Source organism: Micromys minutus (genome assembly GCF_963924665.1).
Source record: "Micromys minutus genome assembly, chromosome: 20".
Lineage (NCBI taxonomy): Eukaryota > Metazoa > Chordata > Mammalia > Rodentia > Muridae > Micromys > Micromys minutus.
The window spans coordinates 49,173,837-49,245,925 of NC_137955.1; positions in this window are offsets into that span (position 1 = coordinate 49,173,837).

A 72,089-nucleotide genomic window follows, 5' to 3' on the forward strand; every position below is an offset into this window, starting at 1 on the left:
CTCCTACAAGGCTCCACTTCCCAATCTTCTTCAAACAGTCCCACTAAGGAGGAACCGAGAATTCAGATCCATGAGCCTATGGGAACTATTTTCATTCAAACCACCACCACAGGCCATTTCAGAAACTGTTAGAATTCTGTCCTGGTCCCCCAGCCAAAATGTATGATGCTTCAGGATACCTACGTCAGAAACCCAAAAGCTACTTTTCAAATCAGACATCCAAAGACAACGGGGACCTAAGATGTACTAATTTGACACTTGCATGAGATTGGTGGTATAAAGTTATTAAAGCCTCTGCTTTCCATAATTAAATTTGTGTTTCTATGAAAAGAAAATGTCTTGTGTGCTGAGGAGTCTCAGGCAACATCTGCTGCTGTTGTGTGGCCGGGGACATGCTCAAGGCCAAGTGTTCCTGCCCTTGTGTTCAGAACCAGGCTGCGGTGAAGCCACGTGCCGCAAGCACTGCCAGAGAGGCCTTGGATGCTTTGACTGCTTGGCTTTTACTTAGTTTTGAGCATTGAGTGTTTAGAAGCCTTTAAGTGGTGTTGAATTTGTCAGAAGCTGAGCATTTATTGGAACTACAGTATATGAAGCAGGGGCTTAGAACATGAGAAAACATGTGGCAGAATGGAAACACCAGAGAGATTTTTCAAAGCTGAAGGTATCTGGGGATTGATGTCATGGGTCTATCTCATCCTCAAACACAGCACAAGACACAAACATACACACAGGGTATTCATAAGAAGGAGATGGTTGGTTATATGATTGACATGTTCTTGTGGGAGGGGCATCGGGTTTATGAACATAAATCTTCTCCCTGACTTCATGTTTCCTCAGCTGGTGCACAGCATCCTTTCCTGTGGCACAGGAGAGCATTTAATGAGATTTCCTGCTGCCCGGGCTGGATTGACTTTTTAGCAGTTTTACATCAATTTTCAAGTGAGAAAGCGGGGTCGAGTTAACATTCTGAGAAAGTCTGTTTGAAGGGACAAATACATAATGTAGGAAGAAAGGGAACTTGACAGGATAAAGTGTTACAGTTCCTTTGTTTCTGAGGTGAGAGCTTGTGGACGATGAGGAATGTGCAGGAAAGGGTATGAGAGGAAACCCAGCTACAGAAAAGGGATAGGTGCGTATTTCACATCCAGAGGGAAAATACACACCGTGTCTGGTCGTCTGTTTTCCCTGGAAAAGAACTGAGGTGCAGAAGCTGTAATCAGGGGAGTAGCTACACATAAGATGATTTTGATGCTCACAATGGGAGCTTCCATCCCTCTGTGAAGGACTCTGTTGTTTGACCATGTTGGTCAGATCCAATATGGGTGGCATTGGTGGGGTGTGGAAGTCAGATTTAAGAAACAGAGATGATACAGCTTTCAAGGGTTGATTTGGGATTGATGGGGATGGTAATGTCGGGGGCACGGGAACTCAGGCTAATCCTTGGGAGGTTGGAGGGGATGGTGATGACATAACTGAAGCCTGAAGAGAGAAAATAAGAAAGATAGTAGAGGCTGCAGGGTAGAGGCATGTGCCTCTCGTCCACCATTCACATTGGAGGAAGAGCGTTGGCAGCGGGTTAGACAGGACAAACTGTACAAAATTGATAAAATTGTAGAGAATCTGCCATTGCCTTGGTTCAGGGAGACATTTTAAAAGTCGGTTGGCATGGAAAGGAATGAGCCGGAACAGGGTGGAGGGGTTCCAAGTTGGCCACACCTGCTCTAGCACCCCAAAGCCGCAAGCTTTTTACCCAGAGTCTGAGGAAACCTCAGCCCGAAACCAACACCATGTCACCATGGTGCTCATGCTAACCGCGCTCAGATGCTTTGGGAATAGACAAGCTGCCCCTGGAGGAGAGCCACATAAGTTGGTGACTGCAGAGGACCCAAATGAAGGGAACACACCGTGCTAAGACAGAAGCATCCTGTGGTTAAAACAGAACAAAATATCCTGTATTTCTTCCTTTGGGCTTCCAGTATGCATCAGTATCACTTCCATGAACCTATGTACTTGGAGGCAAATGCATTTGGTAGAAGCCATTCAAATAAAAGCCCAGCACACAAGACTGCCAAGGGGGTCTGACAGTGGCACCACCAATGATGGGCAAGCATAGCTGCTGTTGGGGGAGTTGTGTAGTTTGGGAGGCCAATTCCTGCCCCAAGACTGAGGAGGCCAGAAGAAGTGTCACAAGAGAAGTGACCTCAAACAGAAGGTGACACCAGAACCAGGTGTGCTCAATAGAGAAGGCGGTGGAGGAGAGAGCCAGGTTGAGCATCTTCAGCAGCCCGTCAGGATCTCAAGAGAAGGTCGGAGGGCCAAAGTGGGGGTGGCCGGAGGCCTCGTTTCAAAGCCCAGGGAAGGGGCACAAAAAGAGATGATATTATAGGAATTCCTTAATGCCTATCATCGCTGAAAAGAATATAAAGCTGGAGGGACAAAGAAAGCAAAGGCCTCAACACTCGTCACCCTGTGGACTGAACAGGACACTGCTTCCTCGGGGCAGTGTGTCACCCAGTGTTGCTCAGTGTGGCACCCAAAGCAGGGGTCTCTGTCATTCCCTGAAACCATTCTGTTTCCAAGGGGCTGTTAGCATCTGTGCAAAAACTGAGTGCTTGTCATGTCGCTGTGCTGTGGAGAGGGGTGGTGAAGCTACAGTTGACAATCCCGAGTGTAACAATCCCGACCGTCACATACACAACTGAGCGAGGTGAGGAGATGTGTTCACAGGCTGAGCTGGGATGCGACCACACTCTGCCCAGGTATAATTTTCCTACATCTCTTTCTGACGTCCTTGGAAATGACAGCAGCCTGCCGTGGTTCATGCTCCAGGCCTTTCTGTGCCACCTCTTCACTGCTGTCACGGAATAGGTGTCTTTTGTGGATTTCCTTGGGTCTTAGTGTTGGCTGAAGTACAGCCTGCCTATCTGTGAGTGCATGAGCAGACACACATGCACTCATACACACACACACACATGTAAACGCACATGCATACACACATGCACGCACATTCCTACTCACGCCCACACATACACATACATGCATGCATATACCCGCACTTGCATGTGCTCTCTCTCTTTCTCTCTCTGTCTCTCTCTGTCTCTCTCTCTCTCTCTCTCTCTCTCTCTCTCTCTCTCACACACACACACACACACACACACACTCACGCACACTAAGAAGCATCTCAATATCTTTCATTTGGTTGTACCGCTCTTGAGAGCCACAAACCGAATGTCATCTGTCATGGGATAACACAGGCTGTGTCTGTTGCTCTGTTTTCACTCTACTTCATTTCAGATCATGTTCACTTTCCAGTGTCGTGTTTACCATCTTGAACATTCAGCTCCACCTTGAATCAAATTTTGGAGTAACTTGACGGCCATATTATGCACTACGGTGTAATAGTCAACTCAGAGGTAAGCCAAAGCCATGAGGTGAGTGTGTGTAGGTGAGGGTGAATACAGCTCATGTGGAAAGGGACTGTAAGTATGTTGAGATCTCGGGAGAAGAGGCTGACAGGTCAGACACACACCTCCTCAGCATCCGCGCCTGCTGAGGTATAAGGCTCTCATCTCACTGTCTTTTGCTTTCAAGGTGAATCACATTTTTCAAAAGAAAGTAAAGCATCAAACGCATGCACATATTCTCTCTTCAAGGTAAGAGTGTACCAGCAGAAGGTGGGGTCTGAGTATACATCTTAGTCTTTGATGTGCATTTCAAAACATCTATGGCTTCTACCTTACTGTGAAGGCCAAAATGTATTTCAGTGTATGTGATATTTAATCCTGGTTTACCACTTGACTGGATTAAGAAATCCAGTGGAGGGATGAAAGCAAGACAGCGTGCATTCGTAGTGGGTCACAACGGTAGACCACTGAGGTGGCATTCCTGAGGCAGCAGGAAGTCATGGATACGACCTCTGGAATGAGAAACGTGGCTCACATCTTCAGTTAGCTGGAAGCTGAGCATCTGGTCTGCTCAGCCAGACTCACCAGAAAACAGAGAGAAGGATATCATAGATGTTCAGGAGAGCAGTGCTCTGAATCCGGAGGGACAGGTGTCTAGGAATATGGTTAAACCCCAGAAACGTGGTGACGAGACCCCATCTCTTCAGTCTGGCCGTATTTTTCTGACTTTTGCCTCCCTCCATCCCCTGGTGCCAGAGGAATAGATTAAAGCCATCTGATTGGGGTGATTGGGGTGTTTAAGTGTTAAATGGGGTGTTAGGTTATCATCATGGGGGTCGCTCACTGCAAATTTATTAAGGATTTAGTTTAATTAAAGTGTTTGATTTGCATTCACTGAACGTAGGATAAAGTCTCACAGTCCTTGACATCAGCGGCTAAGTGTTTAACTCACTTAGAGCTTTGCAGCCCCTTGGTCTGGGTCTGAATTTATCCTAAATTTCTAGTTAAGGTCAGAGGAGCTAGAGGGAGGGGTCACAACCATCGGAAGAGCTTGTAAGGAGTTTTGGTTCAAGTTGTTGTTTTGTGTCATGTCTGAAATGGAATAAGATTAGGACTGTGAACCAGAGAAGTCATGTGTCACCTCACTTAAGTAGAAACCCTGTGAACAGGGGCAAAGGAAAGTTGTTGGGATGGCTAAGACTGCTAAAGGTAATTTATTTCATCAATAGAATAATTTAACGTAATGTAAACATTTAACTTAATACAAACAGTGGAGAATATTGGCTAATGGCATGTGAACTAGGGATGGGGTAATATTACTAACAGACAATAACGGCTATGATTCCTCTTATCTGGACAGTCAATCATTACACTAAGGTTTCCCATAATTAATTTTGGTTTAGTCCACCCCACTTTCCTTCTAGAGCACATGAGATGTCAGAAATAAAACTGAAGGTGGGGATATTTGAGGGGTCAATTTGAAACACATTACAAACATTAGAGTTATTCCTGGTATTCCAAAGTGAAGTGGCCTGGGGTTATGTCTTAGTGTCTCCCCCCCAACCCCCTTTTACTGAGAATGTCATCTTATGCCCATATAGAATGTGCTTAGGTGAAATCAACCTACCAACCCCTCCTCTCAAATTACTTCCTCCTATCACCCTCCACAACTTCACGTGTTCTGTTTTTAAATTCACTAATCCACTTAGTGCTGCCTGTATGTGCACGGATGTAGGACCATCTGCTGGAGCATGGGTTACCTCTGAGCGGCCCGGCAGCAATCAATATCAGCTCCTTGACTAGGGGTACCTGCTTTTACTAACAGCACTGCATTATGCACTGACTCATAACTGTAGTCACTACCTCACACTCAGGATGCAGCGGTTTGCACATAAATTACTTAAGCACTTGCATTAAGAAATTCATCCCCTGCTTCCATAGATCATGGGTTGTTAGGAAGAATCAGGACACTTGCTTGTGTGCTTATTTCTGGTCATATAAATAATAAGTGTGGGCTAAATATAGTGATGGGTGAGCTTGGTGCGGGAGCTGTGAGCATGGCAGGGGAGATTACGGGGTTATCAATATGGGGACATTGTAGCAAATGCCAGGGGGGTTGTGCTCAATGGTGCATCTCACTATTTTATTATAGAATTATATAATATTATAGCATACCAGGTAGTGAGAGTTCCAAAGACTGGGTTCAATTCCTGTAAGTCTAGAAATAAGAGGCACTAAACATCTATTGTTGGCCGTATCATGCTAACCTTTACTAGACACGGTCTATGCGTAAAGGAGGGTTGATATAAAAGAACAAAGATGGAAACTGGTCTCACACAGAAAGTTAATTATTTCATAAGTGTACTAGTTGGTTACATCTAAATTAAGGGCAGGATGCTCAAGTTTATAAAACTGCAGGGGTGAAAAAACTAAAAATTTCTGGAGGGAGGGTATCATACAGTACTCCTAGGGGAGTTGTGGGTGTTAGGGCACTGGCTACAATAACTCATGTGCATCACCATGAAGACAGAGTAGATGGTCCCGTGGTGCATCCATTGTATGATGGTGTTAGTTCTGTCAGGTCAAAGTGGAGGGATAAATCATACCGTGGCTGGGGTCATCTCAGTAGACGTAATAACGTGTGCGCTTGGGTATAAATCGGTGTCCGTGGGATAAGTGGTCCGTTTATTAGTTGATGTGACGGCCAGTGTTACTCCAGTGAGTCTGAACTACAGCTCATGAGGCTCCACTTCTGTGCATTTAGGAGGCGAGGCTCAGTCATAAAACCGAGTAGACCGATGGGCTCCAGGTCGCTAGAGCAAAATTGTATGGTGTGTGTTTATTAGGGACTGAGCTGTGAAAACATGGAATCCGTATAGTGCTGGTGTAGGGGCTGCGTTGGGGCATTTATAAAAAAATAAAGCTGATTAAGATGGTTGTCACAGATTTTACTTTATTTCGTTGGTGATAGATTGAGGAGAGCCACACTGAGCAGGGACAGTGGGCACACATATGTATCCTGATATTTTTATTTGACCAAAGTAAGGGGTGTTGTGGAAAGAAAATTTTAAAAGATTAATCAGTTAACTAAATTATGAAACAGCCCTGAGATATGCTCTCTCCTCCTGCCCAGGCCTCAAAGCCTAGATCACACCAAGGCCAGCCAGGCATTTCCAGAGAACTCAAATCCCAAATTTAAAGTATTCATGAGTCTTGTGAGAAGTGCTTAGGGTCTGCAGTGAGCAGGAGCTTTAAACATCTGAACAAAGGTCTCATTTCCATTTCGAGTAGTCAACTGGAACTAGAAGAAATAAAGTACAATAGAGGGGCACACACATGCACGAACGTACACACTAGGGCAAAGGGGAGGAAGAGAGACAGATCGGGGCACAGGGAGAGAATAATTAGCAGCCATTTTAACAGATGGGGACAGGTAAGAATGTATGGGAGCTCTCTCCTTTTCTGACACAGCAGCCCCATCTTTCCTCCTTACCCACACCCTCTCTCCAGTCTGGGGATTGATGTGAATTAACCTGGGATCATCTGTAAGCTCAGAGGCAACACACAGAGACTGGGGTGGGGTGGGGTCAGGTGGGGTTGGGTGGGGTGGGGTTGGGTGGGGTGGGGTTGGGTGGGTCGGGTGGGGTTAAGTCCCATGAAGCTCGCAGGCTGGATGAGCAAGCTGCAGACCCGTGCTGAGTGCCTGCCATGATTCCAGCCTGTCGTGTGGAGAGCGAATGTCCTTGCAGAGTCCACACGGAAGTGTGTACAAAGATGACTGTCCTACTTAGGAAGGTACAGAAAGACACTGTGGACTTCAGACAAGCAGGTTACAGATGAAATTAAATTAGGTACATTTGGCTCCCATGGCTTGCCAGAGATATGTCATTCTCAAGACTCTTCCATACGTCTCTGTGGAGAAATCAGAGGCATCATTTCACACAAGATCTCAATCACAAGAGCAGCTGATGCCTGATGCAGAGCAAGGGCATCCTCCTCACCCTCCTCACCTTCCTCACCCTCCTCACCCTCCCCACCCTCCTCACCCTCCTCACCCTCCTCACCTCCTCACCCTCCTCACCCTCCTCACCCTCCTCACTCACCCTCCTCACTCACCCTCCTCACCCTCCTCACCCTCCTCACCCTCCTCACCCTCCTCACCCTCCTCACCCTCCTCACCCTCCTCACCCTCCTCACCCTCCTCTAAAGTTCTCAACACACCACACATCTGTCCACACTACTATTTGTGTGTCCTATCTGTCTCCTTCCAGAGCGAGTGATTGGCACTGTTTCTGAAGAAGCAAATGACATGGTGCAACATTAAGGAGAAAGCTAATAAAGAACTGAGTGTTAGCATGAAAAATGGCTCCTTGCACTAACGATCCACTATTACTCCCTGAATCACAGTTAGAAGCTAATGTGGGGCTGAACAACTGTCTATAATTCAGGGGGAAATGTAAGAGAATCCCCAGACTATTTCTTCCTTCTGCCGTTTTGTCAGATTTAAGGGGGGAAAATGTCCTTGCGTTCTGCTTTACCTCAAGGAACCAAGGGACAAGAGGGGGGAGTGGCGGTGTCCTGGTTGTCCTGTGTGTCTTTGTCTTTCCTGACAGGCCAGTTTGCTCCAGGTGACACAGTTTTTGCTAAGAGCAGTTAGAACAGTTAGAATGGGGGCCGACGGGGCTATGGATTTGCTCGAGTCCTCACTCACAAGTCCATGTTAGGATTCGATTCTAGGGATGGGAATATTGGGACCCGGTGAGGGGTCCGAGGTCTTGACTGGACACCGGCTGCATGCCCCCATACCAGAGTGACCCTTCGGACTCCAATTTTCTGTAGTTTCCGGTGTCCGGCAGGAAGCTGTCAGGCTGGCTGCACCGGGACCCTTTTTGAGCATCCTCAGGCCTGGGTCTCCCAGGCAGGCGGGGTTTGACCAGGTCTGCAGATGCACCGGGGCAGATTTGAGATACCCGGGTGACCCCACCCAAGCATCACTAGGACTGGGTATCCTAGTCAGCTGGAGGTTTGACCAGGCCTGTAGCGGCAGCATGGGCAGGTCCACGACTCCATGGGAAGCTGAACTGGGCAGAGGAAAGGCACGGCTGTCAGTTTGCATGCTAATTAGTGCTTCTCATTAGGAACGGTCTGGGCTGACTCGGGTCCAGGGAAGGGGCCCATGGCGCAGCACTGATTGGCACCAACTGAAGCCAGTTCTGACGGTAAACGGCTGGCAGATGCCACCAGCGCCGTGACATACACGGTGCCCACACACACACACACACACACACACACACACACACACACACTCAGAGCCTCAGCAGATCTCTGCGCACTCCCTCTACTGGTTGGAGCCGGCACTGCGCTCTGTGCCAGAAGGACCCACAGGATTTCTGCAGAGCCTGAACACTGCAGGGGCAAATGTCTGGGGAAGTGGGGTGCAGAGGTCTTTGCATTCCGTCCATTCAGTTGCTGTCACGAGCAGTCCTGGATGTCTTCTGAAATTTCCGAGAAGCTGATAAGACGAGGGGCGGCAGGAGCAGGAATAAATGGGACTCTCCCCACTGCCCCATTACTCTCTGCACGGCACATGCAATACAAGCACCAGCTATAGAGCACGGGTGAAACAGGAACGCCCTTCGGACGATTTCAAGCCAGGTTCACTGCCCTGTGACTAGAGACCTCCTCAGACTTAAATGTGTTCCCGATTCTGTCTCCAGACCTACCTCCCTGAACAGGGTGCTCATGCGTTGGGCTCCTCCCTTGGGCCTCTACCTATGTATCCACTGAAGCAGCTCTGAAGGATGCCTGTCAGCTGCTACCCCTTAGGTCTGTTAAGCCACAGGCAGGACTGAGACTCCACTCTGCAACTCCGTAGCAGTGAGTGATCACACACAGGGGAGAGGGCCGCGTAACACTGGGAGAAGGGATTTGTCTTACACATAAAAGTCTCCAGGGCTGGGCAAACTTCAAAATGGAGCTTGCCTGCATTGTAGACTGGATCCCTTGGGGGTAAGTGTGTGTGTATGTGTGTGTGTGTGTGTGTGTGTGTGTGTGTGTTCAGGAGAGGAGTTATGTTACTGGAGCAGCTCCATTTTGAAGTTCTCTTTTGTAAAGACACCGGGATCCTCACCAGACAATTGCTCCTTCCTACTGAGCAGCAAGGAAAAAATTACAACGAGGACTTGGTAAATAAGGTCACAACCTAGTCATCTATGGCCCCTACAGTTTGTCCACCCCTTTGGAAGACAGCTGACGGGTGAGAGCCATGTGGAAGGGAGCTCGTCCGTATGAACGTCTGTGCAAAAACCTTGCAATTAAAGGACTCTTGCTAGGGCCATAGCAGAGGCTCGTGGTGCCTGGGCTTCGGTGTCATGGCTGCCAGAAGGACAAGGGAGTGGATGCTGGAGGGTTAACGTGTACATGGAATGGGGAACCACTGATACCCACAGATCCTCAGACTCCTTCCTAGAGACCATGGACCACCCGGGGTTAACCATGCTCCATTCCTGAGACTGGCACTTCCAGTCCAGCAGAAACCACACAGAAATCATTTCCCTGCAACCAGAGTGAGATCTCAGAACACTGGGACACTTCCCTCCAGCACTCTCCTCAGACACAGTCGGCAGATTTTCAGAGCTGGGCGGGGTCTAGCCTGCTGCTTGCCTGGACTCAGTTGAAGAAACTCACTCTTTAATGAGGGAATGAAATAGTCTCTTTCACAGTGCTCATCTGCCCGTGAGCTGGGCCTGTCCTTGGATTTTATCTATAGCCAGGGAAACTTGAATACAGAATCCATAGTTAGACCCAAAGCTTGTGATTTTGTAAATGAATGACCACGATAACCAGTTTAGAGAACCTTCCTGGGGGAGCCAGTGTTGGTTTTTCCTACCATGGGACACTAGACTCAAAAGTTCTTTGCTGACTGTGAATCTGGGTTTGAACGATGGTCAGGAGCGGTGTGAGGGGAGCCATGTGGACAAGGATAATGAAGAGAAGAAGATGAAGAAGAAGACATGGACTCCACAGACATCCCCAAGTGTGGGAAAAGGACAATCGCAGTCGTGGGTACAGGAAAGCACTCTCTCGACCACTTGATGCTCCAGAATGGGGGAAAAAAATGCTTCCATGGGATTCCAGGAAAGGTCAATGTCTTCATCAAGATTCTATTGCTGTGAGCATTGTGATGACCATGGTAACTCTTATAAATAAAAGCCTTCAGTGGGAGGCTTGCTGACATTATCATCATGGTGGGGAGCATGGCAGCGTGCAGGTAGACAGCGCTGGAGAAGGAGCTAAAGCTACAACTGAAGGCAGGGAGGGAGACTTTACTGGAGCCTTACATGGGTCTTTGAAGCCTCAAAGCCTAAGTCCAGTGAAACATTTCCTCCAAAAATACCACACCTCTTAATCCCTTCAAACAGAGCCTGTCCCTGATGGCTAAGCACCAAATATATGAGCTCATGGGGTCGTTCTTATTTAAAGGACCACATTCAGTGAGTGTAGACCTCAAGGATAGACTGACCTGAACTCGGAGCTGCATTTGAGATTACCTGGGATACAGCAGTGGCAGCAGCTCCCACTCATTCCCGTTTGCTAAGTCACGCCAGCCCATGGCCACAAGCAGGTGGATAGACTGGTATTAACCCACTGCCTCCCGCTTCCACTTAGTGTCCAGACGCAAAGAGCTCTTTTCAGCTTGGTCAACCCTGCACAGATCAGGGGTCACTGCTGACACAGCTAGGTACACCTGGGCCAGCAGGACTGCAGATGGGGCAGGAAGTAGCTGCAGTGTTCATCAGTCCTAGAATTATGGTGCCCTTGCGGCCATCCCCTCGTGTTTTTCTAAGACTATATGTTTCAAATGACAGGTACCACACAATTTGAAAATGTCACTCTGTCATCATGGTTAAGAAAGAGTCTAGATAGTAGGGAAAAAAAATCAAGGCAAAATGTATTATCGATTCCCCATCCAATTTCAACTTAGACCTGACAATTAATTATCACCAAGTGAGAAGGAAAATCAAGTGAAGGGAAGGTGATCTGACATATTGACTCTTGGGATGCTCTGGGAACCTTTACTCGAGACTAAGTTAGCGTTCTCCCTCCATTTTAGATCTCTGTCAGTCCTGACTATCTCTGGTGATGTTCTCTGCCCCTTTCAGAACCACATACCCATGTGGTCCAGGAGGGTGTGATGTCTTTGAAGAAACTCACCTGTAATCCCTTGTATCAGTCTTGATTGTGGAGGAAAAAAAAAAAAAAGACAGAAGTTATCATTTCCTAAAACAGCTGACACAAGTAGTTTTATCTTTTGTTCTATACAACTGAGCAAGTCTCTGGGGTGTGAAGATGGAGCCAGTGCTGATGTGGATAGTGGAGAGGAGTTAACTGTTCACAAGTCCAGCACCAACTGGGAACCAGGTGTTCAAATGCCGGAGCCCATGAGACACATTCTCTTTCGAACTACCACAAATATTCTGCTAAAAGGCAAGCCATTGGAAGACATGGCTTATTTGACTCAAAACTCTAAGCTACCGTTGGTCATTTAGGGGAAGTTAAGGTAGGAACTCAAGTAGCCAGTCACATCATGTCCATAATCAGGAGTAAGGATAATAAATGTATCCTTGCTTGTGACTTTCTTAACTCATACACAATTGAAGGTCTAACTTTAAAATTAGTACCACCCTCACTGGGTTGGGTCTTCTTGTCTCGACTAATGATCAAGACAGTTCCCCACAGACATGCCCACAGGCTAACCTGGTCTAGAAAATTCTTTACCGAGACTCTCCCCTGGTAATGCTAAGGTGTGTCAAGTTGGCAGCTAAAACCAGCCAGCACGGTACTCTTGGGCCACTTTTTCTCTGTCCTATAGTAATCATTTTCCATTCCTGTCACTGCAGACTTCCTGTCTTTATAAATAAAACACACTGGAAACATGACATCCGATCCAATTACTACTCCCCCAGTTCAACACCTGTATACCCTTTTCAGTCTGCAGGATGAGGGCTACAGAAACCAATGCTGCTTCTGTGAACTCTCAGCTTGTCAGTTGCTTCCACGGAGACATTAGATAAGCCAAGTCCAGCCTTGAAATTGGCTTCCAAGAACCACCACAGGGTGGCCAGGCTTCCCTAGCTGGTCCTGTAGGACACCGCAGGAGTGACTGACCCACGATCTCCTCTCGTGGGCCTTGTGCTTTGGTTGAAGACTGAGTGTGGCTCAGTCTTCTTGGTGTGCAGAGTTGGGTGTTCAGAGGGATGGGGATTGGATTCTCAGAGGACAGAGTGTGGAGTGCCTGTCCTATGTAACCTATACCTCAGTGTCTTCTGTGGACTAGTAAATATGCATTGATTAACAGAGGAATGAATGGATGACTAGGGATGAATGGAAGAGAGCTCAGTCAACCAGTATTTTCACAGTAATAAACATCGTGATCAATTTACCCCAAGTTTCATCTGCAAACTGCTGCAAAGCTATATCTGACAATACTCACAAAGGAATCTAAGATGTGACTTCTGCAGTCATGATTCTCTCACTACTGGTGAATACCCTCAGATATGTGGATACTTAAACTTATTTTTCCCATTACAAGAAAACCATTAGGCAATTCTTGTTTCACAAAAATATTTTATCTCAATATTTTGAAAGGCATTGATATTTATAGACTCAAGATTGCTTTTCCCCCTTGCAAATAAACCATATCTTTTTAACCAAGAAGACCTCAATTGAAAAGGGATTTATTTTCTCTTTTCCTTTCTTTTTTATATATTCACTTTTTGTGCTTTACACACACATACACACACACACACACACACACACACACACACACCTCATCAATTAAATCAATCAATGTGAAACTATTTTAGCATTTTCCACTGTACTATTAATCACAAGCTTTTTCGTGTTTAAAGCAAACTTTGATCCATCATGGTGTGAGACTGATCTTGTCAATTGTTTGGGTATTCAAAATACAATTTTCTGTCTTCTCTTTCATTACGTCAATCTGTATGTGTCAAGAAGTTTTGTAGGCCCTGGACATCACTTAAATCAAACTGCACTGTACTCATAAAAAAAAAAAAAAAACTGACAATAAAAAAGAAACTGACGATAAATGAAGGAAATGAGACACACTGTGATTTAGATGCTACATCTTAGGAGGAAGATCCTAGAAAAATCTAGGCAGTGTAAGCTGAATATCTCAGTTGTTGGTCAAGGAAGGACTGGAGAAGTCAACGTTTGAGTATGGATCAGGGAGCTTTAGGGACATGTTTTCATGAGGAATGTTCCAGCCAGGCATCTATGATGCGGCACAGTTCTATCTCACTGGACCTTCTTCATCCCCCTCCTCCCCACCCATCACTCACAGCTTCATCCCCCTCCTCCCCACCTATCACTCACAGCTTCATCCCCCTCCTCCCCACCCATCACTCACAGCTTCATGCCCCTCCTCCCCACCCATCACTCACAGCTTCATCCCCCTCCTCCCCACCCATCACTCACAGCTTCATGCCCCTCCTCCCCACCCATCACTCACAGCTTCATGCCCCTCCTCCCCACCCATCACTCACAGCTTCATCCCCCTCCTCCCCACCCATCACTCACAGCTTCATCCCCCTTCTCCCCACCCATCACTCACAGCTTCATGCCCCTCCTCCCCACCCATCACTCACAGCTTCATGCCCCTCCTCCCCACCCATCACTCACAGCTTCATCCCCCTCCTCCCCACCCATCACTCACAGCTTCATCCCCCTCCTCCCCACCTATCACTCACAGCTTCATCCCCCTCCTCCCCTCACTCAGTTTTCATTAATGGATCCTTAGCTTGCTGTCCTGTCTCAGTCAGATGATGTCTGTGAACCACTGGGTGTCCCAGAACTACCCTGTTTTCAGGGACTTTGCTAGACAGATTCATGGTCCAGGTGGGTTCTCTTACAATGCCATCATCTTTCTGATAGCACGATGGTCAGCTCCCGCTGGTTCCGAGCGAGAGACAAGCGGCATGGCCCATGGATGTTCCTGTCCCCATGCAGCCAACTCATGGGTGTTATTTAATCTCCTGAATGAGACAGCTTCTGCAGTGCTCGGTATAACCCATCATTTAAATCACACGAACAGCTTAAATGAAGCAAACTTCAGTTCACTCTGAGATGTGAGTGGGAAGGATACCAAGTGAAGCGTACCAAGTCACCTCCTTGTCACCTGGCTCATCTATTCAAAATGTATTCCCACTCCAGGAGGAGAAACCAAACCTCTAATTCCATTGTCAAAGCTCCACGTTCCCGAAAGGAAGAAGGCAGATGCCACTGCTATTAAATGCCAACCGTTTACATTCAGGTTTCAAATAACTGTGGAATTAAACGCCAAACCTCCATCCTCTAAGACCACTCTTTGAGCTCTTCCCCCTCCCTCCATCTGCCCCACAGCTCACACTTCTGTAGGAGTGATCCCTTGGTGCTCGGTCTGCTAATAACCTGCACCTAGAAGCCAAAGCCTGCTTCATGGAAGCTGGTCACTCCTCTTGTTTGAGACAGGATCTGACTATGTAGCCTAGGCCTACGATGCTCCTGAGTGCTGGCACTGAGTGTGTGCACCTTACATCCAGAGTGTATTCTACTTTCCACACTTGCTGTAAGACTTGGGCCTCTCCTAAAGCAGAAATTCCACAGGGCCCCAGGGTCCCAGAACACTTAGGTTAAAGCAGGGCCACCGCCTCCGATGTTGATATTGCAACGTCTGCAGTGGTGTCAGGCCTTGGTCTTCATCATGGAGTGACTCTCACTTTCTCCTGGATCCCCTAAGACTCAGATTAATTCCTGCAAATGTAGCACAAAACTCATCCGTTGGCAGCCTTCAGAACTTCACTCTGTAGGACTGGAATGCCCTGTCTGCCTCTCCGTGGATTTTCCAGTTCTTTCTGAGAGTCTCAGGAACTAGACAGACAGAAGTACAAAGTAGGGGCTGGAGAGATGGCTCAGTAGTTAAGAGCACCGACTGCTCTTCCAGAGGTCCTGAGTTCAAATCCCAGCAACCACATGATGGCTCACAACCATCTGCAATGGGATCTGATGCTGTCTTCCTGTGTGTCTGAGAGACAGTGAAGAAGTACAAAGTAACAAAAGGCACTGTTTCTACTTTAAGTTCTTAGTGCTGAGTGAAGTCTGGGCTTCCTTATGTATGTAATGTGGCTCTCACATGTAGGTTCTGCCGAGGGCACAGCCACCTGGGAAATTCGGTGTCACTCAGCTGCCATGCCTTATGAAAGCACAGTGAAGCAGCTTCATCAGTGTGGACACAGGAATGTGTAACACCGACACCCAGTCATCTCTGTGCCAAATGAAGGGACGGGCTCTCCATCACTGTGCGCCTTCAGTGACCTAGTGAAGCTCAAGCTGTGTAAGGCTAGGACAGTGCTCAGGACTTGGCTGTGTGTGCCACACAGGGATCTCAGTGGAGGAACAATCACTATTGCTGTCTAAGACACAACTACAGGTTTGTAAACTGAGTCCTGCTTGAAGACGTGGGGTCATCAGAGCCAGAGTCAAAATCATGTTTGCTGAATGGGGCCAGAGGTAAAGACAGATGACGGACGGGCAAGGTCATAACCGTATCATGAATCATAGGAAATGCATACCGAGGACAAGTCATGATGATAAAACACAAACCCAGCAGGGGTGTTTAGTATTGACATTAAGTATCTTTAGACGTGAGGAGATATTGCTGGGTTAGGGAGGAAGCAGGAAATGGAAGGAAAGTCAGTCACTATGGCTTTACCTCAGGCAGCAGAGTCAGGCCTGGTGAGAAAGGACTGGGACCCATCTGATAGTACCATACTGTCACATACTGTCACATACTGTCACATACAGCAATACAGACTACATGCTCACCTACTGTCACATACTGTCACATTCAGTACATACAGACTGCATACTCACCTACTGTCACATACTGTCACATACAGCACATACAGACTTCATACTGTCACATACTGTCACATACAGCACATACAGACTACATACTGTCCCATACTGTCACATGCAGCAATACAGACTACATACTCACCTACTGTCACATACAGCATCATACAGCACATAGACTGCATACTATAACATACTGTCACATACTGTCACATACAGCACATACAGACTGCATACTGTAACATACTGTCACATACTGTCACATACAGCACATACAGACTGCATACTGTAACATACTGTCACATACAGCACATACAGCACATACAGCACATACAGACTGCATGCTCTCACACTCAGACTTCCAGCTACGTTGTGAGGAAAGTGGATGGCGGACAAGTCCTGCAATGCTTGTCTTCTCTTAAGATTCTGGGTGAGAACCAGAAGTTACATCGGACAGGCAGATAAAATCAACGTGGGGTGTGCATAGGAAGAAATAGTCCTGGCCAGTGTACTAGTCAGGGCTCTCTAGAACCACAGAACTTATGGGTAGTCTCTATATAGTAAGGGAATTTGTTAGTCACTCACGGTCTGTGCTCCAACTCCCCAACAATGGCCAGCAGCAGCTATGAATGGAAATCCATGGATCTAGCCGTTGCTCAGTCCACAACGGAAGCAGGTAAAGAAGAGAGCATCCTCCTTCTTCCAATGTCCTTATGTAGGTCTCCAATAGGAGGTGTGGCCCAGATTAAACGTGTGTAACATCATACCTGGATCTGGGACTTGCTTTGCCCCAGATGACCTTGAACTCAGAGATCTCATTGCCTTTGTGTCCTGTCCTGGGATTCATAGCCACCGTGCCTCAGGATCTCCATGCCAAGATCCAAGTCAGAAACTTGTATCTCCCAGCCTCAAGATCAGGATCACAGGTGAGCCGTCCATCCAACTCTGGATTGTGGTTCATTCCAGAAATAGGATGACAACCAGGAACAGCCATTACATCCAGCCACGGCTGCCTCTTAAACACTCACCCCATCTTGAGAGCCACAGATCAGTGACAACTTTCGCTGAGCTTTCCTTACCCACTCTTGACAGTGCCACACACTCTCAGATTCCGAGACAGGAAAGGAAGACAGAAACCAATGGAGGTCACAGAGGAAGAGTGGGGCTGGTATTCGTTTGCTTCTCCAGTCAGCTGGGGACACAGACATGTGCAGAGCACATCCCATTCGACATTCATGACTGAATGAAGTGGTCAGACAGAACCTGTTTGATGAGGCTCGTTCTGACGTACAGAGCTCACCCTTGGGTGTCTGTGGTCACACGTGAATGATCTCCAAGGTTAGCCATGGGACAAAGCCAGTCCCAAATGAGACAGCTCAAAGCAAGAAGACATGAGGGGTCCTTTCACTTGGGGAAGGTCACAAGTATCTAAAGTCAAGGGTGTGACAGATGTCAGCATCAGAAGTGACAGACACATCTTTGAAGACTGGACTGAGATTCAGTTTGTCACTGGCGGGCACCAAATATCCATCGCACTACGTAAGATACAGTGGGCAATTCAGGCTCTCAGGAAAACAAAAGCAGACAATGTTAGTTCCCTTTACTTCATGGTTCAAGCACATTTTGCATCAAATATTATTATTTTGTGTGACTGCAGGGTTTATGTTTAAGTTATCACAGAAAGAAAGCACCTTAAGTCCAAATTAAAAAATAATTTTGTTAATATATTCAGTTTTATGCTTTATAGATCAGTTGAAACCTAAAAGGTGTTGAGGTGGTAAGTCTCAGCGTCTGGACCTCAGAGCTGAGGAGACATAGGTCTTTCAGGCAGTAAACCCTCCTTCCATCTGATCCTGCCATGGGAAACCTAAAGCACAGCCATCTTTCATTCCTCTATGAAGATAGTTTGCAGTTGTTCAACTATAGATTCCTAGTGCACGGACTCCTTGCTTTATTTACTTTGCCTGAGTTGGATGTACACACTGTTGGGAACTTTTCTGACAACGGTAAACTTATTGCCAGACGGATGATACTGACTGGCTTCTGCTACCTTCCAACGTAGTCATAATTTCCAAAACATGCCTGTGACTAAATGTGTTTGGCAGAAAACTGCTTCATGTAGTTGGATGAAAAAAAATGTCTCTCTCACGCGAACCAAATAAAGTGGAGGCATTTATAAAAAGGGGTGGTATTGATATGTAAGTGGTTGTTAAGAAGAACCTTGAGTGACAAAAATGCCACACACACATGTAGGGCTCAGAGACCAACCAAAGATTTATCCTCTAATGAAATATTAATGTCCTAACTTTTCAGGAGTGTGCACATCCTAAGACAATTCCATTCTCTGTGGGGCAGCTGTTTTGACCACAGGATGCCAACAGTCTTGAGCCCAGCAGATTGCTATAGGTTATTTAGGTTATTGCCAGAAATATGGAACATCCCTGAGGAATTGCCAATTAATGGCACAGTAGCTCTATCAGTCTGCAGTGTAACAGCAGGCCCCTGTCCCAGGCAGCTCTCAGGCTTCTGTGTTGTTGTGACACGTGGTTATGAAAGAAATGCTTAGGGAATATCCTCACTACTCATTATGAATTCCTATCCAGCCAGATTGAGTTAAGCATCTGTCAGAAAATGAATTAGATTCACCCAAACCCAGCCTCTACGTCAACTATATATTTAGAGTTTTATAGTATACTGAAAATTCAAGGGTAAATTATGTATAAATATGTACAGAACCCCAACACTGATTTACGGTTATGGTTCTCAAAAAATCTATATAAGATGAATCACGGTGTATTATTTGTGCTGATTCCTCCTCTAATGGGCAGACCTCTGCCAGCCCCCCCAAGCCACTATGAATTCAAGAGTGAACATAAAGGAGTTTATGATTGAGTAATGGGAACCTACGCTCAGACACATACACTATTCAAAAGACCTCGGTGTTTAGGTGTCAAAGCTGCTTTACGAAAGGGAATGTGGGGAGAGATTCACAAAGGAAATATTATACATAAGAGAATGTACTATGTCTCCTAAAGAAAAGTGTGAAATGGGGTTTCAGCCACATCGACTGATGGGTGAGTCCTAAGAAAACGTTTTTTTTTTTTTGTTGTTTGTTTGTTTTTAATTCAACAATTCAATGAGAACAGAATAGATACGAGAACACTTGATCTTACTGCCAAGCAGTAGTACAGAAAAATATGTTTTGTTATTTCTCTTTAAAGCCACAGAATAGATATGAGGGTGTTGGGCACCTGGAGGAAGGTCAAGGAATCAGAAGAAAATACCCAAGGTTAATCCACAGTTTTGCCTTCCTTCCCTCTGGGAAAAACTGCTGGTGAGTGGGGGAGACTAGAAATCACAGCAGCGGCCTAGGCTTCCCTGTGGGTCCAAGCCATGCTTCCAGGAAGGAATTCCATCTTCCTAGATGGGAACCCGAAGAGCTGACCACAGAGAATCCCTTGAAGCCATTCCAGTTTATAGGGAGGGAGACCCAGCTTTAGGTAATCATAGTCCCTGGATGAAATCTTGAATTACCGTCTCTCCAGGATATTTGCCAGAAGCAGTTGGAGATGCTCTTTGAAAGATGACATTCACTTAGTGATCAAATTATTTCTGGGTTATTTACTATCAATTTCCAGCACTCAATCATAGGCAACCATGCAGAGGGGGAGAAAACAACACATTGTAAAAGCGACAGGCCATGGAATCAGGCTCAGGGGACTAGGCAAACAGAGCTGCGTGGCTTGGAAGTGAGATTAAATATGCTCAGCATGTTTAGGAATGAAGAGAAAAGACTGGGGGCTTTAACTAAAACAAAAATGAGACTGTAAAACAGCCGCAAAGGAATCCGATCTGCAAAACAGTGAAGGTGGAGCCAAGTAGGTGTGTTTTATTAGAAGAGACGCAGATGGATTACAAATTATAAACTGAAAAACAGAAGTGAATAAATGGCCAGGGACATGATTAGGACTGCTGGTCAACACATGGTGCAGGGTAGATGTTACTGCTGGGAGGTAAAATGCCTTGCGCAGGATTACATGTTTGGATATTTGGTCCCCAGATTCTATGCTCTTCTGAGAGATTGCCGAATCACCAGGAAAGAGAGACTAGATGGAGCAAATTAATTACCAAGGTGGAATTGATTTTGAAAGTATAAAGGGGTTGTGGAGAACAGCTGAGGCCTGGCCAGAGAAGGACATTGTTCAAGGTGTAGCCTCAGTTACAGTTGATGCCCTAGGACTGAAGGATTCATGCAAAGAAGCTGAGGCTTGGCACCATGTTGAGAGCCTATGGGAAGCTATTGGTGAAGCCAGTACCATGGGATGATCACCAAGAACAGCAGCAGCAGTGGAGGGGAGTCAACCAGAGCCTAGAGTACTACAGAGGATAGAGCTGGAGGTGGGCCTTTCAGAAGAGCCCAGAAGATCGTATGTGCACCCCATATATTGGTACAAAAGCTGTAATGTTGAAGTTGCCTTGGAAACCTCAAGATGTTTGAGGTATCAGGACTGTGGGCTATCTGCTGAGGAAAGCTGCTAACAGGGAGTGGAACCGGCTCAGGAGAAAGAAGTTTGTAGCAGTTAAAAAAGATTTGAAGATGACTCTGATATCAGGCATGGAGATGCAGAGTTTGGAGTTTGACCATCTGGTTTTATGTCTTGCTTTGGGGGTTACAGTTAAGTGATTGGATGAATCTCAGAAGAGACTTTGAACTTTTAACATATAGACCATGGGGACTTTGGAAGTTGGACTAAATTTATTTTGCATTATGCTATGTTTAGATATGGCCTCCAAAGGCTCATATGTTTGAAAAGCCTATGGGCACATGGAGTGGAATATGATGGCTGGTATATGCTTGGCCCAGGGAGTGGCACTATTAGAATGTGTGACTCTGTTGGAGTAGGTGTGTCACTATGGGTGTGGGCTATAAAACCCTCATCCTAGATGCCTGGTTTTCTGCTAGCAGCCTTCAGATGAAGATATAGGACTCTCAGCTCCTCCTTCACAATATCTTCCTGAATGCTACCATGCTCACAACTTGATGACAATGAACTGAACTTCTGAACCTGTAAGTCAGCCTCAATTAAATGTTGTGCTTAAAAGAGATGCCTTGGCTATGGTGTCTGTTCACAGTAGTAAAACCCTAACCAAAAGAGGTTGATATTCATTTCCACCTTTGACTCACCAGACTGACAGCTCTACCTTGGAAAATCAGTTAATCTGCCTTTTCCCACAGCGTATCTGGTTCATCCTGGGCTCTGTAAGACTTTTCACCAGAACTGTTCTTGGCACATGTTAGCACATTTTCTGGACTCTAGTGGTGCTCAAATAGTGTCAGCTTTCTTCAGCTTGGTAAGTGAACTCATTCCCATTCCTCCAGATGTCGAAATCTTTAGAGCATTCAAAGTTTTTAAATATTACAAGTAGAAACCTGTGCAGGCCATTGCCTAGGTAAACTACTCCTATCGAAGAAAGCTGAACCCGAGTTTCAGTGTACTTTAAAAACTAGACTCTACTCCTGAGAACTGCTGAATGCCTTCAGATGTCTGCATGGTAGTCACTGCAAAGCAAGTGTCCCCATGAAGAAGGCTTGTTACCTGGACTTGAGGTCAGTTTAACTATTTCGTGTGTTGGGGATGACTAAGGACTGACATACAGGAGACAAGAGTTTCCCTGCATGTTGGCAAGCCTCGAAGGCCCCTGTTTGACCAGTCTCACTGTGCCCATTCTCTGTGAGAGCCTGTAGGTACAGTGGAGTAGAAGGCTGCCTTAGGGTTTCCACTGCTGTGTAGGGAGACCATGATGAAGGCAACTCTTTAAAGGACATTTCGTTGGAGCTGGTTTACAGATTCAGAAGATTGATCCAGTATCATCAAGGTTGGAGCATGGCAGCATCCAGGTAGGCCTGGTGATGAGAGTTCTACATCTTCATCTGAAGGCTGCTAGGAGAAGACTGATTTTCTGACAGCTAGGATGAGCGCCTTAAAGGCTACACCCACAATGACACACTTCTTCTAACAAGGCCACACCTATTCCAACAAGTCTATTCATTTAAATAGTGCCACTCCCTGGGTCAAACATATTCAAACCACCACACAAAGATTCTGCCTGGGGAGGAAATGTCAACGAGCTCTGGTCCCAGCAACTAGGACGGCAGTGAAGGGAAACATAGAGGCAATGCTAACATGCTCAGATGTCTTCTTCCAGACAAGAGGATGCCTCTGAAAGCAGACTTCAAATACCCTGTAGTGTAAGAGGCTGGCCCTCCCATCAATGGAGCTTTTGGTTCTTCTGGCGTACTCTCACCTCAGTGTGTTTCTTTATCATGGAGACTGTCCTTGAGTCCCTGCATGGGTCTTCTCTCAAGGACAATATCCTGACTCAGACAACAGGCTCATGTCACACTGAGTGATAATTAGTAGTTCATATGCAGAGTTAGCCTTCTGGTCTTCTGGATTCATATCAAGGACTCAGCTGGGAAGGCTGAGACTGGAGGGAATGCAGCATTTTGTTAGGTTTTTCAGATTGTAATGGTTGGAGCCTGGCCTGACCTGAGAGAGTGCTCTCAAGGTCATCCACACTGATGCTGAACTCACTGCCCTAAGCTATTTCCTTGAATGTAACCACACTCTGACCACTGCACTCTGAAGCATCACTAGTATCTTAGGCAGGGCAAGACTGAGAGTTGTCACTCTGGGCAACCTGTATAGAGAACTGCTGAATAACAAGAAGAAAGAAAGCTTTTCCTCTTGCCCCGATTATGACAAAGATGATAAAAATTTAAACCATTCATTTTTCTACCTCCCCATATCCTTAGATTCCCTTGAGCCTTCTCCCGTGAGGTTAGTGTCTAACCCAGGGTCTTTCTTACGCATGTCCTTTAACACTGGGGTACATTTTCATCTCAAATTCATTTCTTTCATTTATTTAATTTATTTGTTTTTATTTATTGGGTTTTGAGGTTATAATTACATTGTTTCCCCCTTCTTTTCCTTTCTCCAAAACCTCCTGTATACTTCTTCTTACTCTTTCAAATGTATTCCCTCCATCTTATTAGCCATTATTACATACATATATGTTCATCTATGTATAATCCTAAAACCAAAAACACCACCGGCTCAGTTTGTACAGTGCTACTAGGACGTGTGTTTTCAGACTGATTGTTTGATATTGGATAGTAGCTGGTGAGCTCTTCTCTTGAGAAGATATTTCTCTGGTGCATTTCTTTGTATCAGGAGGAAACCAAGTGTGGGCTCATTCTATTAAGCAGAGAACAGTGAGTAAAGAGAATGCGGTTGTTGCTGCTGTGAACTAGGCTGCACATGACAGGGTGGCATGTTTTATTTAAGTGAAAAGAAATCAACAGTGAAAAAAGTATCGCAAATGTTCATTTGCTCAAAGCCCTGGGCTACATTCTGATTTCTCCCATGAGGTCATGAACTCTTACATGGGATTTGTCTATATGGAATTTTCAACTGCCTAACTCTGGCTAAAGGAACATTGACTGTCAAATGTGGTGACTCCCTCCAAGTGAATTCAGCCATCGTGACTTAACAATAGTTTTAAAAAGTCAAGGCAATGGCACAATCAGGGTTAACACAGTAAAACAGCTGGATAACTTTGTCCCTTATTTTGTTCTAACTAGGAAATTGTCTATCCTGTCTTGACAAGCCAGTAGTCCAGTGGCCAGAGGCTCAGCCTTCCGTCTCTCGGGTGGAGGTAGAGGACGAACACTGCTACCTCTTAAGAAAGGAGTTGAACACAGAATTGAGGTTGCTGTTCCATGTAATCTTGTCTAGGCTAGAGACATAAAACTGCATGGAATGCCTGAATGTAGCAGAAACTGCTCTGGAAGCAATCGGCGTATGTGTTAAGTAAAAGATTGTCTGTATTCTTTCTCTTCTGATGCCTCTTGGTTTTCAAGTTATAGCCCCAAGAGTTTGCAAATCAATGCCCTAAGTGCTTTGTTCATTCCGTGTCCTGTGTAGGACATTTTGTTTTTTCGATCATGGCCTCTACAAGGACTAAAGCTACTTCTCTGCCCAGACTGTCTGCACCTATCTAAGATCAAGATTCTCAACAGACAGTAATGTTCCAAACAGCCCTCGATGAAACAGCTCTAGAGCGGAGACCTCAGTACAGCTGCCTATCACATGTAAACTGACGCTTAAGCTGATAGATGGCGTTACATGTGGTGGTATATTTTTGCAATAAACTTTTATGTCCATTTCATCTTCAAAAATGAACAGAAACCAGTCCAGTAGGAAAGCTAACCAAAACCAGTAGCAGACTGCTGGAACTTTGAAACCTTTGATTTGATTGCCTTGCCAGAACTGAGGGAGCACAAACTTCAATAAACCTAGAGGCCCTTGCAGCCACCACTGAAGGGTCACCTACTGCTGTTGTTCACTTGGTGACAGAGGTGGGGGTCTCCCAAGTAGTGCCAGAGATGCAGAGTGAATGGGTTGTGGTGCCACGTGGTCTTTCAGCCGGATTCTAGAGAAATTTTTATAAAGTTGGACAACTCAAGTGTTCTCACCACAGAAAGCTTCTAATGCGTTATACACAAGGCTGTGAAAGTGGGGCCCAAGTTAAAGTCAATCATTCAGGATATTGGAGATAGATAGATACTATCAATCTTCTGAGACAAGCTAGGGGCACCAAGGAGAAATTACCCAGGGGAAGAAAGCCATGTGCACTGAGTTGTCGGGGCAGTTTGTCAAGGCTCCCACCATGTCTGCCCCTCTGAGTTATAGTTTTGGTTTTGTTTCATTCACATCTCTTGGAATAAACTTAAGATTTAAGAGATTGTCTTGGGTTTCAGTGGAGACTTTGGACTTTTACTTTTGACTAGTATACAAGTAATAGTTTGGAGATTCTTGTAAGTTGGATTAAGTACATTTTATATTATAGGATGACTGCAAGCTTTGAGAGGTTAAGAGCAAAATCTGAGAGTTGAATCTGAAATGCCTCATTTAGGACCATATTTTTAATACTTTCCACTAACCCAATGGAGTGAGGAGCTATGTCGTCTTGAGGGGGTGAAGGTCACTAAGGGTCAGTCTTTGAAGGTTGTAACTGGTGCCTGACTCATGTCATGATCTTTGCACTCCTGGTATGCCACCAGGTGAACAACCTCAACCACAATGAACTGGGATGCTGTCCCATGATGGACTGAAACCCCAAGGAAATTTGATTGAAATTATAATCCTCCACGGGATTGTGGAAGTTGCTAAGGATATGAGTTCACTCCCATGTTTACTACAGAGACTTCAAAAGTGACTAATACTAAATGCACCATCAAGAGGCTCAATCCACCTTGTCTTGCTGCCCAATACACTTTCTCTTATTTTTTATTGCTGTGATATAATTCTTTAACCCAAACCAGCCAGGGAGGAGATGCTTTGCTCCATGACATATTTCCAGATCGCAGTCTATCTTTGTGAGAAGTCAAGGCAGGAACTCAGGCAGGGCCTGAAGTTGAACAATAGCATTTGAGGAACACTTCTTGCTGGCCCACTCACCCTCCAGCCTAGTTCTTGTCTGTATTTCCTTATACAGCTCAGGACTTCTGGCCTAGGAATGGTGCCACCCACAGTGGGCTAGGCCTTCCTATACTAATTAACAATTAAGACATGTCCTCATGCCATGAATATGGGCCAGTGTGATCAGTTGAAACATACCCTCTCAGATATTGGAGACTGTGTAAAGTTGAAAACTAAGGTTAATTAGGGGCAGCAAATGAATTATAAAGAACACAAATTCAAATGCTTTTCATCCTAGATGATGGAAAGACCAAGATGAAGGCACAGAAAGCTTTTGTGTTAAGTGAGAATTGCTTCCTGTTGGTTCACTTTGTTGCTGAGCAGTGAGAAAGGAGAACTCTCACTTCTCTGTGTAGGAAAAGCAGAAAGGTAAGCTAAGCAGGGTAGCTACAAGTGGGTGCTCGGGTTGCTAGTGATAGCTGCTGCTTGTGGATTGGCATGAGACCATTGTCTGGGGGAGACATGGGTGTGGCTAATGGCTGAGAGGAAGCCTGCAGGACAGAGGAGATACTCATCCCACTTTAGTAAACGGCAGGTCACTCAAGGAGGAAGGATGGAAGACTCACTCACAATCCAGAAGTGAACATGCACCTTTGTAGCTTAGGGCCACTGTAGTTCTCGTGGCATGAATTGTCAATTTTTAAGTGGGTTCTCTTTAATAACGTGTGTGTGTGTGTGTGTGTGTGTGTGTGTGTGTGTGTGTGTGTATGCATGCATACACACACACTAACAGGTATCTTATTGGATGACAAGCAAAGCTTTGGCAAAGGGAAAAACTCCTTAAAATATTATTTTATAGTCTGAGTACTTTTTTACTCTCTCGAGGTCCGAGAGGTCACATTAGCACACGCAGCTTCTGCCTGTCCTTTTTCTTCACTTTTCTTTATGGTAATTCTTCTGCTTAGCCGTGAACCAAATGAGAGGCTCCACAAAGGAAGGAGGGGTGGAGGGTCACCCTCCAATAACAGAGTCAGACCAGAGAGTGAGTTATCTGATGCCCCTGTGGGCCATCCACACCCAAATGTCACCTGTTCCATCTGAAGTGGTCCTGACATCTACTGCCAGCATCTGGACCCATAACTCCTGTCTCTTCCTGTCATCTCTCCTCCGGTTCCCACAGCTGTCACCTGGTGGGAAGCCTGTGACCGTCGTGTGCACGCACTTCCAGTCTGTTTTCTCTCCTGGCTTTTTTCTTCTCTCTGCGATGTTCGTTATAGGCCTTGTAGAGATCAGTTGGAGGCCCACAATCTGATATCACTGGGAAGTTGTTTCTTTTAAACACACCCAGGTCACATACTCCAACAGATTTTAATATTCTAGAGGGAAAAACTGTGGCTTGTGGCCATTTATTTCCCAAGAATGTTCTGTCAGTAACTTTCTTAAGTTGTGTATACATACTTTGTATGCATGCATGCTCACATGGATGAGAGCATGTGTGTGTGTGTGTGTGTGTGTGTGTGTGTGTGTGTGTGTGTACATGTATGCTTGTGCATGTGGAAGAAAATAGGGTGACATTAAGAGTCTTCTTTGAGGGCCCTCTACCTTAGTCAAATAAGCCCTGAGCTTGTCAGTATGGCTAGTCAGACTAGCCAACTCAATTATTGAGCCTGTCTCTGTCTCCAAGTGTTGGGACTGTAGGTGGGCTGCCACACCCATCAGTATTTATGTGCATTCTGGGAATCTGAACTCCAATTCTCATGCTTGCACAGGCCCCTCTTTAACCACTATACCACCTCTCCAATATTTTAATGTTTTTTTTTAAATTTACTTTTTGGTCTCTTCAGAGCAGCATATAGATTATTTCTTAATTCTTTGTAGGTTCACTGTATAGTTATACAATAATTATTTCAGGAACACTCTACTGACAGAAATTTCATCTGGTAACATTTTTAATAAAATATTTTTATTTTTATAATAGAGTTTATTAAAATAACAACCTAGGGGAAAATGTTTGCAGAAAGAGCATATGTAGCCAGCGATTCAGGGTTCATAGTCTGAAAACAGCCCTTGTATATCTGTGGCCCACTAATTCTGTGACTGGACCATATATATGGCTCTCAAGAAAGTATGTCTATATCTCAACATTCAGAATCTTTGTGCCCACGAGGTTACTGGGGAAAGGGAATCAGGGGATCTTACAAGGTATAACTGAGGTCCCTGTGCTGTGATTATCCTGGGCAATCTAGATTTGTCCTAAATATAAAAACAGCTGTGCATACAATGAACACAGAGGAAAAACATGAAAGAGAAAAGTGTGGGATGGTTCATGGCCAGATGGCAGGGACAGAGTCATGGCCAAGGGCGGTCTGAAGGAGAAAGAACAACTTCTGGAGTATTAGAGGCAACATGGCACAGCCAGCATGCTGATTTGGATTTTCTAGCTTTTAGAACCGTAAGATAATAGGCATCTACCTCACAGTACCTTGTTTTGATAGTTCCAGGGGACCAAGACAGTGGCTGAACGCTTGGGTCATGCCGCTTCATAGCTATGGTCACTAAAGCCCAGAGATACGCAATGAAACATTTGATGCCAAATAACTTACATGTATCTGACTCATAACAGTTATTTGATATAAGCCAGGACATCTTCATTTGAAATAGGCTAATATAAATGTCTGAAATTAGTTCTAGGAGCAGACATAAACAGAGGACAGTTTATAGGATGTTCATCAAAAATAATTTCTTGCTAATGCATGAGAGACTCTCCTGGGGTACTGGTTTCTACTGGGATGGTAAAATTGCCTCTCAGGGGAGTCGACTGTCTTCATGGTTCATAAAATGCATAAAATTACAGAATTGTCTGAACTTTGTCAGTACCCACCTAAGGAGAGAGAAGTGGTTTTAGGACATGGGACCCTCCATGAAAGGGACCACGGAAGACACTGGTTTCTCAGAATGTGAAGAAGGAGGTGAATTCCAAGTTAAACTAAACTTTTTTCTGTTTTTTTTCTCCCAAATAACAACAAGCAGTAGAGAGAATGGGCTGCCTTTGACCCAGGCAGCCTAGAGCGCTGTCTGTATCTACAGCTCAGCTCTGCTCTGCCCATGGTGGGCTCTGCCATCATGGTCTCCTACATTCAGTACGGTCATTAGCATGACTTTTCTCTGAGGATGTGAAAAAAGACTCAAGTCCCCGATGGCCCTGCGTACTCTTCTGTATTCTCTTCTCCTGTAGCGATGGGATTGTCTCTAGATTTGAGGGAGCACACTGAGCAAAGCCCTTTCCCCCTGAAGCCTGAGCAAGGAAACTATGGTTAGAACACTGCCTAAGACTCGTGGCTGCTATAACAAGACAGCATTGATTGAGTGGTTGTAAACCTTAGGCTTTTATTCCTCCCAGTCCAGAGTCCAGATCCTGGAACGCCTAATACCAAAGCCCCAGCATACCTGATGTCTGGTCATGGAGTCTCCCTGGCATGTCTTATCCTGCCTCCACATGACAAAGGAGTCACAGAGTTCTCAAATCTCAAAGTGTCACCCTTTTGACCCAGTAGCTTCAGAAAGGTCCTGTCTCAAAGTATCAGCACACTAGGTGGTAGGTTCTAACTAGTGACTTGGTGGAACAAACCAAGGTTTGTTCCACAACAAAGCCATGCCTCAGATTATTTCTAGAGAGCAGCACAGCTCCACAGCCTGTGGGATTCATTTGAATTCATTTAAATCCCACAGAATGTGAGATTAATTTAAATTCCTCTTATACATCACAGATTCGATTTGCGAATCTTCTGCATGCATGACAACTGAAGGTTGACAGTGTGCCGTCCCCCTTTCTGTTCTTTTAAGCAGTGCTTAGAAATGCTTATGAATGAATGGGCCCTTGGTGTTCTTCGATTCCCTTTCACATTTCTCATGAAAATTAGTACATTGAGTGTGAATATTCTATACTCGGATGCTGAGAAATATGGTGCTTGCTTGTAAGTGTGGTGATCTTGGGACCTGCGATTCATAAACGTTTGTGTCATAAACTCTCTCCTGAGTCACCATGGGCCACCTGGAAGGAGACTCTGAAGCAGGGTCTCTTGTTTCCAGAATCTTCCTGAGCTTTTGGTAAGCCACAGACACCTAATAGTCCCTACCAGGTAATGCATAATAAGGAACAATTGACCTGATTTGAATAGTAAGTGCATCTAAATTTATATCATTTTTTTATGTATCGTGAAGTGTAAGTTTGTGGAAAGCACTGAAGTTGAAAATATATTTTGGATGAATAGTCAGGAACACTGAAGTTGAAAATATATTTTGGATGAATAGTCGGGAAAATACACAGATCGGTGTAAGTCTGCTTCCCCCCTAGATACGTGGAGACAGCATGGTAGACTTCCTGTTTGCCCGGTGGCCATTTTCACAGCTGGGGATGCAGATGTGGTGCACAGGACCGATTTTTTTCTACAGGGAGATGTGGCATGCCAATTACATTAACATATGGCATCATACACACTTTGTAAATCAGAAAGAATAAGATACAGACTACCTAATATCAAACGTTTGATGTAGGACAGAACTCTAGCCAGGTGCAGTTTCAGGGTAACATCTCCAAGGCAAGAAGATTGCCAATCATTTCAAGAGTGTGAATTCACAAATGGAGGGTGTGCATAGAAAGTGTAGGTCCAAGAACATTTACAAGGAACTTCCGGCATATTTCAAATGACTGGTCTATGTGCAATCACTTCCGGGAAAGAGCTTGAATGGGTTGTGATCTCTCCTGAAGTTTTAAATCTCCCTATCGCTCACTGACCGTGTGCTTCACAGGATTGTTTCCATCAGCTCTCTTGGCAAAATGAGTGCCTTGTGGGTCAAAGGCTTTGGGGTAACCTGTTTCTGTCGTTGTGCTCTGAAGGACACCCACATCTTATCTATGGAGAAACAGGAAGTGCCTGGAAGCAGGTGCCGGGCTGGGAGGCTCACATCAAACAGGAGAACGTGTTCACAATTTTGCAAGCCTGGTGAACTTGACGTGACAAGCAAACCCTGATGCTTTGAGTCAAAGGAACATTTTCAGAGTCAGGAGTGAGCACGGAACAGCCGCCAATGTGGCAAAAGAAACGCTCTACGTTGGACCCCAGAGACTGCAGCCGCCTGTCTTCCACTGCCCTGTCCTCTGCTGCAGCATAGAAGGTAGTGCCTGTCACATACATCTGAAAGGAAGGAAGAAGACATGTGTTCTGATGTCATAGTGTGGAGGCTTCCAGAAAGCAGGTCTTTCGCACCACCTTCTGCTTGAAACACTTCCCTCCCAGAATGACAAAATATCCGAGGATAGCTCCAAAAATAAGATCCCACAGAGTTGCCATCCCTGGTGCTAATCTTAACCTGTCAGAAGCAGAGTAAACCTTAAAGTAAAATTTCCCAGTAAGGAGCCGGGATTGACCTAGAAAAATAGGTTATGTATCATGACCAGGAAGACACGTGAAGGGATCTATGAAGTTAGAATGTAGATAGCATGTCACCTGTTTCATGCTTTTTCTCATGACCAGTGATCTTGATCTTTGCAGGGGTCCAGTGAAAACCCTCACACTGGATCGCCCAATTAAAATATATATTATATATAATGAAAACATATATACTTTCCTCTTTTTCTTCCTTTCTATTGGAAGGCACAATGTTCCCCAAAGGGTCAGATTGAGTATTCCGTTTAAAATACAAGATTTGTGTCAACATAAAAAGTGTCAACAAGTAACATTTGATATTTTTCAGAAGTGGGGTTAAAACTGAATATTTTGATGTGACCAGCTTGACAGTCAAGGTGGCAGCAACCAAAAAAATTACATTAGTTTTCTCATTTTAATGTCAATTTTCACTCCGTGAGAACAGGGTCACAATAATTAAACTGATAGTCACTGGAAATATTTATACATTTATGTCAATTAAATATATACATGTTTATACACAGATACATGTATCTGTGCATTGCATGGGGTTTTTTTTGTTGTTGTTATTTTGTTTTGTTAGTCCAGGTTACTTCTAAATAATGTGAGTAAGATGGAGAGAAAATGTAGCATTTAATTAGATTGCCCCCGTTGCTTTCCTCTCATGGAAAGTATAGCCAATAATATTCTGTCCTTAGTGTTGCTGTGAGAATTGAGTTTCCTCGCCTGCCAGTCATTCTTCCTCCCTTAGCAGAGAACGTCTGCCATGTGCATCATTTTCCTGCCTTGTTTGCATGTGCTCTTAATTTCTAACCTCCGTGAAACTCAAAGATGGCGTGATTGCTTGGCAAACGGTCCTGGCCGCAATGCTGGGGAAGTCTTGACTGGTGCACTTTATCAGACGGGTTGCAGATCCTCAATGAAGATGTCAATAATTCATGAGTCTGAGGTCCCGAATGCCAGCATTGAATTATTAATAAGCTGGTGTAAATATTTAAAAGCCCTGGCGAGGAACTCGTCCAGTGAAAGCACTTCTAAGGTGGTGTGGATAAACAGCGATTTCTAAAGCAAAGGACGATGGTGACGTAATGACGTTTATCCAAAACGAGGCACAGTGGTCAAACACGTGGTTCAAATGCTCCTTTCCCCTCGACCTTATCGTACCTGGACCTGTATTTTAGCCTCTGAAACCATTAGCTCAGCATAGTTACCCTGAGCGGGAACCAAATCTATGTTTGGCATCTATCTTCTCTGCAGTTTCCTTTAATTTTTGACAGGAATGCAACTGAACACTCCTGTGTGTTACTGGCTGAAGTCTTCGTTTCTCTGGGCGGTGTGCTAGAAAGCAGTGGCATTAAAAATGGCTCTCCTATGTGAGCTTCAGAAGCACATCCATCCGCTCTACTGACAGCTGCATTCCCCAGTGCTTCCCCCTCCCCCGTCTCCGTGCTCTCTCCATCCCCCTGCAAACATGTCAGCTGCTCATACAATCATAGTCAGTCTTACATTTAAACTGCTTAGATTTTTCTCCCCATGAATCTGTCTCTACACAATCCCTGCATTAACCAGCTTTCTGCAACTGGGGCAAAGCTCTAAATCAACCAACCAATTAATTCACTAATTAATTAATAGACTAATTAATTAATTGGCCAGTTAATTAATCAAATTAACTTGTGAGAGGAGAGAAACATGGGGGCTTTTGATCTCAGAGTCCTCCACAGTTTCTTGGCCCTGTGGATTTGAACCTATTGGCAACAAGACATGTTGGGGTGTTGGGTTTCCTTGACTTGATTGGCTTTAGACTCACCATGGAAACATCTAGAAGATTCTGTGAGGAAATTTCTAGATCATTACATGAGGACCAAAGACCACCGCTGATTGTCAAAGAGTGCTCTATGATCTATTGTCCCCAGACTGCGTGAGTGGGAAAGGCGGCTAAGCTTAGACAAGCTTCTCTCTCTGCTTCCTGACTAGGGATACAAAGCAACCAGTTGCTTCCAGGTCCTACTGCTGTGACTTCACCAGGATGGGCTGTGTCACCAAACAGGAAAAGCAAATCCTTTCTTAGGTGGCCCCTAGTCAGAGATTTTAACATATCAACAGGAGACTGGCTGATACATCTTATCAGGAACATGCAGCAATGTTGACTGCTACTTCAAGACAAATGGGAATCCAATTGAGGGAGAGACCAGGGTCCTGCGTCCCCTTTGCAGGGACACTCCTAACAATATTCTATTAGGTCCCATCTGATAATGTTTTATTGCTTCCCAATGATATTACACTGGATGCTAAGCCTTTAAAACACAGCCCATGGGAGTCACTACAAATCTAAAGTCCTTCACGTCACCTCTGCCATGTTTCAGATATCTCCATCAGAAGGTCTGCCCCACGAGAACCATGTATTCCCTGCCTTACCGCTGCAATTTGTAGCACGAGTTCAATCCAGAACAACATTTGAGTGGATTAATTCTTTCTGGAATTTGTAGAGAGTGGACTGGTCCTTTTCTTTCTGTTCTCATCTAAGGACATGCACTCATAATAAAGAGCCATGACCTAGAAACCAGAATTCATACATGTTCCTTGGCTCTCCGCCTGGATTGTAAGGTTAGAAGATAGTGTGAGAGAAAGATTCTATACTGGGCCTTGTCTATGTCTTGAGAACTTGAAATACTAGGTGTTTACACAGTGCTGTCTGAAGTTTCCCCTTAGAGGAAGAACATTGTCACAGTTGTCTGGGGACCATCTCCCACAGTCTCTTCAATGGTGAAATGGAGGCCCGGGTTTTTTCCAATCAAACCTGTTACAAGACGAAAGCACATTTTGCTACAATAGTATTTTTCATCATTGCACCAGAAAGGCAAAGGTTAAGCACTGCTTTGAAGAAGTTTGGAGACGTGAAGTGATGGGTAGCTATTTTCAAAAGCTGCAAGGCTGGAGCCCACTCCCAGGGTCATGGGAACAGTGAAGGACTGCCAGAGAATAAGAGTGTGGCGGAGCTGCCTGAAATCTGCCCCGAGAGCTCCAGGGAGGCAGCATCTGAGAGTTGCTGCTCATGCTGGGTGGGCTTTTGGGCAATGCCTTTAGGTTGCCCTCTCCTGTCAATAACCCCTCATCAATGCTGGGTCATTAAGCTAGAATTCAGCAGGACCATCTCTGAAGTCTGTTATTGATACTGTAACTCAAGCAAATAAACATTTTCGCTTTTTTCCCTTTTATTTGATATTTTCTTTATTTACATTTCAAATGTTGTTCTCTTTCTTGGTTTCCCCTCCAGAAACTCCCGTCCCATCCTCCCTTCCCCTGCTTCTATGAGGGTGCTCCCCCACCCACCCACTCCCTCCCACCTCCCCGCCGTAGCGTTCCCCTACACTGGGGCATTGAGCCTTCACAGGACCAAGGGCCTCTCCTCCCATTGATGCAAAACAAGGCCATCATATGCAACTGGAGCCATGGGTCCATCCTCGTGCACTCTTTGGTCAGTGGTTTAGTCCCTGAGAGCTCTGGGGCGGTGGGTCTGGTTGGTTAATATTGTTGTTCTTCTTATGGGGATGTGAACCCCTTCAGCTCCTACAGTCCTTTCTCTAACTCCTCCAGTGGGGACCCTGTGCTCAGTCCAATGGTTTTCTGTAAGCATCCTCGTCTACATTTCTCAGGCTCTGGCAGAGCCTCTCAGGAGGCAGCTATGTCAGAATGCACGTCATGGCATCTGCAACATCACTTCATCTATGCAGCACAATTGCTACATAACCAGGGAACAAAAAGCCAAAGTTGAGTTGCAGTGAGCAGAGGCGTGGCTCATGAAATGAGTGATAAGATGTGCACCTAAAGATGATCTTTCTAAGGGTGGAGCATCCACGTGCCAGTCCTGATCTTCCCTCTGAGTACAGCATAGCATGTCCCTGTGCAGTGGTTATGACATACTCCTTGTTGTGGGTAACTTTCAACAAGGGCCGAGTCATCTAAGAATAGGGATTCCTCGGAACGGGCGTGAGGAGAGTCATGTTCCTCTGCGTGGGATCAGGCAACATGCTTCTTTGGTGAGTAATATCACCTCTAGAATGGGGATATGCCCTGCGAGTTGCTGCTAGATTAAACAATATACTACAGCCCTGGAGGTAGCAATATGGGGCAGGACTGTAAGTACCCTGTCACCTCTGCTATGAGTGACAACAGTGGCAGAGGAGGGGAGCCACACAGCCAGAAAGAACTTGACCACAGCGGGAGGTGGAGGTGGGAGGAGGAATTATAAAGAGAGAGAGGTATGTATTTTCCACATTAGCCTCTTATCAGTAGATAATAGAATCAGGGAGGCTGTGGTGGAAGTGTGTTGTCACTTTACACAGCTGGTGGGGAGTGAGGGACAGAGCATGCAAATTAGACAAGTGCTAAGGAGCCCTTCTTTAGGATGTCAAAGCTTGGGAGAAGATAACATAGAGGAGGAGGGGGTAAGAGTAATGGAAGTTTCTCCTCAGGTCTGACCTTTATAGAAAAGAGTAAAATCCATGACTCCATATGTGGACAGGAGCCTTAATAATGGCCCAGTGTGAGGGACCATGAGAATAGTGGAATTCTCTGGCTCTTACCCGCTTAAACAGAGAGAGATGCTTTATTCAGTCATAAAAGGTCCTCTCCAGCCAGAATGTTGAGACCAGGGGACATGGGGGGGGGGTGCACAGAATCTGTCTGAGCTAAGGAAGGAGGGAGGAAGCTCATCTACAAATGGAGAGAGCTCTTTCGTCGCTTGTTCAGATGAGGCCGTGTAGGCAGAGGCAATGGGAGGGAAATGGCCCATATGCACCGCTGAAGCACTTGGGTGTCACCAGGTGACATCAATGACTACAAAGAAGCAGAGGAAAGACAGTTGTGGGGGACATGATGACCCTTTGGTGGTGTTTGATGTTCTCCGTCTGGATTGGTAGAGGGCCTTTTTAGCTTTGCTGAACCTTGTTGTGGGGAGGCATAAATTGTAAGAGGCAGGAAAGACTCTCATGGATCCGAAGAGAAGGTATTTGTAAAGCGCAACACCAATCAATAGAGGATAAGGTAAAGAAAAGTAAATCAAGGGGCCGTTGTCCTGGACACTCCAACAGAAAGTGTCTAGATTCTTGTGAGGCCAGAGTGTGTAAGGAAAACAAACAGGCAAGAAGAAGCAAAGGCTGAGCTTGTGACCCTCTGCACACAGGCTTTCAAACCCGACCTGTGGTTTATCTAGCTCTGGTCGAAGAAGGGAGAAAAGGTAAACCTGTCCTATGGGTGTGTGAGACTCAGAGCATCACAACCTTAAAAACTCCAGCAGCACCCCAAGTTGGCAGGTATACTGGCTGAGACAGAGAACACCCTAATGTATCACCTCCTCATTCTTTTCCCTGTCACTGGGGGTCACGGGGAGGGATGATCTCACATGTCTTCCAGGTCTAACCTTCCCCCTGTGACTTACATTTCCCTTTCTGCAGCTGTTGAGAGTTCATTTCTACACATTACATGCTGTTTGTTTTTAAAACTTACACATGCATGACCTTGGCTATTAGCACCTTTCTGCTCTAAATGTCTTTTTGGGCATGTCCCGTCCTGCAGGACCCAGTTATTCGAGGGGCGCGAGGGGGACCGTGTCTGCGGGAAAATGGGGGAGCAAAACAGAGCGAGACCAAGCAACATGGTTGTCAAGGTCTTATTTAATGTTTCAAAAGCAGTGAGTTTTAAGCTGTAGAAAGAGGGAGTAGGGAGGGGTTTGTGGAGGAGCAGAGCCTGGTAGGAGGCCAGGGCAACGGTATTGGAACAATGTGTGGCATTTCTCGAAGGTCACAGGTGTTTCTGGCTTATCTTGTCGTTCCAGACTTAAAGGAGGTTGCATTTTGGCCTTGAGGGCTAGTCTCTATTTTGGCCTTGAGGGCTAGCCTTGAGGGCTAGTCTCTATTTTGGCCTTGAGGGCTAGCCTTGAGGGCTAGTCTCTATTTTGGCCTTGAGGGCTTGGTCTCCAACATGGGCAGGTAGCTTATCAGGGGTTTTGTCAGGGAGAGTAGCTAAACCAATGGGCATTGGCAGGTCTCTACTCTTTTCTGTCCACTTCTGGCTGGACTTAAGCACTTTTGAAAATGAACCATCATATTTCACATCTAGCAGCAGACAATCCTTCTTCCATAATGTGCTGTGTGCTGAGGATATACTTTCATGTAGCCCCAGGACTGTCCAGCATCCAAGTGTGATGGGAAGGTAATGACCAGGGCACCAAGAGCCTGTCAGAACCAGAACCCAACCCTAGGCCAGGAGACAGGCGAGGCTAGGGAGCACTGACTCTGCCCTCCTTTGCCATGAACAGGGCTGAGCAGTACAAGCTACTTCTACCAAAGTCCGTCTAGAGTAAGGAGATCTTTAGCCGCTCTAATAGAAGCCCCGAGGGGCCAGATGTTGAGAATAGCTCTTCCATTTATGCTGTTGTGCTTCCCCCAACATGGCTCCTCCAAAAAACACAATGATACAAAAATGGAATCTTTCATGCCCCATTGGACCTTGCCGATATATTTATTTAGTATGCTTTTATTGCTACCAGATTCTAAAATCAGTTGGCATAAACAGCAGTTGCTTTCGGGGACTCTGCCTGGCATCCATGGAAAGGTTTGATTATCTAATGCTAAGCCTTGATTGTCTTACCAACTTTGGGTGAGGCTCTGGAAAAACCAGCAGAAATGAGTTTGGATAATTGAACCCTTGTGGGTGGCTGGAGAAAGTAACCGTAAGACATCTAAGGTTATTGAATGGTAACCCCTATAGCATAGGACGGCCATCTTTCTATAAGTCATTGTCCAGGAAGGACCCTGTGATCCCCACATTAACCATTGGACCATTTGCCGTGGCTGTTGGTTTTATGCCAGAGCTAGATGGGAAATTCCTACTGCTGAAGACATAGGGTACTTGGTCTCTCAAACATGAAGAAGTTATTCTGAGCTTGAAATGGACGTTCCCTCTGTTACTTGGCCATTAGGGTGGCAACAGGTGCTATGCAGGCTGCTGGTGGAGGGTTGTCACCAACTTCTGACCATTTACAGTCGAAGCAAGGGTTCACTAGGCTGCCCTGGGGGAACTGTTTTTGATCAGTGGTTGGTGCCTTATCTGGAGTAAATCATTACCTGCTCTTGTTGTACGGGGAACATCGTACAGCAGGCCCAGGACATCCCCTGAATCCAGATACACCAACCAGCCGAGCTTAACAAGGTTCCCTAATCATCTGGAGCCCTAAGAAGCTGATCTTCTTGGTCCTTATGTTGTGTAGGCATTGGAAGGGTGGGCTGAGCAAAATGCTGGGGAACAGATGCTGGGATGTGGGGTGTACTGTGCAGGTGTTAGCTTCCAGGATGACTGCCAAGTCTCTGCTTTATCTAGGGACTATTTGTGAACTGTGTCATGTGTCAGTGTGAGCCCAAGACTTCGGGATTTCCTCTGAATCTTTTAATGCTACTGAAGCAGCTGAACGGGCAGAATGGGCCATCCGATAAACAGCACGTCGGTCTTATCAAGACAACCCCTATTTGCAGCCAGTTTGTCGTCGCTCCGATACAAAGTAACATTCCATAATATTTAACTTACCACTTAAAACCTTTTCATAAAACTTCAAGTAAAATAGAAAGTGTTGGGACACCTGCACACACCGGTGAGAAAGCCACATGAGAAAACCACCCACCTGTTTCTCAGCACACCAGGCAATACACAACTCTGTGAGAACACGTTTGGGGTCTCTCAAAGCAGCTATGAGACCATTAGTGCCAAGGTTGTTTATACTCCTTAGGAGCCTGCCAAGTGTCTCTTAACAACATTCGCTCTCACAGCAAGGCCAGCGAGGGCATTTCTGGAAACCATGATAAACTAACATTTTTCCTAGAGTCCGTCATTGAAGACAACACCGTGGCTGATGTTCAGAGCCACAGGGAGCCGTAGGCATACCCTGCACACCTTCCATCTCACCTCCGATCTCTGATACCCCTGAGGCTGGTCAGCCTCATTGCTTTACACACCTTCAAACTGTAATGGGTAATTAAGTTTAGCATGTAGTTTTCAGATATCATTATGTCTGCCATTTTAGAAATTTACCTTTCAAAAAGCCAAGTGGATTGGCCAAACTATGTGACCCGCCGTGGTAAGTCTGGCTCAGTCTCTAAGATTCAGAGAGAATAACCACAGAAGGAATTCACAGAAAAGGCAGTGAACTTTCCATCACAAGGAAGACTAGAGTCCCAAGTCCACCTACGAATTAGAGGGATGGGGTTGTGATGGATTTCCCTGCTCTTGCTTACTATAGAGATTCTTGATTTAAGGTCATTGACTCTGAGTTGCCGCCTGAGACTAATGGCATCTAAAAGATTAAGCTCCTGCCTCTTGCCAATGGCTAGGAAGCTGGTGGCAGCATTGAATAAGCACCCTGCATTCCCACTGGAAACTGCCTGGCCAGGCTCGCCTTGAGTGTCTGCTGCTTGGTGGAATACACTTGGGTCGCCCTGTTCCTCATTGTGCCCTTGCTGTTGCTGCAGATACTGGTCCCCAGAAATAACCAGAACTAGCAGAGGCTATGCTGTCAATCAAAAGGGTGTGTGGTCACATGAGCCCATGAATCCACAACAAAAGGAAAATGGTTTTTTAGTGGAAAGAAAAAGTATGAAGTAATTCTACAAAACAAAAAACAAAACAAAACCAAAAAAAAAAAAAAAAAAAAAAAAAACCCGAGTTTAAAATACAGATGGAACATATTTTTTACACAGTATTAGTCTGAAAAAATGTCCTGAAGTAGTGGATGGCACCCATGCCCATCCAGGTCAGGCTGTGCCTACAGTGACCCTGGGCAGCTTGGGCAAAGCAGGGCTCGATCTATGGAATACAGGTTTCCAAATTAGATACACAAATCACATATTTACTAATAATAAGCCACAAAAGCACTTGTCTTAAAACAACCTTGGTGTCTTTGCAAAATAGTCACATAAGATCTGGATGGATTTTTATATGAAGAATTGTCTTGGTTGAGGATTTGTTACTGCAGGACACAGAGCATCACTGAAGTTCAGAGGCAGTCGATATTTTGATTTTATAACTGTCAGTACTGAGGACACTGTTGTTCATAAATACTTAGTATTTATGGCAGCAGTGCATTTTGGTCCAGAAAAAATCTCAGATTCCATTCTGTGATTGATTTTTAATTCATTTTTTTTGTCATTGCATATTTGGAGACATTTTACTGTTGCTATTTTTTTTTTGGCAGTCCTCCTATACAGTGCCACAACCTCATGTGGAGGGGCAGTACACTGTTTAAAAAATTAGGGTATTAAGAGCCCACTCAGTTCCAAAAAGGACAGGATGAAGGCATGCTTAGATGAAATCAACCGAAGGCTCGTTCTTGACCATTTAAAAGTCAAAAAGAAATCAAAGAGAATATTAATAATGGTTGAAAAAAAGCACACGTCTTTATTCGAAAGGCAAAAAGGCAGACTGAGCAGGTCAAGAAGCACGGGCATTTTCAGAATACATGAAAGGCCACTTTGAATACACACATCTATTCTCAGTGTCGGCCTTGGGTGTTGAAAGTGAGCTCCAGCTAGAGTTTTGCTTTCTGGAGGACCTGGAGACTGGTTGGCGGGGCCTCACTGGAAGAAGTAGGCCACTGGGTGGGCATCTATGGAAGCTATGTCTTACCAGGGGTTCTTTCCTGTCTCCTGACAGGGAGGGCTCTTGCAGAACTCTTAGGGTCAGCATTCTTGAGTTGCCCTTCCACAGAGAAGTTAACGGTGGAGCCACAAAAGTCCAGCACACATTGGAGCTTGTCTGTCAGTTTCCACATCCCTTCGCCATCCGTACCCGTGTCCTACTGCAGAATCCACCTCAGGCCACTTCTCCGGTTTTCTTTCTCTGTGCCTCCCACTTCAGCAGCTAGACCCCTCACCCGTATGTCCTCCGCGCTTCTCCCTAGTCATTTTTTCATCTACACAGCATCTCCAACGTGTAAAATTCTTTGACTAATAACTAGGACACAGAGTCCCAAAGCTCTCAAGCCACATAGAAGCTTCCTGTTACCCAGTTCTGACTCAAGGTTTTAGGTGCTCTGGGCTCCCACACCTGCTTCTAGGCTCCAACTCTACGGAGCTTCCGGCTCCTTGGACTGCAGTCTTACTGGCTTCAAGTCTCTTAAACATACCCCACACTCATTAGCACCTCCCAACCAAAGCCTGGGCTGTTCCCTCTGTATACAAACTTGCTGACAAGATCACTTCAGGATCAATTTCTTTGGGTCAATCTATCTTACAGCCTCCTAAAAGCTTTCTGTTTAAGACAGCCCCTTCAGAATCTGCTGCCTTTTTGTTGAAAGAAACTTCGTTTGCTGTACTGGTTGGTTCTGTGTCAACTGGACCCAAGCTGGAGTTGTCAGGAAGAAGGGAGCCTCCCTTGAGGAAATGCCTCCATAAGATCCAGCTGTAAGGCATTTTCTCAATTAGTGATCCATTGTGGGTGGTGCCATCCATCTCTGGACTGGTAGTCCTGGGTTCTGAAAGAAAGCAATCTGAATTTAGTGTCAGCAGATGAGATGGATTCCTGGGTGGGACAGTCTCTGGATGGCTTTTCCTTCGGTTTCTGCTTCATTCTTTGTCTCTGCATTTTCTTTAGACAGGAGGAATTCTGGATTAATATTTTTGAAGTATGTGGGTGACCCCATACCTCAACTGGGGGCCAGGCCTATCAACTGAACATGGTCTCTACAGGTTCTATCCCCCCTTTGTTGGGTATTTTGGCTAAAGTCCTCCCTGTTGGGTCCTGGGAACCCCTGGGTCCCTGGCATCTGGGACTTTTTGGTGGCTGCAGCCAGTTCCCCCTCCCCCACTGATACACACCTACTTTCACATTCCTGATGCTCTATACTTCTCCCCCATCTCTTCCCATATCTGCATCACCCCCCCTTCTCTCCCTCTACTTTCTAGAGATTATTTTCTTCCCTTTACTGAGTAGTTCTGCAGCATCCACACTTGGGTATGATCTTCTTTCTTCTTGAGTTTCATATGGTCTGTGAGTTGCATTGTGAGTATTCCAAGCTTCTTTTTGGCTAATATCCACTTGTCAGTGAGTACATACAATGCATGTTCTTTTGTGACTGGGTTACCTCACTTAGGATAATATTTTCAAGTTCCATCTATTTGCCTGTGAATTTTATGGATTCATTGTTTTTAATAGCTGAGTAGTACCCCATTGTGTAAATGAACCACATTTTCTGTATCTAATCCTCTGTTGAGGGACATGTGGGTTGTTTCCAGCTTCTGGCTCTTATAAATAAGGCTGCTATGAACATAGTGGAGCATGTGTCTTTGTTATATGTCGGAGCATCTTTTGGGTATATGCCCAGGAGTGGTTTAGCTCAGTCCTCAGGTATTTCTAATTTTCTGAGGATCATTAGACTGATTTCCAGAGTAGTAGTACCAGCTTGCATTCCTACCAGTAATGGAGTATTCACCCTTTTCCACATCCTTGCCAGCATTTGCTGTTACCTGAGTTTTTTATCTTAGTCATTCTGACTGGTGTGAGGTAGAATCTCAAGATTGTTTTGATTTGCAATTCCCTGATGACAAAGGATGTTGAACATTTCTTTAGGTGCTTTTCAGCCATTCAAAATTCCTCAGATGAGAATTCTCTGTTTAGTTCTGTACCTCATTTTTAATAGGGTTATTTGGTTCTCTGGAGTCTAACTTTTTTAGTTCTTTGTATAGTTTGGATATTATCTCTCTATCAGATGTAGCATTAGTAAAGATCTTTGCCAAATCTGTGGATTGTGGTTTTAACCTATTGGCAGTGTTCTTACCCTTGCAGAAGCTTTTCAATTTTTGAGGTCTCATTTGTCAATTCTTGATCTTAGATCATAAGCCATTTAAGTTCTGTTCAGGAAATTTTTCCTTGAGCCTTTGTGTTCAAGGTTCTTTCCCAATTTCTCTTCTATTACATTCATTGTATCTGGTTTTATGTGGAGGCCCTTGATCCACTTGGACTTGAGCTTTGTACAAGGAGACAAGAATAGATCTATTTGCATTTTTCTACTTGTTGAACACCAGTTGAACCAACACCATTTGTTGAAAATGCTATCTTTTTTCAACTGGGTGATTTTGGCTCTTTTGTCAAAGATCAAGTGACCATAGGTGTGTGGGTTCATTTCTGGGTCTTCAATTCTATTCCATTGATCGACCTGTCTGTCTCGGTGTTAATACCATGTGGTTTTTATCACTATTATGCTGTAGTATAACTTGAGGTAAGGGATGGTGAGTCTCCCATCCGATTTGCTGACACCAAACCCAGACACTATTGCTGATACCAAGAAGTGCTTATTGACAGGAGCCCAGTATAGCTGTCCCCTGAGAGGCTCTGCCAGAGCCAAACCATTACAGATGCAGATGTAGACAGCCAATTATTGGACTGAGCACCAGGACTCCCAATAGGGAAGTTAGGGCAAGGTCTGTAGGAGCTGAAGGGGTAAGAAGAACAACAATATCAACAAACCAGACTCCCCAGTTCTCCCAGGGACTAAACCACCACCCAAAGAGTAAACAGTGATACCCATGGCTCCAGCTGGATATGTAGCAGAGAATTGCCTTATCTGGCATTAATAGAAGGGGAATCCCTTGGTCTTGTGGAGGCTTGATGACCTAGGATAGTGGAACTCTAGGCCACTGAGGCAGGAGTGAGTGGGCAGGTGGGAAGCACCCTCATAGAGGCAGGGGTGGGGGAGGGGATAGGATTGTTTCTGGAGGGGAAACTGGGAAGGGGAATAACATTTGAACTGTAAATAAATAAAATAACCAAAAAAATGACAATTAAAAAATACAAAAAGAAAGAAAGAAAGATGAGCAACCCAGGGGAAGCAATCCAGTAAGTAACATTCTCCATGGCCTCTGCATCAGCTCCTGCCTACAAGTTCCTCCCCTGAGTGAGTTCCAGTCCTGACTCCCTGGACTTTGGTTATGACAGCAATGTGGACAGTGTGAGCTGAGTAAACCCTTTCCTCCCCAGCTTGCTTGGTCCTGATATTTCGTGCAGGAATAGAAACCCTGACTAAGATACTTGCCTTGTCTTTAACTGAACCGTTTGCTCACTACCATAAATGAGGTTCATATTCCTGCGTAGGGCTTTTCTTTCTCACCAGTTCTAAGCTCTGTGAGAATAGGTGATTAGTTTCACATTCAAATACTTGAAGGGATCGTGGGTTTGCCTTTGGGAAAAACAAAAGAATTCTTAGAAATTGCAGATTTGCAAACACACTGTATGATACAGTATGTGAGAAGTTACCAGACTAAAAACAGACTGTCCGGTCAAATGTGGCTGCCAGACACCCAGGAAATCTTTTAATGCAGATCTATCTTGAAGATTATTTGGGACCAACTTAGATTTCGAAGAGTCATTGTTACTTTTAAATTCACAATCGAGAATTATTCCTTATCATTTGCTAACTCTGGAGTCCTAGAAAAACAACCCTTCAGCCAAGAACGAAGATTTTATTTCGTATAACCATCTATCCTCTCAGACCCCCTGGCATGTGGTGTGTGGGAGTTTCTCCTCAGTCAGCAGAGAGCATCCATGTTCTTGGTGGTCAGACCCCCTGGCATGTGGTGTGTGGGAGTTTCTCCTCAGTCAGCATCGAGAGGCTCAGAACCTTTTATTCCTTGCTCAAAACTTAAGTTGCAAATTGCTACCTGTGCAGTTTCTATCAAGACTTCATTAGGGCAATTATTGTAAGGAGTGATTTAGAAGAAATACTAACAATACGCTTTCTCCAGGTGATCTGCGTTCCTCCCCCTGATTAAAAGCACTGCTAGACAGTCACCCTAGACTTCTCTCTTCCTCTGGCCCTCAATATAATTTCTTTCTTGCTCCTGCTCCCTGGAGACTTGTCTAGGCCACATCTTCCTTTTCCCCTAGACCTGAAATTCTACTTGCTCTACTTATGATGTGCTTACAACAATGACACGGGGGGAAGGGGATTAATAAAGAGAGCGGCTCCGGCGAGCCATCTGTTTCCTGCTTGATTTCTGACTAATAAACTCACCAGCCAGCAGACACGTGTGGAATGCTACTTATGAGGGAACTGACATGGAGCATATATTCATCCTGTTCTTCATGTCCTGCTCAGAAAATAGTTCTCCCTGGTAACAGAATAAAAATGTCTCCATCTTGTTTCACTACTCGGATACTTTGGGTTCCAATATGTCTTTTTTCGTAGATTAAGAGGGTAATGCTCTGTCTCCTAGCAGTTAGCACTGACTGTAGCTCTTTGTCTAGAGGAAGGATGCTGTGAAATTTCCCGTTCATATTATATGTCCATTGATATCACTATTTCTCTGGTCTCACTCACACAGTGATTTCTAGAGAAGGCTGTTGGACCATCAGACTTGCTAGTGTCCTGGCCCTTGCAACAGGATGGAAGTGTGCAGCCAACAGAAGGGAATAGATGAGACCATCCTTAGAGTTAGGTAATAACAGGAGAGCAAAGCTAGTAACTGCCCATGCCTTTCTGTGGGTAGTTACCAAGGGGCTAGCTACACAAGGAACACTGAAGCCACAAGCACCAGACTGCCATTCATCCAACTGCTAACAAGATGAGAAGAGATTCTCCTTAGGTTGAACTATTAGGTGATAAAATGTGAACTTTATTTTACTTCTTGAGTGTGTGTGTGTGTTGTGTGAGCTGTGTGTTATGTATGTATTTGTATGTTGTTATATGCTTATGTGTGTGGATGTGTACACAGGTTTATGTATGTGAACATGTGCTGTGTGTACATAAGATATGTATATGTGTACATATGTATCATGTATGTGTGTATATGTGTACATATGTATCATGTATGTGTGTATATGTGTACATATGTATCATGTATGTGTGTATATGTGTATATATGTATCATGTATGTGTGTATATGTGTACATATGTATCATGTATGTGTGTGTATGTGTATCATGCATATATGAGTATACATGTATTGTGTGTATATTTACTATGTATGTATGTATTTACCTGTGCATAAGTGTATAGATCTTTCTACTTTTACTTCCAGTATCAATTATCTTTACCTTTTCTTGGGGGGAGTCAGGACAATTTCAGCGTTAATAAAAGTCCAATTTGCCAACTCTATTTTTTTATTTAAACAGAACAGCTCTTGGGATGACTTCATTTTGTCCCTGCTGTCTGTGTTTTGTTTTCCACCATGTTGATGCAGTTTTCTTATAAAACATTTTATAAAAGCCTTGTAAAACTTATAAAGCCTTTTCCATCCAGAACAAACAAAATCATGTTTGCTGCATGCACTCCTGCATACATTCTACATGTCTGCTGCATGCACTCCTGCATACGTTCTACATGTCTGCTGTATGCACTCCTGCATACATTCTACATGTCTGCTGCATGCACTCCTGCATACATTCTACATGTCTGCTGCATGCACTCCTGCATACATTCTACATGTCTGCTGCATGCACTCCTGCATACATTCTACATGTCTGCTGCATGCACTCCTGCATACATTCTACATGTCTGCTGCATGCACTCCTGCATACATTCTACATGTCTGCTGCATGCACTCCTGCATATGTTCTACATGTCTGCTGCATGCACTCCTGCATACATTCTACATGTCTGCTGCATGCACTCCTGCATACATTCTACAACAGTGACAAGGTTGCTGCCTGGTGGTGGGTGAGGGCAGATACTCTCACCGTCTAGGAGATCTAGGACAACACACAGCCTCTTCTGCATTCTCTCAAGGGCTCTTCCTATCCACAGCAACTCACTGGGTGCTCCTCTGCCTTTTGCTCTGGCTGGGCTAGGGAGGTAATGGCTTCACTTCCAGATCCCCCACATTTATCCCTAGTCTGAATGGGACCAAGTAGACAGCATCTCTCTCCATGCCTCTGGAGTCTGTGAAGAGGAAAACTGCTGATCTGAACAGGGAGTTGCTGCTTACAGATGTATGGAACACTGACCCTGTTGGGTGCCTCCTGCACTTCAGATGGCAACTCATTTATAGTCCCTGCACCAAGGACTGTTTCTTTACCCCCCCCCCCCCATGGACTGCTTGTGTGATTATGTGGTACAATTGTCTTTGGGAAGTTAAGGATTTTTGGAGACACAAAGGCCACTTGGTGTTTCTGAAGTCAGAAACACCCATTTAAGTAACTAATTATTTGTTTATGTTAGGCGCCTTAACACTTTGGACTTTACAGCATCGTTTACAATCACGCCTGATGGTTTCTGGTCTTGTTTATGATTTTCATTAATTCCGTGCAACATCACTGAATGGAGAGAGAGAAAAACTGGTTAGTACCAGGAGCAGCTCACGCCACTGAGTGCTGAACTCTGGCCTTTGGCCTCTACCTGCATCTCTAGGTACAACATCTCTACAGGGAGCTACCAGTCTGTAGTGCTGAACCTCAACACTGAGCTGTCAGACAGAAAGCTCAAGGAAGCATTAGGAGGCTGAGGGGAAATCACCCCGCAGTTCGCTGCAGCCCGCGGAGCTTCTCTGTGCCTCGCTCTGAAGAAACTCACTTGTAGTTTCGATGTGTGGGTCTGAAAGCTGGATTACCTTTCTTCCTGTAGATACAATTTATTCACATCTATTTTATTGTATAGAATATTATTTGACTTGGAAAGTAACTATAAAAAAAACAGGATGATCATTGCTCATGCTACCATTTAAGTTTTGATTCTAGAATTAACAAAGCCAGAAGAGGATACAAGTCAATTTCAAAGGGGGTATTTTTTTTTTCCTTCCGTTTGCTACTGTTTTAAAATTTACACCCAGCAATCAGACACGGTTTGATTTTTTTTTTTTAATGAGTGGCATTATGTTAAAATGTGGGAGTCCCTGCCATGTGAGAGAAATGGGCTATAACTGTGTCTTTATATATCTATGTCTGTGTTGATGTGGGGTAGATATAGCAGATAAAATAATCTCCCACGATGATCGATTCACTGAGTATCTGTTTTCTCCACCAAATCATTGTTATCCACTTAAAGTGACAGTCACCAGCTGCACACTCTTCCCTGCCACCCAGGAAGGCCTTCCCAGTGTATAAACTCTCTGACCTATTTTTGTCTTCTGAGGGAGGACACCACACATAGGGTGTGTATCCCTCACAAAATGGTTTCCACATAAGAATAAAGGAGTTAGCCTAGGGGTTTGTCCTCCAGGGTGCAGGAAGTGACTTTAGACTGCCACTTGCTCTCAAATGTGTATTGGCTTCTCCAAAGAAACAAAACCAGTGTGTTGAAAGGGAGTATAGGGTGGAGAGAAGGGAGGAGAGTGGGAGCGAGAGGGAGGGAGGGAGGGAGGGAGGGGGAGAGAGAGAGAGAGAGAGAGAGAGAGAATAATGTGCATTGGCTGACATGATTAAGCAGGCAAAGACATTCCATCGTCTCCCTTGAGCTGAAAGACCAAAACCCTTCCAGCTGGAGCCCAGCCAGAACTGACCACCTAAGACCCACACACCAAGGTGCAGAAGGAAATGGACATTCGTTCTCATGGAGAGCTACCATCCTCTGTTTTTCTGCCCTATTTGGGTGCTAAACTGAGTGACGCCCAGCTACAATGAGTCTGTACCTTCCTTCTCTGATTCAAATGTTGACCTTACAGAACTAGTGATACACATATTAGGAGTGTTTAAAAAAGATGTCTGGGTGCATCTCTAGCAACTGGAGGTGACAGTAAAATCAACCATTGCAAGTCCACCAGAACCTGCATTCTTATACAGATGGCCTTGATGTCTTGATGGCCCTGATGGCCGTAGTCAGAGTGGTTAAAAAACAGATCCATTTAAATGAATTATTTTATGTCAACAAAACTCCTGATACACATGTAAAAGATAAACATATGTCTTTACATGCATAAACAAGCCAATAGATCAGCTATACAGAAAGACATTGCGATGGAAGGAAGGACAGACAGATGTGCAATGAACCATGGTGGGCAGTCAGCAATCACTGCTGGAGAATGTGCTATACCATGAAGGAAGGTCTGTACCCCAAAGTGGCCGTAAGCTGGTGATCTTTGTGATCATATAAGGACTTAAGTGTCAGAAAGTACAGAACTTTTACACGTTGGTTCCCTCAGAAGTTTAGCTGAGGCAGTCATGTGAGGAGCTGTTGGACCTGTCAGTGCAGAAGTGAATGTGGCAGGCTAACCTTCAGTAGACAGAGCAGAATGGAGCTGTTGCAGTAAAGTGTGACTTGTGCAGAGTGACAGAAAAGTGTCTCCATGGGGAGTGATATTTGAGGGTCCTGGAAGGGGACAGAAAGCAGACAACTCGGGACAGGACAGTGGCTAGCCATGGCTGCACACCTGAAGGACCATCTTTCAGAGCTACCTTCTGCAGCCTCCCCAAACATTCCCACACTGTACTTCCTCGGGGAAATATGTATTTTAAGGGAATCCTAATATCCACTTGGGGGTGACGGGGTTTGGGATGGGCTGTGTGCAGTAGAGGCTACTGTCCGTGTGTTAAGAGCTTTAGCACAGTGTCAATACTGGCACTGCAGACCACGATGCTCTCACAATTAATGCATCCTTCAGTGCCGGATAAATGCAATAAAAACAGGAGCTCTCAGCAAGGTTTATGAGTGCTTTCAAAGAATTTTAATTGTGTGGATTTTTTTTTTAAGAATAATCACTTTAGGTTTTAGAGACTATGAAATCAAACATCATAGGAGGATGTTGGTTCTCTGGCATTTTTATTGGCTGAGGAGGGGTGAGCCAGGTCAAATGCTGTTTGATGTTGCCCGTCCTGCTTCTATCCGTGAGCACGCATACATATGGCTCGCAGATGAGGTGCCTGTTTGCAAATGAGCTTTACGGAATATCTTAGGGTCCAAAATCATGGCTGTTATTTTTACAGCAGGTTCCACTTTCATTACTGAGATGTTTATGTGGTGTGCACACACAGCTGTAAAGTGGTCTAAACTGCTTTCCTCCTTGGGTAGAATGAGTGTTTCTCTCTGTTTCTTTTTCTCTTTTTGTTTCCACAAATAGCAAGAAGGTATCACTGGAATGGCATCTGTTCTCAGACTGGCCTGTTGTAACAAAGAAAAAAACAAAAGATCTGTTTTTTTTTTTTGTTCTTCACTGGAAGCATGATAAAAGCGTGGCCATTGCTTTTGAAATTGGCCCATTTCTCTTCCATTCATCCAGGCTCATTTCAGCCTATGCCCGATCACCCTAACATCAAAGATGAAAATATATGAGGTAATGTCAAGAGTGATTTTGAGTGTGCAGTAAACCTTTGCTTGTGCTGTCACTAATGAGGTACTTACAGTAATTGCCAGAGGCCTGGCTTAAAGATTCAGGATGCTGTAAGGCAGAGCACAGCTGCATCATGGGAGATGGTGTTTTTGCACCCTGCTGAGCAGGAGCAATTGGTTTTTAATTAGTATCTGTTTTGTCTGTTTGTTTATGTTAGCAGTGAAATCTATATAAGGCAAAATTGTCCATTCTCTAGATTTATTGTCTACACTTAAATGAGACAAACTATTTTATTAAGGCAAATATTTTTATTTTGGTGAAAGACATATAACATAAAATTTACTCTCCCACACACATACATCCATATATAATCAAAAATAAAAAAGGACAGGTCATGAATTCTACAGGAATTGGTGGTAATTAAATGAATGTAATACTCATGAATGAACTTCTCAAAAATTAAAAAAAAACTTACTGAAAATTATGAAAAGAAAAATAACACCTTTTATTACTGCTTTCAAATGTTCAAGTTACTGAACTTAGCAACTCGAAAGGAAGTGAAACCAACTTCCTCTAGCACAAGAGCTTTGACATCACCCTGAACATTGGTCCAACATCCCTACATCCCCACCCAGTCTGCAGCGACCACAACGTCATGGATCTGAGCTCTGCTTACGATGGACGTTTGCCAAGAATGGTGTTGCTTTTTCGTCTATGTTTTCATTTGCATAGCAGATCTTTGTTCCTGGGACACCACGGAAGGGAACTGAAAATAAGTGACCACACAGAACCTCGTGGGTTCTCACCAGTGCTGCTCACAATAGTCACAAAGGCACAGAACACACCTTCTGGTGACAGATGAATGAGGAAAAATATGCATAGTAAGCCTAGGGGGGGAGAACAGGGAGACGGCGCAGCAGGTGAGGATGTCTGTGGATAACCTGACAACTTGAGTTCACGCCCTGAAAACCCACATGATAGAATTAACTCTCTGCCTTCTGACTGCCAGTGGCCATCCATGCCCATAAATGAGCAAATAAATGTAAAAATATTCAATAAAATAAAGTCAGATGTAATTCACACCTATGATCCCAGAACTTGGGAGTCTGAGACAGGAAGATTTTGCCTGGAACTGTATATGGAGACCTTGCCAGCAAAGTATCAAATCAGAAAACAAAAACAAAACATTTGTGAACTCTTTGGCCATAGGGTGAGGCACACACAGTTGCTGTGACTCATAGGAACTGTTAAGTATGATTTAAAGCAAACTTTCATATAATTAACTTTTCACATGACTGCCTTCCTCCTTCACTTGAGTCACCTATGGCACCACGTGGTCTGTTTAAAGATTCAGTGGCTGCTTCTTGTGAGCCATTGTTTCTCTCCCCTACAGAAGCTTCTTTAGGTGGCATTGTGCTGGGTTCCCATTTCCTTACCATGCTAAACTACTGTTCATAACTACTTCTGTTACATAAACTACTGAGAGAGGGAGAACTTAGGAAACAATTTACCCTGTGTTGTATGGGACTCAGCAGACACCTAAGTTCCTGGAGGTCAGTTCCATTTACAAAATGACATCATAAAACCAGGAGATTAAAAATCCCTGACAGCTTTGTAATTCTGGGACAAGGGGATGAACGGAGGAACGGCTTGTCCAGAACCAGAGAGGGTTTCTGCCGATGGCTGCTGGGCTGAGATGAGTGCTTTCTGAGGAGCAGGCAGCGCCTTGCAAGAAGCGGGGTCTCAAGAGGACCACTGAAGCTGCTCTGTTTACAGGTTCAGATACAGAACGCTACGCGTGACCCTCAGTAGCAGGTGCAGACATTGAAGGGCTTGGAAGGCTCTGTAGCAGCAAATGTAAACACCCGGGGTCTCAGGATGCCTCTAACCAGCAAAGGTGCAGCCGTGCTCTTTGATACGGAGGGCGTCTGCTCCAAAAGTGGGCACAGAAGCAGGTGCTCTGGAGGTTCGGCCCGTAAACCAGGAAGGCTGCAGCACGGAGTGGCGTGATGCTGCTGTCTAGGAACGAAGAGGCAGGCGGCAGCGGGAATATTTCCAGGCTCTAGAGGTTGTTTACATTGACTATAGACTAGTCTGTTGTGAATCAGAGGACATCGAGGATCAGCCAGATACAATGTTCTCACGGAGTTCACTGCAGGGAAGTAGCAGTGTACAAGGTGCCTGGCTGGTTGTTTAACGTGCAACGTACCCCATAAATGACTTTGGTGGGCATCCATGTGTCTTGTATTAAGAGCAGAGCAAATGAGGAGCTTGTTGAGAAAATAAAGACTTGAGAAGGGACGTGAAAGCAAACACTGTGGGCAGATACAACTGACATGCCAGGAAACAAAAGAAGAGGTGTCCCTCATGGTAGACAAGCCTGAATCTTTCTTGGAGCACCAGCTGGATCTGCAGACCTGGAGGAAGAGGGATTCTGTGATCTCAGCAAGATGCTGGGATTCCCCAGAGGGAAAATCCCTTCTCCATGGGGAACATTCTTCTACAGCCTTACCAAAAGATAAGTAAAGAAAGAAAGAAGCTGGGATTATCGGGTGGAATGAGGAAGAAAGGGAACTTTAAGCCAATAAAACTTTAAGCCAATAGGATTAGCACTTCAGGAACTCCCATCACCATGTCTTGCCTTGTGGCCTCTCTTGGGCACTGGAGCCCAACAAGAAACACAAGCTGTGTCGCCACTACATTGCTTTGATGTATTTTGCTTCGGCTTTGCCCAATGTGTAAAGTAAATATTGTAAAATACATAGAAAAAGTGCAAAGGTAGTAAAATTCTTCAGTCTACAGAAAAGACATGAAATCCAGGAGAACCAACATCAAAAACCCTCATGCCAAGGACTCAGAAGGCAGTCGTCACCTAATCGATGTGCCCCACCCCTGAGCACTCAGAGGCCTCTTGCACCCAATAGTCCCGCCACCATAGCTTTGGGTTATCAATGACAGACTAAGGAAATGACTGCACCCAATTCACCTTCCGACGAATTGGCAGGTTTGAGTTGCTTACTGCAGTGTGGATGAGGACTTACTCACAGGGTCCAGATGGCTCAGAGGCAGCTGCAGAACAAATGCGCACCCCAGCCATGGCAAAGACTCATGGACACTGTCTCCGGAGTTCCCTGCACAAGTCAGGCAGCTCAGTAGACTAGGGGTATCTTCTCCCCTGACATCTTCACTCCTTGAGTCATTGTGACAGCCAGCTCTCAAGTCAACTTTGCAGTGTAGAAGCTCTTGGGAAGAAAGTGTCAGTAGGGTGTTGTTTTCACTACGTTGGCTGTAAATGCTGTGAGATGACGTACCCTGAATGTAGAAAGTGGCTTTCTGTAGTGGTCCATATAAAAGGACATGTTCAGAGGCTTTTCTGCTCTCCTGGTCTGCACCCGAGCTGCTGAGTTCAGGCATGCTGTTGCTGCTTTCTGTGGTATGGCTCCTTGTGTATATAATGGTATTTTTCATGGTCAGAATGATAGATATGTAGGAAGATAGATGATAGATAGATAGATAGATAGATAGATAGATAGATAGATAGATAGATAGGTGAGAGATAGATAGATAGATAGGAGATAGATGATACATAGATACATAGATCCATAAATGATAGATAGATGATAAATATAGATAATAGATAAATGATGGATGATAGTCACAGAGAGATGATAGAAAGATGATAAATCTATTGACTAATCAATCCATGTATTATCTGAAGACTCCATATGTTGATTTGGGCCACAAGGAGTTGTACCATAACAATGAAGGGCCTGTTATCCAGGCCAAGGTCACAGGCCTCTTGTTGCTCATGCAGTGTCCTTGAAATTGTGAATAAAAGTCATCCAGGCAACAGTGCTGACTCTCAGGAACGAGGCTCGACAAGCCACACTGCGAGTCATCAGAAAATGACTGTGAGCGAAGGGGCTTATATTAAATTCTCACCGGCCTAATATTGTAAAAGCGGGCTAATCCTCCAGATAGAGACGTGGCCTGGAATAATCTTCACAAAATGAAAGAGCCGCTTCAAGAACCCTGGTCTGTCATTTCCAATAATAAATAATGTGATAACGCTGAATTCCTCTTTTGAGTATTTCATGCTAATTTCTATGAAATTCAGCTCTAATAGTCTATGAACAGCAGAGTTTTAAAAATAGAAATTTCTGCCAGCTTAATACTGAATACCGAGGTATACTGAGTTCCCTTTGATTAATTCCTACAATGTCAGTTTAAGGTCATTCATTCATTCATTCATTCATCATTCCTGGAATTTGAATTACATTTAGATTTGAAACAAAACCAAATAGACATTTTTTTTCTTGTTTTGAAAGTGAAATGTTCTGTTCATTAAAAGGAAAAAAGATTAAAAAGTCATGTTTCTTCTTTCCTCAAACAGACTTCCAGATCCCTCGCTGAGGTCGTGCAGCTCTTACCTGACTATCACTGTAAGGAGCCATGATGCACAGCATAGCAGCTGCACCCAGGCCTGTGGCCAGAGGGACCATGAAAAGCAGTTGTATCGTGGACAGATGTGCATCATGAACAAATGTGCATCATGGTCAGATGTGCATCATAGGCAGATGTGCATCATGGGACGATAGTCTCAGCATACTGTTTGTAAACAAGCAATAAGTGCTGAGCACCTAAAACACATGCTTCATGTGACCTTTACAAGAACAAGTGTGTAGAATCATTTTGATAAGCCCCCCTTTTTTTCACATAACAGTAGGATTGCTGTTGATGCTCATTCATGCTTTGGCTCTCCTGGAAAGGTGCCTGTTCTGACTAGACTTGATCCCTTGGGGATCTAAGGCAGAGTCCAAGACTTCAGCCAAGTGTCACATTCTCTCACATTTGAGCATGAGCCACTGTCCTCTGAGAGATTTCCGTACTTGCAAACTGGGCAAGAGTTGATAAGATGTGTCTGTGTTTCAACCATGATAACACTTAGAAACCTCACTAGGTACCTGTTGGGAAGCCAGACTTTCACAGAAGAGTTGGAGTGCAAAGTTCAAAAGACAAATAGCTAAAAGACAGTGATGATGTAATACGAACAGCCAGGCAGACAGCACCATAGGACTCGCTAGGACAGAGAAGGTCACAGTACAGAAGCCAGGATGCAGTAGAGAGATGCAGGCAAGCAGTTGTCCACAGGCAACATGGGGAAAAATCTATTAGTGAGAAAGTAACTTATGTAAAGAGGTATAGGGTATTAAGGCTTTAGTATTTCTTCATCAAAGAATTATTATATCAAAAGATCAAAACCTCAAAATTCATTGATCTTATCTTTGGTTTTATCATGGTGGATAAGTAAGAATTTTATTCATCATATATATATATATATATATGTGTGTGTGTGTGTGTGTGTGTGTGTGTGTGTGTGTGTCATATACTTATGATTATGTACATAATTATCATGCATTTTGATCACATGTCTTAAATATCAATATTTTAATAGTTAGGAATGAAGTTACTTTCAATAAGGAGACAGCAGTTCATCAGAAAGACTCAAGGCGTTGTCTATTTGGTAGAGAAGCACCAAACCGAGTTGCTTTGTTGTGTTCATGTCTTGGCAAAGTTGGTGAATGTGGAATACATTGTGGGTGATAGTGAGAAATGAGGCATATTCGTTGGCTCTCTGGACCTCTACCAGTTAGCTGTCACTGCATAGTGTGCATTCCCCGCTCTTAGGACATTAGAGCAATAGTTATCACTAAGTGTGTGTGTCTGTGTATGGTTCACGGTTCTGATGAACCTGCTCTGTTGCTCACTGCCGATCTCTAGGCAGATCTGCTCAACGTGTCCTATTCTAAGCAAAGCTTGAGAGCCAAAAGCCCCCATTGAGACACTCCTCACAGTGCTCACGGAGGCTCCAGGTGTCAGAAGGGTAGGAATTAAGCTCTTACTTCTGCTGCTCTACAGTTAACCAAATCCTAAGTCAACATCCAGGAAATGAAGTGTGTACCATGAGGCCACAGTGAACATGATGCTTAAAGGTAAATGTTCAGATGTCATTTGGCCACGATCACAGCCTGGGATTACAAATCTGGCTATGAGCTCTTCTCTTACTTGGTGTAGTTAGTTTTATAGTTAACTGTATTTACTAATTTTGTTTACTTGTGAGTTATGAGAGTTTGTTAATATTCAGATACTCTCTTTTATTTAACACAATCAGCTATGTGCAACACTAAAGTCAACTTTCTTCAAGACCTGAGAACTCTGTGATTGTATCACCAGGGTAACTTTATGATATTTATTAGTAAATGCAGTTAGCTCACAATGAAAACTGTCAAATTCCCTGCTGCTGTAGGTTTTTATTATTCTTTTAGAATTAATGGTGTCTTCTTTTCCTGAGAATAGCAAATTTCTCAATGCTCCAGCATTGCAGAAAAGGAAGGTTGTTTGTTAGAGTAGGGCTGAGAATCTGTGGGCTTTGGAGGAGGTCTCTCCTGACATTTCCATGCAAGGACAAAAACAAGGCTTTGGTTCTATAATGGTAGGTTATCATAATAATAAAATGTGCATAGACGTGAACATAGTGGAATTCTATTCAAGTGAGCAAAAATAGGAAATCATGAGGTTTTCAGGTAAATTCATGAAACAGACAAGTATTATACTGAGTGGGGTAACCAGACCTGGAAACATAAATGCCACGTGTTAATTCATATTGATGGATCCTAGCTCTGAGTCTTTTGATGAACTATAAAACCTGGAGTAACTGCAGTAGCCAGGAAATTAAAAGGGGGCCATGCTTCTTGGGGAGATGAACCCTGGAGAGGTAGATGGTTAGACACAGGTGGTCTGGAGGGGATGCAATGAGGAGAACATGACTGAAGAGAGAGCAGAGGTAAATAACACCAGCAAAGCTAAATAAAGCCACAAGACCATCCCATAAGCTTATTTATCTTATACATTATATGTGTGTACTCACATATATATTTAAATTGAGTTATACTGCATGGGATGATACGCTTTTCCCCAAGGATCCATGAGCTAACAGAACCACCGCCCCCATGCCAAGCTTAGGAAATCATCCTTGTAGGTCAGGAGGTTCAAGGGGACCCTCAACATAATATTAGCTACTGGTTGACCTTGCACTTAGCTGCCTACTCGATCTTTATGCTGAAGGCTCCACATATGCTGGACACAGGACTTGAAGGAATCAAGCTGGGACCAACCTGAAAACCTCCTGAGAACTGGCCCTCAATATCAGAAGTTGCTATACAAGCAGTTAAGGTGGGGAGTGAGAGACAGACAGAAGAGAGAGAGAGAGAGAGAGAGAGAGAGAGAGAGAGAGAGAGAGAGAGAGAGAGAGAGAGAGAGAGAGAGAGAAAGAGAGAGGGAGGGAGGGAGGGAGAGAGGGAGGGAGGGAGAGCGAGAGACAGAGAGACAGAGAGACAGAGAGAGAGAGAGAGAGAGAGAGAGAGAGAGAGAAAGAGAGAGAGAGAGAGAGACAGAGAGAGAGCATCAAAAGCTGTAAACCCAGAGAGACACAGCTATGGCCAGTTCAACAAGACATCCCCCAATGGTGTGATAGTGGTTGTTATGTCTTAGTGGTAACCAACAGCTGTCTAATTGGACTTAAGACAATGGGAAAGAAACCATGTCTGGTACTATGAACCTCTCCAGCTACCTGCAGTTAGAGAAGCCATGGACCTGAAAAGCAAACCAACTGCAGCCACTTCCCTATATCAATACAACTTCTCACTGTAAATACTCTATGTAGATTGATGTTTAGGTGATACATGATTAGAAAGTGGTAATACAGGTGGCGAAAAGGTAGGAAGACAGAAAAGGAGCAGAGATTTGGGAAAAGAATCAAGATGGAGCTGGAGAAAACCGATCTAAACCCAGGTGGACTTATTTGGCAATAGGTAGATGTGAACATATTTAAAGGTTTCTGTAGGTCATTTTATCTCATATAAAAGGGAAGTTTATAACTTTTTTTCATTGGACATAATCTTATTGTAAAGAGACTTTGTGTATGGAGAATTTAATATATAAATCTGTATGAAAAGCTACTGGGATTTAGAGTCATGTTGGTGCCAGGCAGTGGAGAGATAAACACGCCGGCAGGGCAGTCATATCCACTCGGGACAGAAGTAATAAGGTGGGCGGAGTGACCCGCCTGGGAATCGAATCTCATGGAGAGAGCGTCTTGAAGACTGAGTGACAGAGTCTGTGCACTCAGCTCCACACTAGAGCAGTGTCTGCAGAGTGAGACCTGGGGGGGGGGGGTGGCGATTAACGGAATAAGTCATCGTATTTAATATTTACTGCAACAATTCTAAATATTTACCATTATGCCTGCAGGTAACTGGCTCTCACTCTCAACAACATGGTGCTTAGGAACATTTTCTGTTTATTGTTTGGCACTGTATGCATAAGGACAAGGTATCTTAATCGTGTTGACCCCCAACTTCTTCCTCTCTCTTCCCCTGTACATACACACTCCAATAAGTTCCCCTACCATCTTCCTGCACAGACACACACACCCAGTGTGTTCCCCTACCACCTTCATGTCCTCTCTCTTTATTTGGAGCCTCGTCTTCTTGACTTGAGCTCATGCAGGTGACCTTAGATACAGTGAGATAATGCACTGTCTGTGTCGTGTGCAGACGGGATTTCTCAGTACTGCTCAGCATCTTCCTGCTCTCTTTCCCACGGTGCGCTCTCTCTCTCTCTCTCTCTCTCTCTCTCTCTCTCTCTCTCTCTCTCTCTCTCTCTCTCTCTCTCTGTGTGTGTGTGTGTGTGTGTGTGTGTGTGTGTGTGTGTGTGTGGTGGAAGCTGCTACATGCATCTCATTTGATGCTGAGCACTGAACAACCACTTCTTGGACCAATTACTATTTGGGGACCACTACAGAGAGGAGTTTCTCTGGCCAAGGATGACAACAGTACCTATTCCTGAGTTTAAAGCCAGATGCTGAAAAGAAAGTTTGATAACCTGTCCACTTAGCAAAACAACAGAATTAGGCTTGCACTGAGGGCCTACAACCTCTTGAGCCACCAACTTTTGATAATGTTTCCAATATCAGGCAGGGAGTTTCTTCTGTATAACAGACCTCAAATTCATCCAAAAGTAACTGGTTACATCCACAAGCTTTATGCCACTATTACACCAGTGGGCACATCTTGGCTGGCAGGTAGTTACTGTAGCATTCAGGTCTTAGTGCTGGAAAAGACTAATCTTTACCTTTTCTCCCATCAGCAGCCTGCATAGTACCTCTTAGCATTATGAAAGACAGCCAGTAGGAAGGAAGACTTCAGGTCAGTTCCAGCTAAATTTTGGAATGTTCTGGAACCAGGGCACACTGTGTGTTTAATGGCAGGGTCTTATCGTGTAGTTAAACCAGGAAACAATGAATGATAGCAACAGATTGTGTTGTTTTGGTGCTTAGCTAAGAACTCACAGGAAGCTACACCATCCGTGGAGGTGAGATAGATAGGGAAAATCCCAACAAGCTCTCTACAGAGAGTAAGCGATCGTGAAAAGCAAAGGGTTTCATAAAAATTGTTTGCAGAGCTCTTTAACCATCAGCAGCCATTTTGTGGAAATGTTTTGAGACAAAGCCAACTGTATATGTTTATTATCTGTTATTCCCACTGCTTAAATTCTGGACAGTCTCTTGTGTTATGATCTGTATAAGGTTTTCCATGTTTCTCCTCATTCCTTTTGAATGATGCTTTCCTTCAATCTGCCACTGCTGTTGTGTGTTCAGTCTTGACTTAGAGAAAGATTAAGCGAAGGGGGGGGGGAATCCTCCTGTGTTTGTGCAGATCAGGATTAGAATCAGAATTAAATCCCTCCTTTTATCTGGCTTCACCCTGTGTCATTTCATTGACAATACCATGTTAAACAGATCAAGTTATCAGCCTCTGGGATGATCCCTGAGACATTTCCTGTGGTCTCTGGATACAACCTGACAATGCTTGCTGCCAGCAGTGTGTACGTACCTCCGCTTGTGCCGGAGAGCCACAGAAGCATAGTGTCCACTGCAGCCTTGTCAGTGTACGGTGGTTCACTTGCAACTGATTCAGAAGACTGTGTGGCCAGGGTCCTTAGCAGCGACAGTGGTTCCAAACTCTAGGTGAGAGCAAGGCTGGATTCCTGACATGATAGCCTGCCCTTTGGCACTGATGGGAGATCTTCCCAGAAAAGGTGTACACTGTGGGATGATGAGGGAGTTTAAGCCACATCAACAGGATGAGACCACGAAGGCAGGGAAGACATTGCCACACCTCCCTTGATTTTCATCTCATCCACCCAGCAGTCTGGTTGCCAACAAGGGTCACATGTATTAATCCAAACTGCAAAGCCCAGCAGCTGGAGTAGCTTCCTGTCAGTCACTGCCATCCTTAGTCTTATCCATCTCGAAAGGCTGACACGTCTGATTGGCTGGCACTGGTACCATGTGCTCAATATGCAGTGAGGCCTGCAGGCTCCTGTGTGGCTAACTAAGACTTTGGAGAATGGCAGCCTCACCCAGTGATGGTTACCGTGTCTGCTGTCATGAAAGAAAAGGATCCTCTTCGGAAGAATAGCCTTCATCTGAAAGGCCCAAATATACTTTAACTAAAGTTTCATTTTAAGCTTTTATTCTTCTGAAATTGAGATACAAACTTAGAAGACACTAAATAAGTCTACTTATCAAATGCCTAAAGCAATTGTCATATGACGTACACAGACACACACATACACGCACACACACACACACACATGCACACATACATATGCACACCACACATGCATACACACATACACAACACATACACACCACAAACTCATAAACATAAACCACATATATATATATACTATACGTTACACACACACCACAAACTCACAAATTAAACCATATATATATATATATATATATATATATATATACTATACATTACACACACACATACACACACCACAAACTCATAAACATAAACCACATATATATATACTATACATTACACACACACCACAAACTCACAAATTAAACCACATATATATATATATATATATATATATATATATATACATTACACACACACATACACACACAACAAACTCACAAACATAAACCAGATACACACACACACACACACACACACACACACACACACACACACACACCACTACCACCACCATGAGCAGCAACAGTAGAAACAATAGAAGCAAACTGCAATCACTATTAGGTTTCATAACTGAGATTTTTTTTTTAAACGTGCTTGTGTGTTTGCTGGATGTAGACATGTGCATGTATATTCACAGGTGTGTGTGTGTGTGTGTGTGTGTGTGTGCGCATACCTGTGTGCATAATGTGAAGGCCTGAGGTTGGTTTCTGCTGTCCTCGGCTGTTCTCTGCCTTACATGCTGTGGCAGGTTCTCCTCTGAGTCCAGAGCTCACTGTTGCAGTTTGCCTGGCTTCCTAGGATGTGAGGATCTAGTCTCTGCCTCCTGCCCCGGACACTGCAGATCAGAGCATGTATTCATCTACCCGAATTTAACAGATTTTAGGTTTCTTTTCTTGTGCCTAATGGATGCAGTAATTGCAAGAGTTTTGTTACGTTTTGTTTTTTTGTTTATTAATTTTCTATTTTGGTGCTATTTGTTTGGCAGGTTGGCATATTTCTGGGCTTGAAGCTCGGTGTCACATGACGCACAAGAACCCTGTCCCCGATGTGCAGTGCCCCACCTTCCAGTTAGACTCAGTGACACCGAGCAAACCTGGATAAAAGTTTGACACGTTTCACTCTCGTTCACTCCCTCTTGATGAGCAAGTAAAACCAAAAGTACCGCGATGTGCCCCATCTAATGCTCCTGACAGGCCTGTGCCATGAGTGTTACTGATCATTTCACACAGCTCATGGGGCCTGTTCCTTATGAGGCATTAATTATTAAAGTCGCAGCTGTAAAAGTCACCAGGCGATATAATATTACTAAAATCTGGCATGCTTCAACAAAATATTTACATGTAATTTGAAATATGTTTCACCTATTAAAGGGGTTTGAGAAATTCAGGACGATACATTAGCGAGAATCTTAATAGAATTAGTTACAACGTGCATAAGCCATATCTCATCATTGCTGTGGTGAACGACGTGACCGAAAGCAATCGGAGGAGGATAACAACTCATTACCTAAAAGCAGTGAGGGCAGGAATGCAAGCAGGTCAGGAATCGGAGGAGGGAGCTGATGCCGAGGCCGCAGAGGTGAGCTGCTCACCGCCTGCTCACTTCGACTTGTTCAGTCTGCAAATTTTTATAGAAGCCAGGACCACCAGTCTAGAAATGGCGCCAACCACAATGGGCTTGGCTCTCCACATCAATCACTGAAGACAAGACCCTAAAGGTTTGTCTATAGTCTAATCTTATGAAGACATTTTCTTTCTTATTTTTCTAATTTGATATATTGTATTTACATTTCAAATGTTATGCTCTTTTCTGGTTTCCCCTCCATAAATCCCCTATTCTATCCCCCTTCCCTGCTTCTACGAGGGTGCTCACCCATCCACCCACCCACCCACCTGCCCACCCGCCACCCTCTCCTGTCTCCTTGCCTATGGGGCATTGAGCCTTGGCAGGACCATTGATGGATAACAAGGCCATCCTCTGCTACATGTGCATCTGGAGTCATCGGTCCATCCATATCTACTCTTTGGATAGTGGTTTAGTCGCTGGGAGCTCTGGTTGGTTGGTACTGTTTTTATGGAGTTGCAAACTCCTTCAGCTCCTTAAATCCTTTCTCTAACTCCTCCATTGGGGACCCCATTCTCAGTCCAGTGGTTGGCTAGAAGCATCTGCCTCTGTATTTGTCATGCTCTGGCAGAGCCTCTCAGGAGACAGCTGTATCAGGCTGCTGTCAGCATGCACTTTTTGGAATCAGCAAAATTGTCTGGGTTTGGTGGTTATATATGAGCTGGATCCCCAGGGGGAGGGGACAGTCTCTGGATGTTGACATTTTCTAAATTGAGGTTTCTTGCTCCTAGATAACTGTGTCAAGTTGATGTAAAACTAACCAGCACAAGCTAGAACATCCAAAAGCAGGTTTCATCATCTGGTAAATGGCTATAAAACTAGGCTAATTTTTCTAAGGGTTAGTTGTCCTGAATGAAAATGTTTGATGGCCAGTTAACCCTTTACTCTGGAGGCTGAGGCAGTAGCACAGATTCCAGGCCATCTGGGGAAGCATGGGGAGTTAGTTCCAAACCAGCCAAGGGAACTTTGAAAGAGCTTGTCCCAAGTAAGTAGTTGAAGAAAGGTTGTGGAAATGGCTCTGTGACAGAGCACTTGCCCAGACTGTGTGGCATCTCAGGCTCAGCCCCCAGCTATGCAAGAACTTTCAAAGGAAGAAATATTTCCTGAAGCCTCTTTACTTTCATAACAAGAATATTTAAAACTTCTTCAAAATTTTGCTAACCTATTCTGAGAGCTCAATCTCTACTTATTTTTTTCCTAGGCTGTTAATTTGCATCTTAAATTTTTTCTCACCTTGCAACTTATTTAGTTAACTTAAGTCATGGTTGAACAAATGTATCTTTTTATTTCAGGAAATATTCTAAAATGATATGTGTGAAACATTAAAGTTCATCTTGTCTTTTTTTCCTTTTCATTAAAACTCCAGGTTCTAGGGGTGATTGAAATTCATCTAAATGCCAAGCCAATCAAAACAGAACCAGCAATGAATTTAAGAAATTCAAAATCCGTTCATGCTCTCCTCAGAAGTAAAAATGGTAACGCCGTTTTCTGGAAACCAGTGACACCTTGGGCAAACCAGGGAGTTGATGAAGTGTTTATAGATGGATGTATCATCACAGGCTATTTTAAAGGACTTGTCTAGCTAGACTGTAGCTGAAGTGAGAGGTGAAGAATTGGAGTATATTGGAGTCCTCTGTACCCCTTCTCCTGTTCTCTGTGCACAGACTTGACTGTTGGTGAATATTCATGCGGTTTCTCTATTGTTTTTAAGGAGGAGACACCTGGACTTCCTTCTGGCACCCCAGAGACCTCAGAACCACAAAGCTCCAGACATCAAGGTGGCTGTCCCACTTGCCACCCTGTAGTCCACTCCATGGTGTTCTCCTTCAGAAATGCACACTCTTTGCTCTACGCAACATCCAAACAAGCTACCGAGTGTTTTCCTTTAAGCTGCACATTTTCTCCTGTTTGAAGTGTGGACCCTTATGAGGGTGCACAATGTGAAAATGCTTGTGACCAGTTTATCTCAGATGCTCTGCCTGTGTATGTTGAAAGAGCGTTTCTTTACACCATCATCTGACTATGTCTCTTCTCCCAATCAGCATGTAGAAAGAGTAACGAACAAGGCACTTACTCTAGAGGTCTGTGACTCTGTAAAGCAATCTTGGACAATCTGGATATGTCTCTGTGATGGCTATGCTAAGTCCATTTTTTCACATACTGCCAATTCAACAGTTCTATCCATGATCAGAAAGCAAAATGTTCATATGGGCTTAAATGGAAAACAAATACAGAAAAAGGTATGGGAGAGTGAAAATAAGTCTGAAAATTCTAGAAGACAGATTTTGATTTCTGTATCCCTATCACTTTAGGGAGAGAGTGAGGGAGGGATCGTGTGCTCACAGGCTGGAAGGAAAAAATGGCCACCATATGTAAACACAACTTTTAAATACAGTTTGATATCTTCACTGTTCAAGCTGGCAAAAACAAAACAAGACGACGACGATGACAACAACAACAACAACAACAACAACAACAACAGTCATCAGCAAATAATACAAATGTGCTGCTCACAGTTCCAAGGCACCAGCAGGTTCATTCCCGCCATGGCTAAAGGCAGAAGCGCAAACTGGGCAGATGTTTTGTAAAATGTGCTTGATGAGGACATTAATCCTCGAAGAAAGAATCTTTGTGCCTCATCCTTTACAGGCTCCCTTAGAATTACCTTGTGCAGCAAATGCAGGAGACAAAAAATTCCTCAAAAAAATAAGTCAAACCATCAAAGGCACACAGACATTTACACACACACACACACACACACACCACATACTCACACACCTATACATGTATACACATAAACATGCACACACATATACCCACATACTATACATATGTAGGTACACACACACTAATAGACAGAGACATGTACACACAGAGACACACAAGTGCACACACATTACACACATACTCACACCCAGGTATAAACATGTATATATAGATATAAACGCACACAGACTCACACAAATGTGCATACACACACAGGTACATACCACACACACACATACACTCACATACAAGTACATACACACACACCTAACACATACACACATATGCACACACACACAAACACAAATAGGTACATACAAAAACAGGTGCACACCCCCACACTCATACACATACATGCATACACTCACATACAGATATGTACACACATCACACATATACACCACCATGACAAGGAAATAGTGAGCCATGGGCTACTTAGCAGAAACAATCAGATAAGCAGAGAACTACAATGTAAGACTCGCTTTGTGTCATTCATGAATACGTGCGGGTAGCGCTGCCTAAGCCAGACACTGAGCAGCTTGGCCAAGGGTGAGAGTTAATTAGGGATAGATCAGAATTGGCACCAGAAAGGGACAACAGGTGCAGTGGAGAAGAGACAGGAGGGCATGCTGTCCTTGCAGGAGTCCAGTCATGTCTACCTGCCCATGTCAGTGCAGGGCCGTGCATTTCCTGGGACAACTCTCCCTCTCAATGAATATGTGCAAACTTTTTGTGGGAAATAAGGAATCAAGGAATTCCAGAAGACCAAAACCACAGATGTTTACAAGATAAGACACAAACTGTTTGTCACTTAAAAACAATAAATGTCTGACTGCTATGCAAACGTATAAACACATAAACATCAAGTCTCTATATCTCCAGACAATCACATTGAGGAAGAGGCCATTTTCTCACTCAGTGATCATGCCCACAAAGATCTCATCACACCTCTGACGTGACTGTGCCCAGTCTGGGATGAGGAGGTTTCCATAGAGATTTGGGTGAAAGGAGGAGATGCCCGTGGTTGTGATTACCAAGAGAAGTGGGACTACGGAGAAACCATGCACACATCTCTACCCCAGGCAGTGGGACTCTTTGGGTTTTATTTTGGTGGGTGTATGATGGTTGATCGTCACTTGAGTGGACTTGGATCATCTGAAAGACACACATGTCTGTGAGAAACTCTGTGCTTCAATGGGAGAGTAAACTTCACTGGGGGAGATTAGAGTAATTACTGGATTGTGTTCACTTAAAGCACTAGTGGTTTAAATCAGAAGGTTCTGTTTACCAACATCGTGCTGTTAAATTCACAGCCACACTGCCAAAATGAACTCTCCCATTTATACTCTACACATCTCCACGGGACTACTCCGCCCTCATATTAATGTCTGACTTCTGGGTGAGTGGGTGTTTAAATTTTAATATCTTCAGATACTTTTGAATTAGTAAAATCATTTAAAATACCTCCACGTTGTGAAACAAACACAGAATCTACCTTTATCTGAGGCACTGGTTAATTTGGAAGGCAGTATGTAGTCAGAAGGAAGAGAAAAGAAGGTAAACTTGAGTTAATTTATTCTTTAATGAAATTGATATCTTTGATGGGAAAATAGAATTAGTGTTCAAGTTTAACTTACATAGTCTTGATTTAGAATGTATCCTTTCTAAATAAAGGGGATTCCTGCAGTTTGTAAGTGAAAGTGTGTAAGCTGTTTATAATGCTGGGATCCAGTAAAGTCTTAAGACTGATTTGCATATTTTATGCAAACTAATAAGGCAGAAACAGTAATTACCCACAAAGTTGGTAACCTTATTACAAATCTAACCCCCTGGATGGCTTCACCCCACTCCATCCTCACTGTGTCCTCGTGGATCTCAGGAGACATTGCCTGTTCCTTCTACTTCAAAAGAAATCTGCCATTCATAACTTGGAAGCAAGATCACTGTCGACAAGATGTATAAAGTGTCTCAATATAAATGCATTGATGCCTCCAAAAGCCACCAAGACATTGCAACTACCCATCATATTTTATTTACAAGCCTGCCACTTCCAATGTAGAGGAGCCTAATGGGATGGAGCACTTTGGTGTCTAGGCATGGGGAGTGACCACTCAGCTTCCAAGGCAGCACTGTGTGTTTACATCAGTGAATTCTATTGAGTTTGCGCCAAGCTCCAAGGATCTGGGACGTATACATGATGCTGGCTGCAGGGTACCTAAGTGGAGGATTCCCTCTGCACACTGGAATCCTCCCTTGTGTGAGGCAGGGGGATGTAACTCATACTCACTTCCCTTCACACGCTTATGTTATTAAGAAGCCCCACTTGAATCGTTATATTACAAAGCTTTGAGAATCTGTTTCTGATACTGCAAATTTTCTGTATTAATAATGTTAATCTTGGCATTGTCTACGAAATCGGTGACTAAAGGCATTCCTTGGGAATCTAAGAACATGGCTGAGCCTGCATCCCAGAAGACACTGAATGCTGCAAAAGGGCTGGAATCTAAGATGCATTTACATGCAAGGTGTTTCTGCACACTAGGGGTGCCACAGCTTCCCCAGCAGGTACCTACAGCTCAGACAGGATGACATTTGCAATGGGGGAATTTCAGTATTTACACAACAATATGAAAATGTTAAATACATTAATAAAATTCAATTACAGGAAACTGGCAACTGTACAACTTCCAGTGGGACTCAGCCTCAACCTCACACGGACTTCCCTTGCCTGAGGAGCCTCCTGTCAAGGTAGTTTCCAATGTGTTTCAGTAAGGTCACTGTGGGGAGGGGTCAGGACCCAGAGAACCTATAGTCTGCAGACACCTCAGGATGGCAGGAACGAGAGAGAGAGAGAGAGAGAGAGAGAGAGAGAGAGAGAGGGAGGGAGGGAGGGAGGGAGGGAGGGAGGGAGGGAGGGAGGGAGGGAGGGAGGAGGGGGGGGAGGGAGGGAGGGAGGGAGGGAGACAGACAGAGACAGAGAGAGACAGAGACAGTGACAGAGAGACAGAGAGAGAGAGAGAGGGAGAGAGAGACAGAGAGAGAGAGACAGAGAGAGAGAGAGAGGGAGAGAGAGAGAGAGAGAGAGGGAGAGAGAGAGACAGAGAGAGAGAGACAGAGAGAGAGAGAGAGGGAGAGAGAGAGACAGAGAGAGAGAGACAGAGAGAGAGACAGAGAGAGAGAGAGAGAGAGAGAGAGAGAGAGAGAGAGAGAGAGAGAGAGAGAGATCCTCCCTATGCTTGTTCATTGAATGCTTGGGTAATCATCACAGTATTTGAGGGAGGTTCTGGAACTTTCAGAAATAGTACCTATTGGAGGCAAGAACACACAGGAAGCAATCTTCAGAGTACCTTGACTTTGGCCCATGTCTGTCTCCTTCTGCTTTCTGTGTGAGAGTAACTCAGTGCTGTCACATGCACCTGATGCCATGGTTCTTAGCCTTACCCCTAACACAGAAACAATGAATCTGAAAATGATAGGCAAACCCTGTGAAACTATGAACCAAAAGAAATCCTCCTTCCGTTAGGTTGTTTCCACGGGGTAAATTGGTCATAATGATGAACAAGGACTTACATAGAGAGAGTCAGTGAAGAAGCACAGAGGACGCCCTTGACCTCATCGGGGGACCCCGGCGTTGGCACGGAATCCTACGGCTGCCCTGCACTGTGGTTTCCAGGTTGGGAGAATGCTAAGAGTCCGTGGTGCTAGTATATCTGAGTCTCACGGAGCACCTTCTGAGAGGCAAAGGCAAGGGTCACAAGAAACGAGAAAGATCACAGAAGGAGGGCGGGAGCAAGCACGTGTCCAGAGAACTGCAGTGGTCGGGTATGATGAAAAGCTGCAGAGACTGGGTGGAAGGCACTCAGGTTACGGTCAACAGTTAGGTCAGAAAGAATGAATCTAAACAGGCTAAGCTGTTGTGGTGCTTGCATATGCTCAGCCCAGGGAGTGGCACAGAAGGTGTGGCCCTGTTGAAGTAGGTGTGTCACTGTGGGTGTGGGCTTTAAGACCCTCATTCTAGCTGCCTCGAAGCCAGTATTCTGCCAGCAGCCTTCAGATGAAGATGTAGAACTCTCAGCTCCTGCACCATGCCTGCCTGGATGCTGCCATGTTCCTGTCTTGATAATAAACTGAACCTCTGAACCTGTAAGCTGGCCCCTATTAAATGTCGTTATAAGAGTTGCCTTGGTCACGGTGTCTGTTCACAGCAGTGAAATCCTAAGACATGTGTTAACTATCTGCTAGAATGTTTACCGCCCAGGTCAGGAAATCTGCCATTTTAACTAAAACAAGGGAACTGTTTTAGACACTCTTTACTTGAAAGGTTGTATAATGTCCCTATAATTCTTACGACCACAATTCTGATTTCTATAACTTAATGGCAAAACCCTGTTCCCTAAACTTCATATTGTTCTTTGGTGCCCATGTCTTAAAAGGCAATGTTCAAATCACCCAGAGGCATGTGATGGTGGCCAGCTGAAGCCCCCACAACTCCCACAATGCTCTATGGTTTCACAAGGCTCCCAGGGTTCTCTAATACTGAATTTCCACTTCACAGTATGTAGGCAGGCTGAGCAAGTTACTTAACTCTCTGTACTGACCCCTCTCCTGGTGTGTAGGAGCTGGTAGTGGCCGCTGCCTGAGGTTGTTTGAGGAGTGGGCAAGATGCTATGGCACAATGCTGTCCATCCTCCATTCATCAGTCTACATGCTTCCAGGGATGTCAAGGAGGGCCCTGGACATCACATGAAAGTGCTAATGACCAATGCCACAGGTGTTTGTACAGCTCATCTAAGACGCTCTCTTTGCCTGGGTTCATGTAGGACAGTCCTCCAGCTCCAGGGCTTTCCAAAGAAACAGATGCCACTGGGCAACAGTAAGTTCTTGGTTCACTGCTGTCTTGTGCCTAAATTCCACACTATGAAGATTTTGTATGAAACCACATTGAAACCTCAGAAAGAGAAACAACTCCCCAGTGTGGGTATTAGAGCTACTCTTGCATGCCCTTTTCGATCTTCCTGAAGATTCTTTCAAATTGAAAGCCATGCTTGAACCTCTTTGACCTGACTGAGAAGTCAAAGGTCTCATCTGAAAGGTACTTGCAAGTGCTTCATATCTAGGACTAATTTCACAAGGAATTAAGCCAATTAATTATCTCATAACCATTTTTACCATAACTCTCAAAGAACGTTGTTAACTGGCCATGTACTGGGATCTGGGGATGCTTGTCTTGATACATGAAGACCACTTGTCCTTGGGCATGCATGATAAAATTTTGAATAGTTATTAAGTTACTGTGTGTTAAAATTGTATCTATGAAGCTTTCTTGGAAATCTTAGTAAGAAAAAAAACTTTACTTGAGGTAGCGATTTCCCACAGTTCTTTATATTCATCTTTCCAAGGTAAGTGTTCCTTGATGTTAAGGATTATAATGCTCTGAAGCATGGAATGCAAGATAAGGCCCTGGAGGCCCCCTGAATGACCTTGCTTCCTTCCCCCACAGATGAGAAAGTGGGGCCCAGATAACTTAAATGCCTTACCCGAGATTGCTGGGTTTAGCTCTCAACTTAAAATATGCATGTAAATGTTTACCTGATTAAATGTGCCCATGAATGTGTCCAGATCATTAACTGCTGGGGATGATCTCGACAAGCCATTGGATGGTCTCATCTAGACTTTGCATCTAGCTGATGCGTAACAAATTGAACAGCTCTGCTGTGCTCAAGGTCAAACATTCCACAATGCTTTTAAGAAGCAAGGGTGGTATAAAGAAAATTGGCAGGGCTATTTCTCAGCAGGAGGCTTGCTGCTTCATCAGAATGGCCATTGGCATTACTATAAACACACACACACACACACACACACACTACATCATGCAGAGAGGAAACTGCACCTGCTTTTATCAATGTGGGACCATGAGGACTTTGCCTTAAATGCCAGATGAGGCGATTTGCTGAGCTCATACCTTTGGACTCACACAAGGGGTCCCCTGTTGTTTCTGAAGGGTTGGTGCTGGTAGCAGACAGTTCTGCAGCCACCGACAAAGCATGGACACTCCTCATCACAACATACTACATTCCTACAACGATGCATGCAAACCTGTGGGCAGTTTTGACTTGTCCTTCTTACCAAGGACGAATCTGCTCATCTGGGAGAGATCTCAGAGGATGCTAAGGCACATTTTGAAAATGGAAAATGAGAAAGAAGTCTAAAGGATGCTGTGTGGAGGGAAAATGGCCTCATTGAAAGCAGTTTTCAGATTGCTACTCACATCATTAAGTGAAATATTTAACAGATTTTAGGTCTAACTGGGAAGAACTGAAGGTTTTACAAATGCCCTGGAGTGATTTGCAGCCTATTATATGAGTTTTTAGGTGTAATTTATTTTACTTTAGAATCTCACACATGAATACACTCCGCGACATCATCCCTACCTCATTCTTCTATCAGGCCGTTTACTGCTGAGGAAAATGAGCACATTAGATTTAGGTAACACAAGAAATAGAGGTGAAAGGTAAACAAGCTTGGATGCTAAGCTCAAATGTACATCATGGGGAGAGGAGCTAGGATTGGATGGACGCTGTTTTAATATTTTAAATTAATTCAAGGGGAA